Genomic DNA, 72,089 nt, shown 5'->3' on the forward strand with positions numbered 1-72,089 from the left:
ACTCTATAGCAACATTAATAAATCTATAGGTTTCTTACAGTGTTCTATAGAATTCTATAGGAAATTACACTTACAAAAAAACCATCTACCGATCCTACACAAAACTATAGTAAATGTTTTTGAATCTATTATCATTTGAAAAAAAACCTACAGAATGAATTCGTTTTCCTGTAGTATTCTATAGCATTCTATAGTAGCCTGTTCCGCAAACTTCGACCCTATACTTTTTCTATAGGACTTTTACATAAGAGCCGGGTAGCCTATAAGGAATAAGTATGCAAAGTTTCGCGACAATCCGTTAAGAAATGCAGTCTGTAGACGACCAAACAGACAAATACAAAAAAATGGGCGTGGCTCTGCCCCTGGTTGCAGGGCATGCACCGAAAACAATAGGGATGAGTTTGTTCACTTAAAAATGTAACTAGTCCCTAACATGCGTATGCGAAATGGCCTAATTATGTAACTGGTCTATCTCCTTAATTATAAATTATTCGTGTTGGGAAGATCCGCATTTTTTTTTAATATACAACTATCGACAAATTGTACCGGAAATGAACATGTGTGACGTGGAAAGGCTGTTTTTTTTTTTTCCTTAATTATAAATTGTTCGTGTTGGGAAGATCCGCATTTTTTTTTAATATACAACTATCGACAAATTGTACCGGAAATAAACATGTGTGACGTGGAAAGGCTGTTTTTTTTTGTTTTTTTTATGCGATCTCTTTTTTTTATTTACTATCGACAAATTGTACCGGAAATGAACATGGTGTGACGTGGAAAAGCTGTTGTGTTCTTTTTATGCGATCTCTTTTTATTTATTTACCAGATGCGTGGCCTTTCCTTGAAACATTAAATCAACTTGTGCGTGTAGAGCTCAGCTGTAAACCTCGTCAATTATTGAACGAGAACAACACACCACATGGTAAATTTAGTTTTTATTGTCAAATTTACGCAATAAAATAGTGTAGGAAACCATGGACTATGATGGACCACACCAGCTGTTAAAATGGTTCCACTACTATAGTTTCTTTAGGAACTGTTTCTGATCGGACTATATGCAGGGCTGTCGGTAATTTTTCACAGTTGATTAGCAGCACTGCTAAACAAAAAGTCCAATTTTGCCAAACTTGATAAGCAAATTTAAAAATTGATTAGCAGTTTTTCAGTTTCAACATAAAACACCTAAATAACAAGATATTACTTTAAACATGCAAGAGCAAAATCTGATTATTGCAAGTCTTAATTTAGGCTTCAGATGTTATAGAAATTATAAATTAGATCTTTATTTAAACAACAAGCCCAAAATCAACTCTGTAGACCCATGGATGGCTCGGCTACAGCTCGGATTTAAATTGGATTTCACTTATTAATTAATTCAAATATGGCGCATCCTGGTGAGAATACGTCAGTTAGATCGAGGCTGAATGATAGAGTGTACTTAGCGAGGCCGCTGTACAGCATTTCCACATGCCATTGAAAACTTTACTTGAAAATCGAGATATATAGGTGGAGTTAACGCCTGTCAATCAAACGATCGACCACGGTGAAGGCACATTTCACTACCATTTCTTGTCAAATATTACAACGATGATAACTATGTTCAGAATAAAGTAATTTGACTGAAATTTTCAATATATTTTTCTTTCATCATCTACTTTTAAACTGTTATAGCAAGAATGGCCAATTCTCTATAAAAATCTCCCATAATGTATCTTTAATTCATAACAAATGATTAGATTTCATTCTTTAATTTTTTTTAACACTGCCACATGTAGTTATGACAGTTTGTGAATGTGATGTAGTGATATCCGAAGCCCCACTCATTTTAATTGTTATTTATTTGTTACGTTAGAAAATAATTTCGTCTGCTTTTTATCATGTATTTTTTGTTCAATCGGGCACACTTCGATTAACTAAACACAGGCGATATAAACAATAATATTTTACGGGAATTCTTACTTTGATTTATCATTTTACAATACGTTAACATGTATTTTTTTTATATACAGTAGAATCTGTTCGAGCAGCTACTCCTATTCAGCGACATCCATGGGCGTCACACATGGGGGGGGTCCACCCCGCCCAATTGTTTTTCTGGGGGGATCTGAATATACTTGGACCCCCCAAAAATTTACATAGTAGGCCCTAACTCCTATTTATTTACAACAATTATTAGGATTAGTTAAGATTCTATCTGTATAAAACCTGTACATATCCCAATATGTTGGTGTGATGTTTTAGTTTAACCCCGTAAAATATGCCAAAACAGTGTTTACAGAAGACCGAGGTTGGACAGGTGACCCTACTCCTTGTCACGTACAACCGGGGAATTGAAACCCCGCCAGTTGACTCAATGACAGACCGTATGATACAGCGCATGCTAACCATTCGGCCATACACCCCCCCATACACTATAGTACCGGTACATGTTATTATGCAGATGGAAAAAGACCAGGCCTCCACAAAAACCGATATCTTAAAATCCTTGGATATCTTGACTGTAATATACTGGATTAGTGTTTCTTGGAAAAGTGTTTTGGATACCACAATAAGAAAGTGTTTGAAATGTTGTGGTTTCGAACTTGGCACAGATGATGCAAGTGAAAGTGATGAAGATGACGAATTCAATTTACCACTTTCAATATTAAGGATGTTCAAACAAGTTTTTGACACAGACTTTGTTTTTTATTACCACCAATAGACAGTGACTTGGCAACGTGTGACTTGAATGTCTGTGAAATTGACTGGTCAAAATCAGCCCAGGATTTATTAGCTGAGGAGATACATGTAGGTGTAGTGGTATGTTTCCTTTAAATACCTTAAGGCCTATAACTGTCTAGATGTCATGAATATGTATAACTGGCGCACATCCGGGTACTTGACGACGGATTGTCGTCGCATGGTACGAAGCAAAATAAACGTCTATCTACAAGTCTACATTGTCGTATCATCTATCGGTAGCCATCATGGGCAGCACTAACACAACAATAGGCATAAGAAATAATGATGAAGAATGTGAGGAAGAGGAAGAATTAAATGAAACAGAAAATGAAAAGTGTATTAATATTGACACAGCTTCAAGTAGCCTTTCTACTAAACATGTTATCTGCTCTAAGGGAGGTAACTTTGGTTATTGTAAACTTACCTGTGTGTTTGAAATAACCTCTGGTTAATTAAAATCCGTTGTACATCTAAATATCCCAGCGAATAAAACAGTTCTCTCTTGCAAAATTGAACTCCTCACAAACTTTGACATCGAAAAGTCAAAAATGGAAGCTAATTACTTCACTTATCGGGACAGATCATTTTGTATAAGGGGGGTCTCAGCAAGGCTTGTCTATCGTAATGGTGTTTGGCTGTTATATGACAATTCAAATTTTGTGTATGAATAAGACATTGCCTTCAGACCCAGTAATGAGTTTGGGCGTTTACAAACAAATAAACCTGTAGTCAGTTATTTTGTTTCCGTCTTGTATTAATTATTTGGTTAGAGAGTTGGGTGAGATTATTTCTTTTGAACACAGGTGGTAAACAAAAAGAACGACATTCCTTTAATGTTTCCTGATGAACGTAAGCAGTCCTGTCAATTAACCTCGGCAATCGGCTGTAGTCGGGGGTAAATCCGTAAATGCCGATGTATTTTACATTTGCCTTGGCAAAATTAATAGCCGAGGCCATTGAATATTTTTTTTTTTATATATAAATACTAAAAATTATTATCAACAACAAATCATAGCGCACATCGGGTTAATTATTGGCAGATAGTTCCATGTCTTTCTATTTCTCTTTGAATATTATTTCTGTTGTGCAAAAACTGTTCAGAATTTTGCATCTCGGTAACACAATTCATTTCCGAAAATCCTGACTTCGTTTTGAATTTCACAGCGCAATGTATCCATACGATTGTACTCTCAGTTATTAACTATAGGCCTATATTAATCACAAGTACAACTCCATTTTGAAATCCACAGAGAATGGAATTTTTGGATGGCACTTCGTAGATCGCGATCATGCCTCAGCCTATCAACGCATGCAATATGGGTTATTGTATACTACACTGATGCAGTGAAAATGGTTCAATTTAACGCAAAACTTGCACAAGTTTTTCCCATGGTCTGCATAATTAACACACAAGGCCCAATAAGACACACAGTCTGCGATACCTCTTTTGACAAGTGATTTTTTGTTTTAAATACATTTTTATACGCCCACATTTTCATATGGACGTATATTGTCGTCGCGTCCGTCCGTCCATCCACAATTGTTTGTGAACAGTCTACAGGTCACAATTTTTATCCGATTTCAATTAAACTTGAAATATAGGTTTATCACCCTAAGATCTCGGTTCCTTTCGATATTGGCATGTATCGGACCATAACGTCATGGATTATGGCCCCCGATTGTACGAAAAATCACGTTTTTAGCTTGTGAACACTGTAGAGGTCACAATTTTTATCCGATTTGGTTTAAACTTGAAATGTATGCTTATAGCCCAAGATTTCGGTTCCTTTCCATATTCATGCATATCGGAACGTAACTTCCTGAATTATGGCCCCTGATTGTACGAAAAATCTTGTGGTTAGCTTGTGGACCCTATAGAGGTCATAAGTTTTATCCGATTTAAAAAACCGTATTATTATATCACCGTCACACCCTAAGAATGACTGAGTTTGAATTTCGTGAAAATCGTCCCAAAACTGACAGATAAAATGGCCGACGTTTGTTCTCAAATAGCGTAAAAATATGGTATACCAAGGTTGTGGACCCTATAGAGGTCACAATTTTTATCCGATTTTGTTGAAACTTGAAATGTAAGTTTATAACCTAAAGATCACGTTTCCTTTTTATATTCGCGCATATCGGACAGTAACTTCCTGAATTATGGCCCCTGATTGTACGAAAAATCACATTTGTAGCTTGTGGACCCTATAGAGGTCATAATTTTTATCCGATTTAAAAAAACGTATTATTATATCACCGTTACATCCTAAGGACGACTGAGTTCAAATTTCATGAAAATCGGCCCAAAACTGACAGACAAAATGGCCGCCCTTCGTTCTCAAATAGCGTAAAAATATGGTATATCAAGGTTGTGGACCCTATAGAGGTCACAATTTCTATCCAATTTTGTTGAAACTTGAAATGTAAGTTTATAACACAAAGATCTCGGTTCCTTTCAATATTCGTGCATATCGGACCGTAACTTCCTGAATTATGGCCCCTGATTGTACGAAAAATCACGTTTTTAGCTTGTGGACCCTATAGAGGTCATAATTTTTATCCAATTTAAAAAATCGTTTTAATATATCACCGTTACACCCTAAGGACGGCTGAGTTTGAATTTCATGAAAATCGTCCCAAAACTGAAAGACAAAATGGCCGCCCCTCGTTCTCAAATAGCGTAAAAATATGGTACATCAAGGTTGTGGAGCCTATAGAGGTCACAATTTTTATCCGATTTTGTTGAAACTTGAAATTAAAGTTTATAAACCAAAGATCTTGGTTCCTTTCGATATTCGTGCATATCGGACCGTAACTTCCGGAATTATGGACCCTGATTGTACGAAAAATCGCGTTTTTAGCTTGTGGAACCTATAGAGGTCGTAATTTTTATCTGATTTGAAAAACCGTATTTTTATATCACCTTTACACCCTAAGGACGGCTGAGTTCGAATTTCGTGAAAACCGGCCCAAAAATGACAGACAAAATTCTCAAATAGCGTAAAAATATGGTATATCAAGGTTGTGGACCCTAAAGAGGTCACAATTTTTATCCAATTTTGTTGAAACTTGAAATGTAAGTTTATAACCCAAAGATCTTGGTTTCTTTCGAAATTTATGCATATCGGACCGTAACGTCCTGAATTATGGCCCCTGATTGTACGAAAAATGTTGACCCTATAGAGTCATAATTTTTATCCGATTTAACAAAAACGTTCGAATATATCACCATTACACCCTAAGGATAGTTGTGTTCGAATTTCATAAATGTCGGACCAAAACTGACAGACAAAATGGCCGCCCCTCGTACTCATAGTATAAAAAATATGGTATATCAATGTTGTGGACCCTCTAGAGGTCACAATTTTCTTTTGATTTTGATGAAACTTGAAATGTAAGTTAATAACCCAAAGATCTTGGTTCCTTTCGATATTCGGCATATCGGATAGTCACTTCCTGAATTATGGCCCTTGATTGTACGAAAAATCATGTTTTGTCGATTGACGTTGACGAACACGTCTCCCAATCAAATTAAACGTAACACACTAAAGCAAAGATACGCTAAACAGTATATCTTATGCAAGAGCCGATAGTAAAGCAAACATGGATAGAATAAACCAGCAAGCGGCAGTTTTCATCAATCCTTCCTTGAAGTGTCAAATTTCAGCTCAGTGGTTCTGTTGGGGCGATAAGTTCTTCATCTGTGAACATTCTCTCAAAGCATGTCAAGTGTCCATGACTATTTATCATATCACAACCTGCATAGGTATTTGCATTTCAATATCCCCTACAGTTTTTGAAGAGTACATGAAACTAATGATGTTATAACTATTATATATTACAGGGGCGCAGATCGCCAAAAATTAATGGTGGGGACAGTCCATGCACGGGTGATTATTGGTAAAGAGGGGGGTTCGGGGGTGCTCCCCCTGAATTTTTTGAAAACTAGACGCTCTAAAATGCACTCTGTTGGTATTTTCAGCATCATTTTCTGGCAAACAATACTAATCTCTGAGGTAGCAAAGTGTTCGAAGGCTACGTAAAGTCTTTGAGCAAAATGTGTATTCAATTGGATACACAAATGTACAGGCCTACAAATCTTTTAATTTATATAAACTAAAACAAGCCACACACACAGCTAAACATATCAATATTCAATCCCAATTGAAATAAATGTAACATTTATTGGTGATTAAAAATCCGATGGCAAAGGCGAATTTTCCCAGTGAAAATTAAACAATGGTGACCCAAGTGAAATAATAACTTTTCGCTTTTTTTTTAAAAGTTAAATCTAGCTGTTTATATTGTTCCCAAGGCTATTTTAGTGATTCTGAGGAGTTTTTACCAAGAACAAAATAGTTCAGAGAGCAATTTTTTAATCGAAAAAAAAAAACATTCAATAAAGTGTTTAATATATTTAAAACTAAAGAACAGTACACTTATATCCACTCTGCCCTTTTCTTTTCCCTTTGTCTTCTTTCTGGATGGCCCATGAAAGGTTTTAAAAAAAATGTCTTTTCCGATAAATTTCCTAAATTCCTAAACCATCTTCAAAACAGCAAAATTTTTTCACTTACTTGTAATACTAAGTACACGATTCTTGGCTCGGCTTACTGTACTCCAAAAAATAGAGGGTTTGAGTCTTAAATTTTAGATTTAATTGCCTATATTCCACAGAGAGAGATAGAAACCAGTCTTTAAAAATACGTTTATTTAGTATGGCAGCAAATCTAGCAATGAGGGGTCCCCTGAAATACAAACTAAATCCTTTAGTTAGGTGATTTATCATCCAGTATACCAGATAAAAACAAAATCTCAGTTATTCCTTAACCCTTTAATACCCAGCATATCAGATATGCACATATTATTATAAACCCTATGGAATATTTTAATTATTTACTGTTATAATATGAATTATCACTTATTCCCTGTTAAATGAAAATCGGTCACCGGGTGCAGCTGTACAACTTCAAGGACCCTGGCCTCAAGTCCCTGGGACCAACTGTACACTTTCTGAAATGTCAATAAAAGCTCTGGAATGATTTCAATTTAAAAAAATAAACAGTTAGCAAAACATCCGAAATAAGTGTCGGGGACACAATATATCATGTCCCCACCACTAAAAATATTGGTGGGGACGCCTCCCGGTGTCCCCACCGGGATCTGCGCCCATGATATATTACATGAAACTAATGATGTTATAACTTTTATATACAGGAAACTAATGATGTTAAAACTTTTATATATTACAGGAAACTAATGATGTTATAACTTTTATATATTACAGGATTCTAATGATGTTAGAACATTTTATTAGTGTACAATATGTTATGAAATTTGTCAACAATTTGATGATTTAGATCAAAACAAGAAAACAAGAAAATGCATGTTAAAGAAGCAAATGGTGAGGATGGAGATGAATATTGTCAACGAAGAAAAAACTGATGATGATGATGTAGATGAATATTGTCATGTTAAAGAAGAGAAAACTGATGATGTAAATGAATATTGTCATATTAAAGAAGAGAAAACAGATGATATAGATGAATATAGTCATGTTAAAGAAGAGAAAACAGATGATATAGATGAATATAGTCATGTTAAAGAAGAGAAAACTGATGATGTAGATGAATATTGTCATGTTAAAGAAGAGAAAACTGATGATATAGATGAATATAGTCATGTTAAAGAAGAGAAAACTGATGATATAGATGAATATAGTTATGTTAAAGAAGAGAAAGCTGATGATATAGATGAATATAGTCATGTTAAAGCAGAGACAACAGTTGATGTAGATGAATATTGTCATGATAACGAAGAGAAAACTGATGATGTAGATGAATATTGTCATGTTAAAGAAGAGAAAACAGATGATATAGATGAATATAGTTATGTTAAAGCAGAGACAACAGTTGATGTAGATGGATATTGTCATGTTAAAGAAGAGAAAACTGATGATGTAGATGAATATTGTCATGTTAAAGAAGAGAAAACTGATGATGTAGATGAATATTGTCAGGTTAAAGAAGAGAAAACTGATGATGTAGATGAATATTGTCATGTTAAAGAAGAGAAAACTGATGATGTAGATGAATATTGTCATGTTAAAGAAGAGAAAACTGATGATGTAGATGAATATTGTTATGTTAAAGAAGAGAAAACTGATGATATAGATGAATATAGTCATGTTAACGAAGAGAAAACTGATGATGTAGATGAATATTGTCATGTTAACGAAGAGAAAACTGATGATGTAGATGAATATTGTTATGTTAAAGAAGAGAAAACAGATGATGTAGATGAATATTGTCATGTTAAAGAAGAGAAAACTGATGATGTAGATGAATATTGTCATGTTAAAGATGAGAAAACTGATGATGTAGATGAATATTGTCATGTTAACGAAGAGAAAACTGATGATATAGAATGTCGAGTTTATACTGGCGATAAAACATATAAATGTGGTGTTTGTAGTAAATCATTCACTAGAAGCTATGATCTAAAGAGACACACAAGAATTCATACTGGCGAAAAACATTATCAATGTAACAGTTGTAATAAATCATTTACTCAACACAGTTCTCTCAAAAAACATATTCAAATTCATACTGGTGAAAAAAATCATAAATGTGATGTTTGTAAGAAATCATTTACTCAGAGTAGTACTCTACAAAAACACCTTAGAATTCATACTGGCGATAAACCTTATAAATGTGATGTTTGTAGTAGATCATTTGCCTTTTCTAGTTATCTGCAAAGTCATTTGAGAAATTGTTCAGGACGAAAGCCTTATAAATGTGATGTCTGTAGTAAATCATTTGCTCGAGAACAAGATCAACAAAGGCATATGAGAATTCATTCTGGGGTAAAACCTTTTAAATGTGATGTTTGTGGCAGATCATTCACCATTCGTGGAAATATGCAATCTCACTTGAGAAGTCATACCGGTGAAAAACCCTATAGATGTGATGTTTGTAGGAAATCATTTGCTCGGAGATGTCATCTACAGAAACACATGAGAATTCATACAGGTGCAAAACCTTATAAATGTAACGTTTGTTTTAAATCTTTTAATCAGAGTAGTAATCTAAAATCGCACATAAGAATTCATACTGGCGATAAACCTTTTACATGCAATGTTTGTAGTAAATTATTCACAGACAATGGTTGCCTGCAGAGGCACATGAGAATTCACACTGGTGAAAAGCCATATATATGTCATGTCTGTAGTACGTCCTTCACAGAAAGTGGCAACCTACATAGACATATCAGAACTCACACCGGCGAAAAGCCATATAGATGTGATGTTTGTAATACATCATTTACAAAGAGGGATCAGCTACGGAGACACATGGGAATTCATACTGGTGAAAATCCTTACAAATGTGATGTTTGTAGTAAATCATTTACTCGGATTCGTCGCCTACAGAAACACATGAAAATTCATACCGGTGAAAATCCTTACAAATGTGATGTGTGTTGTAAATCATTTTATCACATTCGTCGCCTTCAAACACACATGAAAATTCATAATGGTGAAAAACCATAATAAATCATTTAATCACATCCTCAATTCTCCCGTCAAAAGGCAAAACCTAGTAACTCACTGTTTTCTTATTTTGAGAAAACAAAGGAAAACGTAATGAATGAATGTTAAACCCCAGCTCATCCATTGATTTGACTATTGAGTTACTAGGTTTTGCTGTGGTATACTAGGCAAATGAAGGAAGTTGCTAGGTTGAGTGATGGATGTAACTGCTAACAAAATCACAAGATTGGAATATCTAGTACAACAGGAAGCACATACCCTAGTAACTACAAATTTGGTCCTAACTTAATTTTGATAAAAAAGCGAGTTACTAGGTTTTGCCTTTTGACGGGAGAATTACCCTGTAAACTTTTAAACCTTTTAAGATCATATATACGTTAAAGATGGGTTCCCAGAAAAGTATTTATCGGGTGGTTATTTCCAATAAAAGTATGGCAATTTTGGTATATATGGAAAGTAGAGATATCCAATCTTACTAGAAAAATACTGGATTCCCCGAAAAACATTCATGGAGCGTATACTGGACAAAAATGTAAGGGTTCCCCTAATCGACGGGCTGTTGATTAGGAACTTCTGCACGCGTGATGTCAAAGGTCACAAGCGAACATTGAAGGCTTGATGTGCAAGTTGATAAACTATATGGTGAGTTAGACGTACATTACTTTCTGAGATAAAAATGACGGAAAAAGACGCAGGTAGTGGATAATTTGAGAATTTAATTAGGATTCGATATTTGTAATAAATAGTAAGCGATTAAAGACAACATCGTCTTATGTATGCAATGAATGCTCCTCTGACTCACAAGACGTGACGTAAACATGACCTGGTTTGATCAAATTTTAATAGCAGGGCATTCCTTCGCAATTACAATGTTTGAGAAGGATTTGAAGCATAATAATGACAAATTAATTAGTTTGAATATGTTTTTCGTCCATATATACCATTAAATCACCAAGTTTGTACGCGGGAACCCATCTTTAATGTGTGTTACATAATATTAACCCATTAAGTGCGTAGGTCGTTATATAATGTCCTGGACAACTGACACTCACCGTGTCTAGGGCATAATATAACGCCTTGGAGGTATTTTCCCCAACCTATTCTTAGAACATAGTTCTTCTTCACTTCGTCAAATTAATTACACAATAGGGGGTAGTTAACGTTTTAAAAACGTCACGCTTAACGGGGTAAAGATACATTATGGGAGATTCGATAACGAGTGTGCAGTTCTCAGTATAATAGTTAAAAACTAGATAACATAGAGGCAATTTGCAAAAAAATTTCATTCAAATAGATCCACAACGAACCGAGAACTAAGCAATTGAAATTTCTGCCTAGCCTCGATCATCATTACTAGAGTCAGTATGATAAACAGCATAGTCTTGATTATCCATTTAATCGTTAAATAGTGAAGAAAAGTTATGTAGTATATCGGCTCATAATCCACTAAAGATCGCAGACTAGCGAAGATTATGGTCTGGATAAGTTAATTAAACATACATTATGCAAGAGCAAAATCTGATTATTGCAAGTCTTAATTTAGGCGTCAGATGTTATAGAAATTATAAATTAGATCTTTATTTAAACAACAAGCCCAAAATCAACTCTGTAGACCCACGGATGGCTCGGCTACAGCTCGGATTTAAATAGGATTTCACTCATTGATAAATTCGAATATGGCGCACACCCTGATGAGAATACGTCAGTTAGATCGAGGCTAAATGATAGAGTGTACTTAGCGAGGCCGCTGTAGAGCGTTTCCGCATGCCATTGAAAACTTTACTTGATAATCGAGATATGTAGGTGGAGTTAACGCCTGTCAATCAAACCATCGACCAAGGTGATGGCACATTTCACTACCATTTCTAGGCAAATATTACAACGATGATAACTATGTTCAGAATAAAGTAATTTGACTGAAATTTTCAATATATTCTTCTTTCATCATTTACTTTTGAACTGTTATAGCAAGAATGGCCAACTCTCTATAAAAATCTCCCATAATGTATCTTTAATTATAGTTCACTTGTCTTTACTACATTTGGATCTGGAAGACTTGTTATGTAACTCGTGTTTTGCTTGAAATGAGGGGTCAGCCAATCAAATGGTCTGTCGAATCGAGCGTTTGACCTTTTTTGCGCGGAACTGTGGGTAGACATTACCAGTGATAGAGATCAAAACAAAGCATGGCTGTCGCTAATTGGTTAATCGAATGACTGACGTTATCGGGTCAAATGTCGCTTGCTTGGTACCTGACATCATAGAACGTGAACTCCCACTATAACTTGTTAGATCTACATGTAGTGTAGGCCATCGAAAGTATAAAAAAACGAAACGAAATATAGATCTATATTTTAATTAGATTGTTAATTTGTTTGCTGTGTACGTGATGACATATCACAACTGTAGCCTGTGTTTTAAACCTATAACGGTAAATCTCTTTGATCTTGTAACATAATACATAAATTTACAGGTACATATGGTGAAATCTATCTGGCTCTTGTCCATCATATTTATTTGACCTTAATTTGGCTGAAAAGTGGAAGTCAGTTGTTGTACTGGTAATGATGATTCGTATTAAACATCATTTTGAAGTTGTAATTAAACCCACTCGTTGTTCTGTTCGCATCAAGCATTCTCGTCCAAAAGTCTGTTATGTGTTTTATGCGAAAAGACAAAAATATGACCTAGATCGTTCTTCCCCTGGACGCTTCACCTGTCTTAGGGTATGTTCAATTTTATAAAGTTTGCTAGTTACACATTACATTTTGTCTAAATAATGAATTAGGGAGTTAAGTATGTTTTATACTTCAAATCTATATATCTATGAACTATTTCTTTGTTTTAATTTGGTAGTAATTATTGAATTGAGGATTAATTATTTATTTATTTGTTATTGTGAATATTTTTTTGTTTATTTTCACTGCTTTCATTTTCACTTGAATAAAGGATAAGTTATTTACATGTATTTATTTTTAATTTGGTAGTGATTATTGAATTAAGGATTAATTATTTATTTATTTATTATTTTGAATATTCTTTCGTATATTTTCAGTGCTTTCATTTTCACTTGAATTAAGGATAAATTATTTATTTTTTTATTTGGTAGTAATTAGTGAATATTGTTTTGTATATTTTTAGTGTTTTCATTTTTACTTGAATTAAGGATAAATTATTTATTTGTTATTTTAAATATTTTTTTTTGTATATTTTCCAGTGCTTTCATTTTCATTTGAATTAAGGATGAATAAATTATTTATTTATTATTTTAAATATTTTATTTATTTTCAGGGCTTTTTATTTTTATTTGAATTTAATACTTCGGTGCAATAAACTGTATTCTTGGGATAAGTGTTTCTGGTATTCTTTCCTGCGACCCGAGACTGAGGAGATTTCTTGCGTCCCTCTGGCCCTGCTACATTTACGTAGAATTAATATGGCGGCTATGAATACAAAGTGTTTAAGCTGTTAAATGTCTTTTAAATACATAAGACGCTGGCTAGCTAGCCTGGTGATCAGGTGTTCGATCCCTGCATTGGCCGAGAAAGTTCATCCAGATTTTCTGGCATGGTTTCCTCTTGTCAGTGATGCATGACAAGGATAGCTGTATAGTCGTTCGGATGGGACAAAAAAACAAGGTCATGTGTACACATTGGCAGTTCAAATTTGATATAAGAGTAGGCCGTAGCGCCGCTGCCCGAGCAAAATTTCCCTAACAGCACACTGTACGACGTATGCCCATCTTCATTAGTCCAGTTTAGGAACAGAACAGTAGGACGTTAAACCCCATTTCATTTCGTCTTATAAATACACTACTTCCTACCTGTTTGGGGGGTTGGATGGCCAAATGGTTAGCATGTGTGCGCTGTATCATAAGGTCTGTCATTGAGTCAGCTGGCATGGTTTCGAATCCCCGGTTGTACGTGACCAGGAGTAGGGTCGCCTGTCCAACCTTGTGGGTTTTCTCCGGGTCCTCCCACTGCTAAAGACCCCTATGCGCAAGCGAATTATTGAAATAAAATTAAACCATGTTAGTCCCAAAATGACCTAGAGTGGATGTTGAACCTGATTGCTACCGTAACTGTAGAGTTGAAAAACATTCGTCTTATATACCGCTTCGACTAAAATATGGATGTAGGTTGGAAAAGCAGTAAACTATGACTTATACCCCGTAAAGTTACAGTAATATATTTCAACTGCCCTAATGACAATATTCTGACCTATTTTTTCGTGCTGACCTTCCCTTGTTCCAACCAGATGTAGCAATAAAAACCAATCACACTCAATGTATCTATTTGATGATTACATCGTTTAAATTACAACACAGACGGCTACAGCATGTATCATATAATATTGTACTACTATACAGAGATGGCTACATCATAATAACTTTACCATTACACAGATGGCTACACCATATAATATTGTACAGATGACTACACCATGTAGGGGGGTTGGATGGCTGAATGGTTAGCGTGCGCACGCTTTATCATAAAGTCTGTCATTGAGTCGACTGGCATGGTTTCGAATCCCCGGTTGTACGTGACAAAGAGTAGGGTCGCATGTCCAACCTCGTGGGTTTTCTCCGGTTTCCTCCCACTGCTAAAGACGCCTATGCGCAAGCAAATTATTGAAATAAAATTAAACCATATGTTAGTCCCGAAATGACTTAGTTTGTGTCGAGTGGACGTTAAACCCCATTTCTCTCTCTCTCCAACATATATCATATAATATTGTATCACATCACCATACCAGAGACAGTCAAATTCAAACTACATGTACATACATACAATCATAAAACTTGAGATTTTATAAAAGTTTTAATTTTTACTATTTACAGCATGATTTCTGGTGTGACTAAAGACAACCGTTCTAACTGCACCGTAAATTTATCACGGTTTTTCACTTGGATGCACTGACATGTGACTTTTCAACAAACTACTCCTTGTGAATGATTTACAACAAACATCACATTTATTGTTTTTCACCAGAATCAGTTCTTCTGTGTTGCTGGAGACCAATACTATCAGTGAAAGATTTACGATTTTTCACCAGTATGAATTCTGATATGTTTCTTAAGATGACCTCTGTTAGTAAATGATTTACTACAAACATCACACATAAAGGGTTTTTCACCAGTATGAATTCGTATATGTCTCTGTAGATCACTACTGCTATTAAATGATTTACTACAAACATCACATGTAAATGGCCTTTGTCCAGTATGAATTCTGATATGTCGGTGTAGATCGCTACGGGTAGTAAATGATTTACGACAAGCATCACACGTAAAGGGTTTTTCACCAGTATGAATTCTCATATGTGTTTCTAGTTTACTGCTGCTTGTAAATGATTTACTACAAACACCACATTCAAAGGGCTTTTCTTCAGTGTGAATTCTGATATGTTTTTGTAGATCGCTACGGGTAGTAAATGATTTACTACAAACATCACAATTAAATAGCTTTCCTCCTGTATGATTTCTCATGTGAATTAGAAAGTAATTTTTGTCAATAAATGATTTACTACAAACATCACACTTTTTAAACTCTTGTGAATTGTGTATTTCTTTTTCATTATTCTGGCCAAAACTCTTCTCCCAATGTTTACCATGTTGTAAAACAGATTCCTCTTCTTTAACATGTTTTTCACAGTGTTTTTCTAAATCAGTTTCTAAATTATATTCTTTATCACACAAATTACACTGATAGCATGTTTCAATGTTTTCGGTTTTCTCTTCTTTAACATGACAATATTCATCTACATCATCAGTTTTCTCTTCTTTAACATGACAATATTCATCTACATCATCAGTTTTCTCTTCTTTAACATGACAATATTCATCTACATCATCAGATTTCTCTTCTTTAACATGCACTTTGTAGTGGTTTTCTAAACTACAAAAACTTTGAAAAATTTCATCACATATTGTACACTGATGAAAAGTTATAACATCATCAGTTTCCTGTAATATATAAAAGTTATAACTTCATTAGTTTCCTGTAATATATAAAAGTTATAAAATCTTTAGCTTTCTGTAATATATGAAAGTTATTACATCATTAGTTTCCTGTAATTTTTAGGCCTTTGTGTACTATTGTACGTGGCCATTTGCACTAAATAGGCAATACTTGTTTATCCAGATATAGGCTACTTCGATCATTTAACTTTTTTCTTAATAATTCAAAAAAATTGTTTTAGAATTTAAGTAGCAAACGGTTAATTTTTAAACTTAATTCATTCGCCCCATGTCATCCCTCACAGTGATAAGGTTGATAAGTTTGGGTCCAATAATTCAACTCACCATTACGATGTCATCACCGTTAATCGTTGATGTTTACATCCGAGTTTTATAGATCATACAAGTTGATATAACGTATCAATAAACGACCACTCATGTGGTAAACAGACGGTGTATATCGCATGAAGTGAGATCGCGTAAAGAAAACTGCCTTACTTCACTATCCCATGTTCATTTCCGGAACAACTTTGGGATAGTTGTATAATGAAGTAAGCTGTGGATCTATCCAACACGAATAACTCGTAATGTTAGACACTTGACAGCATAGGACTATTACGTGCACATATTTATATTTGCTAACTTATTCCTTATACCCTAAAGATGATCCCAATTGTTTTTGGTGCATGACCGACCCCCAGGGACAGAGCCGCAACTATTTTTTGTATTTTTCTGTTTGTCATCTACAAGCCCCATTTCTTAACGGAATATCTTGAAACTTTGCATACTTATTCCTTATACACTAAGGATCAACCTTCTGGGAGATAAAGAGCTGGCAGACCTCACTATAATAGTTAAAAACTAGATAATGTAAAGGGAATTTGCTGAAAATTTCTGTCGAATTGATCCACCCTGAACCAAGATTTTAGCTATTGAATTTTCGGCCTAGCCTCAATCATCATTACAAAAGTTGTTACGATAAAAAAAAACATCGTCTTGATTATCCATTTCATGATTAAATCATGAATGAAAGTTGAGCAGCAAAATGAATCCTAATCCAGTAAATATCGCAGGCTAGCGTTGACATCAAGAGTTGATTATGGTCTGGATTAGTTAATGTCTAATTAATAATTTAGATAACATTTCAGGCCTAAAGAAAGACCTACAATAGACAGATTTAGCTCTTGCATAATGTATGTTTAAAGTAGCTAAGTCTCTAACACTAATACGTGTACTTCCATTAATTGATGGTGTTGAAAATCTTTCATACTTATTCCTTATACCCTAAGGATGACCTCTGTTATATTTGTTGCATGCCCGACTACCAGAGACAGTAACGCCCAATCGTTTAGTTTATCGTATAGATGTCGCAATTCTGAATGGATCATCTTGGAACTTGGCATTTATATTCCTTATACCCTAAGAACGACAACTATTGATTTGGGTCCCGACCCCCCGGAGCAGAGCCACACCCAAATTTTGTGGTTTTTTTTGTCTATCTGGAATCTGAATAGATCATCTTGAAACTTTGCATATTTATTCCTTATATATGTGTAATGTGTAGGCCTACCATAACGATAGCAACTATTTAATTTTGCATGCCCTGGCCTCCAGAGCAGTGTCACATCCACATTTTTGTTAATATTTAGTCTGTAAATATGGCAAAACAAACCCAATGCCTAGCTTTCTTTACCATTGTCATATTAGATTCAAAGCAGTCATTTCATATTTCATTCTCTTCATTTTAAAGGAGCTATGCCTTATTTTAAAAAAATGTGTGGAATGCTCTAAGCAGATATAAACGACTGTCGTTCAATTTGAACTGTTCACTTATTTTACCAAACATAACTGATTAGAAATTACAATATTTTTTTTTAAAAATTGAATAGAAATCACTTTACATACATTCATATTACATTAATAAATGCTTTTAGAACCATTTTTGTCTATTTCCAGGTCCCAAAAATTAGAACCATATGCCCTTTAAAAAATACCATATCAATCAAAGCAGGAATGTAGACGTATATTGCTGTGGTAGCGTTGCTCTTGGTTTTTATTATCTTAGCGCACATACAGGGTCCTTTCCTGTGGAAGGAAACTGGTGCATTCGTGCGGTTGGATAGGTACACCTGTGTGTATGATTTTTAAGGTATATCTGGAACCGTTAAAGGGCTAGTCCATTTAACCAAAGTTGTTCAGTAACAAATGGCCTAATTCTTGGTAACAATGGTCCAGTGCCGTAACTAGCTCAGAGCAACAAGGGGGGGGGGGGTGGAGAGAGAGAAATGGGGTTAAACATCCACTCGACACAAACTAGGTCATTTTGGGACTAACACTTAGTTCAATTTTACTTCAATATTTCGCTGGGAATCAAAACCACGCCAGCTGAATCAATGACAGACCTTATGATACAGCGCGAACATGCTAACCATTCAGCCATTCTTCCCCCCCAGGGGTGCTGTAAAATTGGCAGATAATGTACATGTATATCTATGGTTGACAATTTTTCACCGGAGGGGGTGGGGGGCAAAGATATGTTCTAATATGTGGTAACTATGGCCTAATACGTGGTAACTATGGTCTTATTCGGTAACTATGAAGTTTGATTTATTATTGTCAGTGGTGTGTGATAGTGAAACTTTACAAAATTACAATTTTGGAGGGAAAATTCAAAATGACGGCACTCTCCCAATTTTGGTAGGGCAAGTCTGAAAGATCATATATGGTCTTACTGGCAACACAGGATACATGTACATAGCCAGCATGGACTACTCGAAAAAGTTAAAACACCCTAAGCTACATGGCTCCCTATTGTTAATCAGGATTCCCTATTGTAGTAGTCCATGTTTATACAGCATGGGTTCCACATCGGCCGTATATGCCGGTCAAGACAGAGGGCTATGGAAAATGACCAAAACTTGAACTGATCCATCGGTCATTTTGCATCCTGGAAAAATAGTCTATTTTTCAAAACCCAATTTTCAAACATGGGTATGATCGACCTCCGCTATGTAAGTATAAAATTGTAAAGCCAGGACTGAAATCCACACGTATATAAGCCATGATCAACCTCCACTATGTAACTATAAAATTGTAAAGACTGTACTGAAATACACATCTATAGATTTACTTCACTGCAACGTTTCAACAAGATTTCACAAGTCATTTAGTCCATGTCTGATCAGATTTACTTTATAATGAGTGCATTGGCCAGAGGCAATGGAAGAAAAGAAACCAGAAATTGTTGATCTCTCTCGAATCCAATAAGATTTTCAAACAGGGTATAGGGGATGCCTGTGCCTTCACTTCTGAAAAAGTGCTCTTGAAAGTGTTCAAGGAAATGCCTGTATCAGTATCACAAAATCATTAGTTGAATCACTTGTCCTATCAAAATTTGACTACTACATGTATAACACAAGTCATATCTGACTACCAGCAGGTGTTACATATCTGACTACCAGCAGGTGTTACACAAGTCATATCTGACTACCAGCAGGTGTTACACAAGTCATATCTGACTACCAGCAGGTGTTACACAAGCCATATCTGACTACCAGCAGGTGTTACACAAGCCACACTGTATAAGCTCCAAAAAGAAAAAAATATTATGATTATTATTATTGCCCTTGTATATACTCCTTAAATTACAGTAATATATTTCAAATGCCTCAATGACAATATTGTTTTCTCTTTTCCTGCTGACCTTCCCTTGTTCCAACCAGATGTAGGAATAAGCAGCGGCTGCCAGACAGGATACGCCCACATTTTGCAAGAGATGGATAGAGAACAAGCTAAAAACAAACGGGATTTTTTGTACAATCAGGGGCAATAATCCAGAAAGTTATGGTCTGAAATGCGCAATTATCAAACGGGACTGAGATCTTTGGGATATAAAGATATGATTTAAGTGTCATCAGATTCGGACAAAAATTGTGACCTCTAGAGGGTTGACAACCTTCAAATTGCATACTTTTACACACAATTTGCATACAAAGAGCGGCCATTTTGTTGGGCAGTTTCATTTTGATATTCCCGAAATTCAAATTTAACCTTCATTACGGTGGAATGGTGAAATTTTAAACGGTTTTTAAAATCGGGAAAAAAAATTGTGACCTCTAGAGAATCCGCAAGCTAATAATGCTATTTTTCGAACAAGCAGGGGCCATAATCCAGGAAGTTAAGTTCGGGCAACCGCGATTATCAAAAGGATCCATGATCTTAGTGTGTAATGGTGATATATTCACACATTTTTTTTAAATCAGTTAAAAATTGTGACCTCTACAAGGACCTCAAGCTAAAAACGCGATTTTTCGTACAATCAAGGGCCATAATTCAGGAAGTTACTATCCGATATGCCGAATATCGAAAGGAACCAAGATCTTTGGGTTATTAACTTACATTTCAAGTTTCATCAAAATCAAAAGAAAATAGTGACCTCTAGAGAGTCCACAACATTGATATACCATATTTTTTACACTATTTGAGTACGAGGGGCGGCCATTTTGTCTGCCAGTTTTGGTTCGATATTTACGACATTCGTACTCAACTATCCTTAGGGTGTAATGGTGATATATTCGAACGTTTTCTTAAATCAGATAAAAATTATGACCTCTATAGGGTCCACAAGCTAAAAACGCGATGTTTTGTACAATCAGGGGCCATAATTCAGGAAGTTACGGTCAGTTTTGGACCCATTTTCACGAAATTCAAACTCAGCCGTCCTTATGGTGTAACAGTGATATAATAAAACGTTTTTTTAAATCAGATAAAAATTATTACCTCTATAGGGTCCACAAGCTAAAAATGCGATTTTTCGTACAATCAGCAGCCATAATTCAGGAAGTTATGGTCCGATATGCGCGAATATCAAAAGGAACCGAGATCTGTGGGTTTTAAACATACATTTCAAGTTTAAACCAAATCGAATAAAAATTGTGACCTCTATAGTGTTCACAAGCTAAAAACATGATTTTTCGTACAATCAAGGGCCATAATCCATGAAGTTAACAGTCTGATACATGCCAATATCAAAAGTAACCGAGATCTTGGGGTGACAAACTTATATTTCAAGTTTCATCGGATAAAAATTGTGACCTGTAGAGTGTTAACAAACAATTGTGGATAGACGGCCGGACAGGGGCGATGAAAACATAAAAATGTGGGCGTATAAAAACCAAGCATGCTCAATGTATCTAATTGATGATTACAACATTACATTGCCTGAATTACAAAACAGAGATAGCTACATCATGTATCACATAATATTGTACCACATTGACTACTATACAGACAGCCAAATTCAAACTACATACATACAATCATAAAACTTGAGAATTTATAAAAGTTTTATTCTACTATTTACAGTGTGATTTCTGGTGTGACTAAAGACAACCGTTCTAACTACACCGTAAATTTTTCACTTGGGTGCACTGACATGTGTACTATCAGTGAAAGATTTACGACAAACATCAGATTTTAAAGGTTTTTCACCAGTATGAATTCTGATATGTTTCTTAAGATTGCAACTGTTAGTAAATGATTTACTACAAACATCACATGTAAATGGCCTTTGTCCAGTGTGAATTCTGATATGTCGCTGTAGATCACTACTGCTATTAAATGATTTACTACAAACATCACATGTAAATGGCCTTTGTCCAGTGTGAATTCTGATATGTCTGTGTAGATCGCTACGGGTAGTAAATGATTTACGACAAACATCACACATAAAGGGTTTTTCTCTAGTATGAATTTTTATATGTCTTTGTAGTTTACTACTGTATGTGAATGATTTACTACAAACATCGCATTTATAAGGTTTTTCACCAGTATGAATTCTGATATGTCTCTGTAGAGTACTACTGTTGGTAAATGATTTATGACAAACATTGCATGTAAAGGGTTTTTCACCAGTATGAATTTTTATATGTCTCTGTAGACTACTACTCTGTGAAAATGATTTACCACAAACATCACATTTATAAGGTTTTGCACCTGTATGAATTCTCAAATGAATTTGAAGGTAATATTTGTTAGTAAATGATTTGCTACAAACATCACACTTCTTAAACTCTTGTGAATTGTGTATTTCTTTTTCATTATCCTGGTTAAAACTTTCCTCACAATGTTCACCATGTTGTAAAACAGATTCCTCTTCTTTAACATGTTTTTCACAGTGTTTTTCTAAATCAGTTTCTAATTTAAATTCCTCATCACACAAATTACACTGATAAACAGTTTCAATATCATCAGCTTTCTCTTCTTGAACATGACAATATTCATCTACGTCATCAGTTTTCTCTTCTTTAACATGACAATATTCATCTACATCATCTGTTATCTCTTCTTTAACATGACAATATTCATCTATGTCATCAGTTGTGTCTTCTTTAACATGACTATATTCATCTACATCATCAGCTCTTTCTTCTTTAACATGACAATATTCATCTACATCATCAGTTTCCTCTTCTTTAACATGACAATATCCATCTACATCATCAGTTTTCTCTTCTTTAACATGACAATATTCATCTACATCAAATGTTATCTCTTCTTTAACATGACAATATTCATCTACGTCATCAGTTGTGTCTTCTTTAACATGACTATATTCATCTACATCATCAGTTTTCTCTTCTTTAACATGACAATATTCATCTACATCATCAGTTTTCTCATCTTTAACATGACGATATTCATCTACGTCCACAGTTTTCTCTTCTTTAACATGACAATATTCATCTACGTCATCAGTTGTGTCTTCTTTAACATGACGATATTCATCTACGTCCACAGTTTTCTCTTCTTTAACATGACAATATTCATCTACGGCATCAGTTGTGTCTTCTTTAACATGACCATATTCATCTAGATCATCAGATTTCTCTTCTTTAACATGCACTTTGTAGTGGTTTTCTAAACTACAAAAACTTTGAAAAATTTCATCACATATTGTACACTGATGAAAAGTTATAACATCATTAGTCTCCTGTAATATATAAAAGTTTTAACATCATTAGTCTCCTGTAATATATAAAAGTTTTAACATCATTAGTCTCCTGTAATATATAAAAGTTACAACATCATTAGTTTCCTGTAATATATAAAAGTTATAACATCATTAGTCTCCTGTAATATATAAAAGTTATAACATCATTAGTTTCCTGTAATATATAAAGTTATAATATCATTAGTTTCCTGTAATATATAAAAGTTATTACATCATTAGTCTCCTGTAATATATAAAAGCTATATCATCATTAGTCTCCTGTAATATATAAAAGTTATAACATCATTAGTTTCTTGTAATATATAAAAGTTATAACATCATTAGTCTCCTGTAATATATAAAAGTTATTACATCATTAGTTTCTTGTAATTTTTACGCCTTTGTGTACTATCCAGATTTGTTTATCCAGATATAGGCTACTTCCAACATTTAACTTTTTCCTCAATAATTTGGTTTTCTCCGCCGCAATCTTCAACATTGCCCGGAATCATGCCACAAAACAGCCTATCTGGCCCTTGTATGCTCAACCGTGGAGTACAGCTAAACAGTATGGGATACCCACCTGCAGAGGGACAAGCAGCACATTTCATATCAGGAGACTACACAAGCAAAGACCTGGGATGCATCACACAGATGCTAAAAAACCTGGATCTACCATCCTTACAGAATAGAAATGAAATGAAATGTGGTTTAACATCCTACTGCTCTGCTCCTAACCTGGGTTAATGAAGACGGGCATCCGCCATACAGTGTGCTATGAGGGAAATTTTGCTCGGACAGCGGTACTACAGCCTACTCTTATATCGAATTCCAACTGCCAAGGGATCTTTTATGTGCACGCCAATGTGTACATGGGACGTCAGTTTTCCGTCCCATCCGAACGACTAGACAGCTGTCCTGTCAGGCCCTCCGTCATGTATCACTCACAAGGGGAAACCACGCCGGAAACTTACAGAATAGAAGAAAAACAAACCGCTTAATACTTTTCTACAAGGTGGTTCAGGTGCTGGTGTCAGAACTACCATTTCATGACTACTTACCCCAAATTCGCGCAAACAAATGCAGAGTTGCGGTTAAAAAGTTTTCAGACTTTCACAGTGATAATATACTAGAATCACAAACTACAAATAACTCGAAGTGTTTCAAAACATTAGACTGTAAAAATAAACTGTATAAAAACTCGTTCTTCCCCAAAATGTTAATAGATTGGAACCACCTGGACGATAGTGTTGTGCATGCTAAGACAATAGGCTGTTTTTGCACAGCCCTCAATCAGTGGAATTAGTGTGACCACACTCTCTCTCCCATTGATTATACCGAAAGGTCCTCAACGTATCTATTCAGATCCAGAATTTAAAAATTGTTTTAGAATTTAATTCGCAAAGGAAGTGGATATTTAACCGTATTTACGGCAAAGTATCTACTTCCGCTATTTTACTGTACATAGTTTCTGATTGGCTAATTTGTATGATGATGTCATACCTTATTCAAAATGGCGGAAAGTACAGATGTTCTGAAAATAGGAGATAAATTTGAACCCTAACCCATTTTTCTAATCCATCAAAATGGGAAATTAAATTAAATTAATTACAATAGTGTGTTCTTAATTTATTTTCAAATTTTGGGATTAATACTGATTTTTAAGATAGCCGTATACGGTTAAATTCATCTCATGTACTGTCAAATAATCCAGGAACTGACACTTGATGACGTCACTATATTCCGGCCAATCAGAAACGATATACGGTAAAATATCCACTCCGATTCGCAAAAGGTTAAAAAGTTAATTTTGAAACTTAATTCATTCGCCCTATGTCATCCCTCCCAGTGATAGTAGTAGACAGGCGAATATTTAAGGTTAATAAGTTTGGGTCCAATAATTCAACTCACCATTACGATGTCACCATCATTAATTGTTGATGTTTACATCTGACCTCTATAGATCATACAAGTTGATATAACGTATCAATATAAGACTAGTCGTGTGGTAAAGAGACGGTTTATATCGTATGAAGTGAGATCGCACAAAGAAAACCGAACTGCCTTTCTTTACTATACCATGTTCATTTCCGGAACAACTTTGGGATAGTTGTATAATGAAGTAAGCTGTGGATCTATCCAACACGAATAACTCGTAATGTTAGACACTTGACAGCATAGGACTATTACGTGCACATATTTATATTTGCATACTTATTCCTTATACCCTAAACATGATCCCAATTGTTTTTGGTGCATGACCGACCCCCGGGGACAGAGCCGCAATTATTTTTTGTATTTTTCTGTTTGTCATCTACAAGCCCCATTTCTTAACGGAATATCTTGAAACTTTGCATACTTATTCCTTATACACTAAGGATCATCCTTATGGGAGATTATATAAAGAGCTGGCAGGCCTCAGTATAATTGTTAAAAACTAGATAATGTAAAGGGAATTTGCTGAAAATTTCAGTCATAATGATCCAACCCGATTTTAGCGATTGAATTTTCGGTGTAGCCTCAATCATCATTACTAAAGGGGATCATTGGGTTACGGACATTACTCCTAAAAGCAAAAACGGCCAAAACATATTTGGTCATAACGGCCAAAGTTGGTCATAACGCCCAAAACTTGGTCATAACGGCCATAACGGCCAAACATTATTTGGTCATAACGGCCAAATTTTCTCCTACCTGCCCTTCATAGCCAAGTTTACAGAGTTTTAGATTTAAAAAAAATAATTAAAATTTTGTTAATGTTTGTCAAAACATCCTTTATAACTTTTTCAATCTTGCAATTTATAAAGTTTTAAAGTTCTTTTGTCTTATGTGATTGTCACAACATTATCCCAAATTAACCATCTGGTATAATTCAAGCCTTTTCTTACAATGATGAGACATTCTTGTCTCAATGATTATCAAAACATCCTTTATAATTTTTTCAACTTTTAAAAGACACCATTGTTTAAAGCTTTTTTTTATATGTAATTGGTTGATGGCAATGGATACACATATGTGATAAAGGTAAATAAGCGATCAATCCATGGTACCATGATTTCCTTTTTATCGTAATCAATTCCTGGTTTCTCATGTGTATGTTCTTGATGTCTACCCAGACGAGATGTAAGAAGTAGTCTCAACAAATATTTGTCACCCTGCTTATCATGGTGATTAGTTGAAAATGTATTAATGTCTTTCAGGGTTCTAATTCGGGTAATGTATACTGGAGTTGTAGCAAAAGAACGGATAAGAGAAAGTGTAATGCATCAGTTAAGGAAAATCTGGAGAACAGAACGTTTGAATATGGAAAGAATGCGCACAATCATCCCACGCAACCTGGAAAGCTACAAGAAGTTAAAGTCCGTAGAGAAGTAGGTATTTCCAACACTCATTCAATAAATTAGCCTAGAGTTTTACTTAGGTGAATACTAGATGTTTACTTGAGATGTCCAGTTACATGTATGTTGGTTGATTTGATTTAAACAATATTTTATTCATAAAATATCATATAATACATTACAATTATAAAGATATGATACAAAAACAAGCTAAAAGCTTATATAAATTTGCTTCATATATGTTTATGTTATTTGCTTTTGATATTTCGAGAATATGATAATGTACTTGTTTCTTGACGACGAAAGTTCCAATGTATGTTGGTTAAATATGGTGTTTAATATTCTCTAGGTCAAAGATTCTGCATTAGGCAATATTTTTATGTCAGCTAGAGCCATAGTGTTATTACTACTACTGTTATGTTAAAGTTTAATGTTATATTTTATTCATTTACAGATTGTAGAATCAACTATACCAGAGGGCTTTTTTCAAGCAGACTTAACAGTGAAAGGAGAAAGACACATTTTGTTGGCAATGGAGAGGCAACTACAACAACTGTCCATATCCAGACAATGGTTCATTGACGGAACTTTCAAAATGGTTAAGAAACCATTTTACCAATTAATGCCAATACATGGTTTTGTACGTTCTGGCAGACAAGTAAAATTGGTTTCTCTATTTTTCGTCTTGATGTCACGACGCAGAACAATTGACTATATTGCTATTTCAAAGAAAATTGAAGATTTGCTATCAAATCCCCCGCAATTAAAGACTGCTATTATGGACTTTGAGGCTGGTAAAGTCTTTCCACAGGTGCATGTTCGTGGTTGCCTTTTCCATTTTACGCAAGCCATATGGAGACACTGTCTAGTGTTAGGGTTACAGGTAAATTTACTTAGCCTACATTGTAACAATATAGTCGTTGCGACATTGTTTTTAAATTTATAGACAAAGAATAGAGAAAAAAGATGACTTTATATTTCATTAATTAATATATTTGGCAAATTAATAGTTTCACACATATTCACATATATATTATATATAGTGTGTACTAAATCAACTTAGTCTGTAATTGACAGTTCACACATAAAAAGAGCTATTTAGCCAAAACATGTGTCAATAATATACCACCAGATAACACGTGAGTCGAATTATTCTAATTGCATCATTTGGCTTAAGGTAACCAATCATATTGTTAATTGCACGGGTTCAGGGCCATGAACAGGCTTTCTTTGCGTGATATGCAGGAGTCTTATAAAAGAAATCATAGTAAAGTTTTAAGTTAGGCTTCCATTAGATTCCAGAGAGGTTCCATCTGAGTTCCTAGACAGCCGCGAGGCTGGCCAGGGTGGAAAAATGGTTATAGCTAGTATTGTAATCTGTGCTATGCTTGTATACCTGTATTCGGCTATCCCCCCCTGGGGTGTAGGGGGTGATAAGAATATACCCTTCGTATGTCCTGCGTGTCGTAAAAGGCGACTAAAAGGATCCCTGTAATGGGGCAACGTGTTTGCCGTGCGTTGCGACCCGTGTCGGTGGAGAGTGGAATCCTGGTAATTGAGTGGGGATTTGGCTTGCGAGCCCTTTCTCTGCAACACATTGCTTCGGCCCACAATTCACCTAGACGGGAGGTCAGAGTGGCCCACTCTGATCAATCGGCTTTGGTCGTGTTTAGCTGACGAGTAGGCGCATCTTTTCCACTATTCTGTAATGTATTTGTTGCAGATCTACCTTTGTGTCCTACGCGCCTACTCTAAAGCAGCGGCTTGGGTCAACTAGGTAGAGTAAAAATATTTAATCTTTACTTTGTCTAGGTATATCCCTGTCTGTCCTCGTAGGGCGCATGCGCTGGATATCCGCGCAGTAGCCTGCATTGATATTGTAACCCTTTGGTGGTTGGAGAGCAGGCAGGGATGAATCTTTTAAATTACTCAAATGGCTTCTCAAACCAAGAAGACTCGTACTACCAAACGTATGTCGACCGAGGATTTAGAACCATTACCAATAAAAACTTCCCGAACCTGGCCTAGATTTCTGGTCATACAAAGTACTAACGATATCAATCTTAGTAAAACATCTCCTTTTTTGATTGCTAAAGGTCTTGCTGGCTTGGCTGGTGAGCCCAAAAGCGTCAAGAAAATGAGAAATGGTACTTTGTTAGTGGAATGTGCTAAAGAATCACATGCTACTTCATTATTAAAATCAAAGACTTTAGCCAACATTCCTATCAAAGTTGCACCGCATAACTCTCTAAATTCATCAAGAGGTGTTATTCGGTCTCAGGATTTAGAAGGCAGCTGTGAGGAAGAGATGCTTGAAAATCTCGCCTCACAAGGTGTTACATACGTCAAACGTATTTCCATCAGACGTAATGGTAATATTATCCAAACCAACACCTATATCCTGACCTTTGATAAACCAGATCTTCCTAGGATGATCAAAGCTGGTTTTCTTGCCATACCAGTTACCCCGTACATTCCCAATCCATTGCGTTGTTTTCATTGTCAACGCTTTGGACACAGTAAAAACGTGTGTAAGGGGAAAGCGATGTGTGCTAGATGTGGACAAGATGGTCACGAAAGTACATCTTGTCAACTCGACCACCATTGCATTAACTGCAAAGGGCCTCATTTTGCTTATTCTAGAGAGTGCCCAATATGGAAGAAAGAAAAACAAGTGCAGCAGGTGAAAACAGAAAAAAACATACCATATCCTGAAGCAAGGAAGCTGGTAGAGGCTGCAACCCCAACATTTGCAATGTCTTTTGCAAATGCAGTCAAGCCCAAGACCACTTCCATTGCTTGTCAAACACCTGCTGTATTTCCAGCTGCGACGGAATCCTCGTCACCACCGAAACCTACCATTCCTCCAAAGCCCGTAAATATTTCTCTCAACACCCAGACTGCTAATAAGTCTGGGGAGTCTGAGATTGAGGAGATTGTGCCTCCCACTCCTCAACCAATTGGTGGAAATCCACCCAAAATAGATATTACTAAGGAACGTTCTGGTAAAGGCGTTCCTAAAAATTCTAAATTGGCTACCTTCCGTAGTAGGAAGGGTGACGAAGATCCTGTCGGAACCTATAACAGGTTCGGGATACAGGACAATCTAATGGATGTTGTTGTAGAAATACATGACCCCAAACAACATCACAGAAGTCCTGTTAAACCTCCCTGAAAATGGCTAATTCCATTATTCAATGGAATTGTCGTGGTCTGAAACCAAATTTTAATGAAGTTCAAATCTTAATTCAAAAATTTAATCCCTTAGCTATTTGTTTACAAGAAACTTTTTTAAAGAATTCAGATGTCTTAACACTCAGACATTTTGTTGCCTATCATTATTTTGCTAATAATGATGGTAGAGCACACGGTGGTGTTTCCATTTTCCTTAATGGAAATATTCCGCAGAGCAAAGTCACCCTCAATTCGCCTTTACAGGCAGTTGCAGTGAGGGTGACTTTACATATTCCTATCACACTCTGCTCTGTATATTTACCACCTAGTTTACATCTGAACCCCAGAGATCTTGATGACCTTGTTGCACAACTTCCTCTCCCGTTTATAATTACGGGAGATTTCAATGGTCATCATTCACTCTGGGGTAGTCCAGATGATAATAACAGAGGTAAACAAATAGCGGACTTCATTAACATTAATAATTTGTGTTTATTAAATGATGACTCGCCTACTTATCTACATCCTGCCACAGCTTCTTTTTCTTCTCTTGATCTAACCATTTGCTCTCCGGTCCTGTTTCAGGATTTTACATGGAGAGTGAATGAAGATCTGTGTGGTAGTGACCATTTTCCCATCTTGATAGATAATAATGGTCCCTCTCCGGTTGAAAGACCGCAGAGGTGGAAGTTACATAAGGCTGATTGGGCTCTTTTTGAATCTTTGTGTCTCTTCTCTTTTGATGCAAAAGAGTTAGAAGATGCAGATGAGCCCATGGCCTTATTCACTTCAATTCTTCAGGATGTAGCTGAGCAGGCGATTCCGAAGACCACGACTGAGCCCAAACGTTTCAATAAACCATGGTATAATAACGATTGCAAATCCGCTCTTAGAGAGCGTGATCGCATCTTAAGACGCCTTGAGAATCACCCTTCCATGGAGAATATTGCAGCATACCAAATGGTCCGGGCGAAGGCTCGTAGAACCATACGCCAAGCAAAGAAATCTTCATGGCAAGGATATGTCTCAAGGATCAATTCCCGCACCACTTCTAAATCGGTATGGGATAGGATTCGTAGAATTAAAGGTAAAAGTAGTGCATTATCAGTTAACCATCTAAATGTTGACAATACCACCTTAACAACATTTCCTGATATTGCTAATTCTCTGGCCAGTACAATTTCATTCAATTCATCATCCAATTTCTCCTCGGATGCCTTTCGGGGCATTAAACATCAACAGGAGAAAAGGCGACTTAATTTCAAGTCCCGTAATGATGAATGTTATAATGAAAAGTTTTCTATTGCTGAAGTCCGTGATTCTCTTAAAAGGGCTAAGGATACTGCAACTGGTCCAGATGAAATTCATTACCAGATATTAAAACATTTACCTTTTTCTACACTTTTAATATTATTAGATCTTTATAACCGGATTTGGGTTGATGGGAATTTTCCCCCTTCATGGCGTGAAGCCATAATAATTCCCATCCCTAAACCGGGGAAAGATCCTACGAATCCTACCAATTATCGTCCGATCGCTTTGACTAGCTGCATTTGCAAAACCATGGAGAGATTGATCAATCGAAGGCTTGTTTGGTACCTTGAGTCCAACAACCTCATTACAGACCTCCAATGTGGATTTCGGTCCCAAAGGAGCACTCTTGATCATCTTGTTCGATTTGAAACGTTTGTCAGGGATGCTTTCATCCAGAAACAACATTTAGTTGCTATATTTTTTGATCTGGAGAAAGCTTATGATACCACATGGAAATATGGTATCATGCGCGACCTGCATAACCTCGGTCTGCGGGGTCGCTTACCTATCTTCATTAAACATTTCTTAGAAGATAGGTCGTTTAAGGTACGCTTGGGATCAATATTCTCTGACCCATTTCCCCAGGAAATGGGAGTCCCTCAGGGAAGTATATTATCTCCCACTCTTTTTTCCATTAAGATAAATACCATACCATCGTGCCTTAAACGCGGGGTCGACGGCTCTCTTTATGTTGACGACTTTCAGATGTGTTACGGATCGACAAGTATGCAGACAATCGAACGTCAGTTGCAGCTTTGTTTGAATTCTATTCAACGATGGGCAACTGACAATGGATTTCGATTTTCGAAATCCAAGACTGTTTGTATGCACTTTTGTCAGCGAAGAGGTTTACATCCTGATCCGGAACTTACACTGGATGGAAACCCCATTCCAGTTGTAGATGAAACAAAATTCTTGGGTTTGATATTTGATAAGAAATTATCATTTATCCCCCACATCAAAACCCTCAAAAAGAAATGTCTGAAAGCCCTCAACATATTGAGAGTCTTATCAAACACTGACTGGGGAGCAGACCGTAAGGTCCTGCTCAGATTATATCGAGCATTAATAAGATCTAAACTCGATTATGGGTGTATTGTGTATGGGTCAGCCCGCGAGTCTTATCTCAAGGAGCTTGACACCATTCACAACCAAGGACTTAGAATCAGTCTAGGAGCATTCCGAACATCTCCAGTGCAGAGTTTATACGTCGAGGCGCACGAGCCCTCATTGCACGACAGACGTGATAAACTTGCACTGCAGTATGCTACAAAAATTGCATCTCTGCCTCATCATATTTCATTTAACACCATATTTAGACCCTATTATGAACATCTATATTTACTGAAAACCAATGTTATTCCATCCTTCGGTATTCGCATTCAACCCCTTTTGTCTCAGGCTGGTATCAGTCAAGACAGTATTGCGAATACCCCTTTCTTCGAGACACCACCATGGTCTATATCTCCCCCCAAGATCGATCTCGATCTTACAAAAAACAAAAAGAAAGATACTAGTTCCACAGTGTTTCAATCTCTCTTCAGAGAGAAAAGGTCTAAATATGGTGATTATGCTCCAATTTATACAGATGGTTCCAAAGATGGCGATCGGGTAGCATCGGCTACTGTCACGCCATCTGAGACCATTTCTGTTCGTCTTCCTCCTGCTGCTTCCATATTTACTGCTGAACTCCAGGCCATCTTTCAGGCTTTGGAGTATATCAAATCCTCTTCATCCTTAAAACACATTATATTTACTGATTCTTTGTCCTCTTTACAGGCAATAAACAATAAGCAGCTTGTACACCCTTTAGTAGCAGACATTTATCGTCTGCTACTATCACACGAGTTTAACGGCAAGGACACTGTCCTTTGCTGGCTCCCCAGTCATGTTGATATTAAAGGGAATGATCAAGCAGACTTAGCTGCCAAGTCTGCTTTAGATCTTTCCATATCACAATTTCTTTTACCTTTCACCGATTTTAAATCGTCCATTAAATTATTTGTATATGACCGCTGGCAACGGTCTAGGGATCTTGCAGACACAAACAAACTTCATCACATTAAGCCTCTCTTAGGAGACTGGCCAAGCTCCTATAGAACCAGCAGGAGAGATGAAGTGGTTTTGTGTCGCTCTCGCATTGGTCATACTTTTTTAACACACATTTTCATCTTAAAGCGAGAGCCTCAACCACAATGTGTTCACTGTCATGTTCCTTTGACAGTGAAACACATCTTGATTGAGTGCAATCATCTCAAACATATTAGATCTAAATATTACCGTTGCCAGTCAGTACGTCAGCTATTTGCTCAACCGGAGCTTTATGATGAATTGCTAGCATTTTTAAAAGAGACAAACTTTTATTCAAAATTTTAATTGTATATATTTATCATATATTGTTTTTTAAATATTTATATATGTAAAGGAATTGATATATTTATTTTTAAGTATATTTTCTGTGATATTTGTTTTTATTTACATATATGAATACATTCCTGTGATATTGTTTTAATTTGTCTCGTTAAATTCACCATATGTTTGGCGCAATATAGCCCGGTTGGAGCTGACGTGCCATTAAACAACATTTCATTTCATTTCATTTCGTATTCGGCTATGCTATATAAAATGTAAAAACGAACCGTTGCATTGTTATAACTGAGAAGACAAACATCTTGAGAAACCAGTAAGAAGAAAACACAACGTGAAGCAGAAGTAAAGACAGCTAGAAGTAAAGATGCATGGGTCGTACGTAGGAAGTGGCGACCGGTCTGGCATTCCCGCTCTCCACGTCTGACAAAAAAGCCCATGGTGCTACAACATTTTCTAAATGACTGTATACGGTGCATTTTCCATAATGTTATGTTTTTCAGAATGATATACAGTGCATGCATATGTATTTGATCATTTTAATTTTATGTTTTTCAGAATAAATATAAAGTTCATGGTGGCACCCGTAGCTTCATAAAAAAAACTAATGAGTTTACCCTTTTTGCCAAAGTCACACATACGTGACATATTTTATCAACTTCATGGTAAAACCACAAATGATAAATTAATTGAGTTAATGGACTACATGGAACGTCAGTGGATTGACCATAGCCTTTTTAAAATGTCATCTTAGAGTGTGTTTAACCAGACAATAAGGACAAACAATAACATAGAAGTTATGTAAAATGTACAGACTATTCAAAAATTAAGTTTTATCTAGCTTAAAGCGGAAATTGCAAATTTTCTAAGAAAGTCAAAACGTAATTATTTCTATGTCTTTTGCTCAATAGGTTGTCAACTCACAATTATACGATCATAGGTGTCATTCTCATCTATGGCAAGGTTTGGGGGCATTTGTGTGGAACTTTTCACCACAAGAGTTCCACAAGATACTGGGTTTCTGAAAATAAATACATTCCCCAAGACTTTCGACTTAAAATAATATTCATAGAGTGTTTTGGGTCTGTGGTGTTTTTCACCACAAGAGTTCCACAAGATATTGATTTTTTAAGTCCAATATCTTGTGGAACTCTTGTGGTGAAAAACTCCACAGACCAAAAACACTCTATCAAAATTATTCTAAGTCGAAAATTTTGTGGAATGTGGTACCACACAGGCACATAGGGAGGTATGAGAAGAAATTTTTGAAAAAAAGGATATTTTTTCTAAGTCCAACTCCAATATCTTGTGGAACTCTTTGGTGAAAAACACCACAGACCCAAAAGACTCTATCAAAATTATTCAAGTCGAAAATCTTGTGGAATGTGGTACCACACAGGAATATAGGAAGGTCTGAGAGGAAATTTTTGGGGAAAAAAATGATTTTTTTTGTGAGTTCAATATCTTGTGGAACTTTTGTAGAATATATTTTCCCCACATCTTACAAGATGATAGTATAAACTATTATTGTTCCAGCGAAATAAAAAGAAAATGTTTCATAAATATTTCATTGTCCACTTTTCCAAACGCCCCCAAACCTTGCCATGTCTATTAAAACTCATTTACACAGAAAATAATAACACAATTACCTCCCTTGTTTTGATATTTTTGCCAATTTCTCAGCTGGCAATAGTGAATTATAGGATTAATAGGATTATTCTTTAACAAGGTAGGACTGTTTATGGATACCATCTATTTTCAGGCTTTATTTTAGTAAATTTTAAAAATATAACTTAAAAATTTGCAATTTCCGCTTTAAATGCATGGTCGCCTATAATGTAAGATACCGTTTTATTCTACACTTATTTAATTATTTGTTAAATTTTATTTCAGGGTGGCATCGACGCATCAACCACAAGGCTGGTGAGCAGCAGTTGGGGATGTATAAGCTAATTAACTTTCTTTTTGGAGAAGCCAACATGTTGCCCCTTCAAGCTGCCTTATTGTTCGAATGGAAAATGAGGAATTATTTCATCCGAACATGCACGAACGCCCAAGAAGAGATTTACCATGCTTGGAGAGAATATGGGAATGGAGATTTGAGTGCCAGCATGATGATAAGGATATGTTCCCGACACCATGGACCTATTTAATAGATAATCCTGGATTGACAAGATATTGATGTCCTGATACAAATACATTGTATTTTAAGATATTGCTATGCTGATATTTATTTCGCTTTTGAATTAAAATATTTGGTTGAATAGATATAAGATCATGTACATATGCCTCCATGTTTATTTTTGTTTTAAAATAATTTATGGCCATTCAAAAATAAAATATATTAAAATTGTTTTTGTTCTTATGTTTTTTGAATCATTAAATCATTACCAATAAAATATTTTGACCGTTATGACCAATGTTTCGGCCGTTATGACCAATTTATTGGCCGTTACGACCAATTTTTTGGCCATTATGACTAGAAATTTTTGGCCGTTTTTGCTTTTGGCCGTTATGTCCATAACTAAAGTTGGTACGATAAAAAACATAGTCTTGATTATCCATTTCATGAATAAATCATGAATGAAAGTTGAGCAACAAAACTAATCCTAATCCAGTAAATATCGTAGGCTAGCGTTGACATCGAGAGTTGATTATGGATAGTTAATAAATGTCTAATTAATAATTTAGATAACATTTCAGGCCTAAAGAAAAGATGCAATAGGCAGATTTAGCTCTTGTATAATGTATGTTTAAAGTAGCTAAGTCTCTAACTCGGATACTTCCATTAATTGACGGTCTTGAAAACCTTTCATACTTAGTCCTTATACCCTAATAGTAAGTGCAGGGGGACTGCACCACACAAAATTTACACAAAAACAAATACACGGACAAGACATCATACTCAGGAAAACAGACAGACAATTCAAAAAAAGTGAATGGATCCGGGGGCTAGCCGTAAGCATCCACTATGCTGTACAGTCCCGGGTCTGTAGTGACACAGACTTCACTCAAATTTGAAAACAATCAGGAATACAACCCAAAGAAACCATTGTGCAATGCCAGCATGAGTCATGATCTGCTATATGCTACACGAAATACGAATGTAAGCATATGTAGTAAAATTCAACTATACACGTAACCACATCGGTGAAATGTATAAAAAAGTAGTCTAAACCTAAATGCTCTAAAATCAATAAAGAAACGTTTCAGTATTCAATACATATAGGGCACATGTTCCATCCATCACAAAAAACAAAAACAAAACTGAATACAAAGAAGTAAACTACGTGGTAACTATGGTCTAATTCGGTAACTATGGTCTAATATGTGGTAACTATGGTCTAGTTTGTGGTAACCATGGTCTAATTCAGTAACTATGAAGTTTGATTTATTATTGTCAGTGGTGTGTATTTTTTATATCGTTCTGAAACTTTACAAAATTACAATTTTGGTGGGAAAATTCAAAATGACGGCACTCTCCCAATTTTGGTAGGGCAAGTCTAAAAGATCATATATGGTCTTACTGGCAACGCAGGATACATAGCCAGCATGGACTACTCGACAAAGTTGAAACGTGAAACACCCTAAGCTACATGACTTCCTATTGTTACTTACTGGTAACCTATGATACATAGCCAGCATGGACTACTCGAAAAAATTGAAACATGAAACACCATAAGCTGCATGGCTCCTTATTGTGTTACGTCACTTAAAACAAGGCCAGAAATAACCTATTCATGAAATACAGAAATTATAGAAAACGTCAATGTACAATTAATAACATGATTTATTACAGTGAACGGTAAACAACAATCACAAACATGGTAATACGAGAGAATCATACAAAAACATACGTAACGGACTTGTAATGGACATTAAATATTAGACAGTATTATTAATTATATATTAAAGAATCAGTTCATAACACACATGTTTCGTCAACACACATTCCGATGTCACGTGGGTCGAACTATTCTGGAATCTGCGTTGATGCTGGAATCTTCTATTCTATCGCGAATTACTTACTATAATCATGAAACGAACTTGATACGAGTTATCAACGATGATTTAGACATATTACCGAACATTGACACGGTATAAAATAATGCAATAACTTATATGTAACTATGCAATGAAAGAATTTACACACGAAACTTCACAACAAATCTCCACCATGCCGCTGATTGCCATGCCTCTGCCGCAACCCCAGCATCACGTGGTCACCAGCACGCGCTCGTCTTGATTAAAAAGTCTCTAAATTCTGCAACAATGCTAGCAGACGAATCACACCACAACTTTAGTAACAACAATGAACTGATTATTCATTATAATCATAGAGACAATTATACACACATAACAATATCATGTAATACATGACACCTCCCCCCTTTAAAAAAGTTTAAATGTAATGTAAACTTTAAATGTAACACTTAATTTACTCTAGATAAGGTATCAGGTATAACATTATCTCTACCTTTTATATGTTTAATAACAATGTTGTATTCTTGTAACATTAAACTCCATCTGAGCAACCTCTGGTTCTTATTTTTCATTTTATGAATAAAAGTAAGTGGGTTGTGATCTGTACATACAATTACAGGATATAAAGTTGTTCCCAAATAGAAATCAAAGTGTTGCAGAGACAGTATTAATGCCAAGCATTCTTTTTCAATGGTAGAGTAATTCTTTTGATATCTATTAAATTTCTTTGAAAAATAACATATAGGATGTTCAATGTCATTTACATCATTCTGAGACAAAACTGAACCTGCACATATATCACTTGCATCTACCGAAAGTTTAAACTGTTTAGTAAAATCTGGTGTGATAAGAATTGGAGAGGTAATTAGTATGGCTTTAAGTTTATCAAACGCTTTCGCACATTGATCAGACCAAATAAATTTAGCATCTTTTTTTAATAAATCTTTCATGGGATTAGCAATAACTGAAAAATTTGGACAAAACTTCCGATAATAACCAGCCATACCTAAAAATCTCATCATTTCTTTCTTATTATTCGGCTGAGTAAAATTTACAATAGCTTCAACTTTTGCTTTAATAGGTTTTACTTGTCCTTGACCTACAATATGGCCTAAATATTCTACAGTAGCATGACAAAATTCACTTTTCATGAGATTTACAGTTAATTTAGCATCAGATAATTTCTTAAATAAAGCATCTAACTGATACTTGTGCTGTTCCCATGTATCACTATAAGTAATAATGTCGTCAATATACCTCTCACAATTTTGTAAATCGGCAATAATTCCGTTAACTAATCTTTGAAAGGTAGATGGTGCGTTTTTCATACCAAACGGCATTACTTTATACTGAAAAAGACCATCTGGTGTTACAAAAGCTGATACCCTTTTAGCCCTTTCCGTTAATGGAACCTGCCAATATCCCTTTAAAAGATCGAATTTACTAACAAATTGTGCATCACCAATTTTATCAATACAATCATCTATTCTAGGGATAGGAAATGAATCAGTTATTGAAACAGAATTAAGTTTTCTAAAGTCTGTACAAAAACGATATGACTTATCAGGCTTTGGAACTAATATGCATGGTGAACTCCAGTCACTGTAACTGGGTTCAATAATGTCATTTTCCAACATATACTTAACTTCATTTCTCAAATGTTCCAATTTAAGAGGATTTAAACGGTATGGGTGTTGTTTAACAGGTACAGCCCCATCCACGTCAACATCATGATATATAGCCTCCGTTTTACTTGGAACATCAGGAAATAAATGTATGTATTTATGTATTAAAGATTTTAACTCATCTTTTTTAACATCACTTAAATGATTAAGTTTAGTATCTAAATTTGAAAGTATAACAGAATTCTTTAATTTAATATCACATTGTATAGGTTCTATAACTTCTTGTTCATCATTCGACTGAACAGCAGATAAATTAGCAACAGGTCTACTAATGTTTGAAGTTTCTCTCTCAATATATGGCTTTAACATGTTAATATGACATTCAACTTCATAAGGACCGTGATATCGGGCCTGTAGCGGACTACCAGGAATAGGTAAAAAGGCAAGCACCTTGTCACCAGATTTAAAAGTACGATTCTTGGCTTTCTTGTCATACCAGTATTTCATTTTGACCTGGCTATTTTTAAGATTTTCTTTGGCAATTTCACATGCTCTTTTAAGTCTTTCTTTAAAACTAACAACATAATCTAACATATTGATATTAGTATCATCACCTAACCATTTCTCTTTAAGAAATGTAAGCGGTCCCCGCTCTGAGTGGCCAAATACTAATTCGAATGGGCTGAATCCAAGGGACTCCTGAACGGCTTCTCGAGCGGCAAATAAAAGAAGATGGACGCCTTCGTCCCAATCTCTTTTGTGCTCTAAACAATATGACCGAATCATATTTTTTTTAAAGTTTGGTGGAAACGTTCAAGCGCCTCCTGCGATTGAGGGTGATATGCACTAGATTTAAATTGATTAATATCTAACTGATGCATGACTTGCTGAAACAAATTAGACATAAAATTAGATCCTTGATCTGACTGTATAGATTTAGGTAAACCAACTAATGTGAAAAATTTAATTAAAGCTTTCACTATATTTGGCGTTTTAATATTTCTAAGAGGAATCGCCTCTGGAAAACGAGTGGAGGCACACATAATTGTTAAAAGGTATTCATTGCCTGTTTTTGTTTTAGGAAGTGGTCCCACACAATCGATAAGTACTCTACTAAAAGGTTCTTCAAATGCTGGGTTGGATACAGAGGCGCGATAGGAATTTTCTGATTAGGCTTTCCAACAACCTGACAGTTGTGACATGACTTGCAAAATTCAACAACATCCTTTTTCAGATTCGGCCAATAAAAATGGTTTAAGATCCTTTGGTAGGTCTTGTTAACTCCCAAATGACCAGCCATGGGCAAATCATGGGCTAAACTTATAACCTCTTGACTATATAATTTTGGCACAACAATCTGATGAACAACCTTCCACTCCATACTAACATTCGCATCTGGCGGTCTCCATTTCCTCATCAAAACATTATCATTTTTATAAAAACAAATAGGGACATTCTCCACCTCGTCTAAAGATAAACACTGACCATAACAATTGACAAGATCGGGGTCATTTCCTTGTTCAATAATTAATTTAGAACGACTTAAAGGGTCTGGACCTAAACCTTCAAGATTATTAGGGTGAAAAGAGGTACTGTCGTGTAAAATAGGAACTTGGTCCTTATCAAATGAAGCATCAAACTGAATATCAGGAATATTCGCCATAAAAGTGTCCTCTAACACATAAGAATCTTCATTAATAGACATATCCTCATTAAGAGATTTCTTTTCAGACATCTTACTCATAGCCCTAGTAACTGCACAAGCCGGGTAAGTAAATAAATCAGAATCCTGATTATCGTGAACAGGCTTTTCAAAAGAAGGATTATTTGATAGAATCGGGTTAACAATAACTTTATCACCCGCTAAGTCATTCCCTAGTAATAAATCTATACCTTCTACAGGAAGAGTAGGTCTAATACCCACAGTAACACGCCCAGAAACTAAATCTGACTTTAAGTTAATATCATGAAGAGGTACACTAACAAAGCCTAAATCAACACCCTGAATAAGAACATTAGCATCTACAGAAGACTTTGATGAAAAGGGTAAAACTTTTTCTAACATCAAACTTTGTGAAGCTCCTGTATCACGTAATATCCTAAGGGTTTTTAAATTGGCATCGTCACCTACAAGTGACACTAATCCTTCAGACACAAAAGGCTTAAACTCCTCAATAATAAATTCAGACGCAGCATTATCAACAACCTTTTCAGGGAAGTTTAATTTAATTGGCGCTTCAGGGCTTTTTAATGAAACACAAGCACTGGATTTTAAACTAGTATTTTTATTTTCTTTTCTTTGAAGAATCCAGCACTCTGAAATAATATGCCCTTTTTTATGACAATAAGAACATACAGGTATTTTATGATGATCCACCCCTTTATATGCTTCTGGCTTAGGCCTAACAGTGCTATCACTATTTGACTTGACCTTATCATAAGTTTGAGGGTTAAAGGGTGATCTACTCTGTATTACTTTATTTGGGGTATAATGAGAGGTAGCGGCATGGGGAGATTTGTCTAGCCTTTGGCTACTTTTAGTAGAAATTAAATCATGAGTGAATAGTCATCAGCCATTGTAGCTGCTTCACTTAGTGTGCTTACTTTATGTTCGTCTAGAAATGTTCTAATATCAACATGTATACAATGTTTAAATTCTTCTAGTAACATAAGTTGTCTAAGTTTACTAAAGTTTCTATTAATTTCTTTAGAATCAAGCCACCTATCAAATAAGTGTTCTTTTACTCTGGAAAATTCTACATGTGTTTGTTCATTACCTTTGATTGAATTTCTAAATTTGTGTCTATATGCCTCTGGGACTAAAGCATAGGCATTAAGAATTGTATGTTTGACTGTATCATAATTAGAACTTTGTTCAAGGGACATAGCTGAAAATATTTCTCTAGCTTTACCTAATAATACACTTTGTAATAATAGTGTCCAATTTTCTTTTGGCCATTTTAAACTAGCAGCTATCTTTTCAAAATGTAAAAAATACTGATCTATTTCCTTTTCTTGAAATTTAGGAACTAATCTGATATGCTTTGCTGCATCAAAATGATTTAATAATGACTGCTGTGCGGAGTGTGACTGATTTGCCAATTCAATTTCTTTTATCTTAATTTCCTTTTGAATTTCTAATTCTTTAATATGTACTTCTTGCCTTTGTTGTAATTCTAGTCGTTTTAACTGATGTTGAAATTCTAACTCTTTTAATTTTAAAACATCTACATCACCTGGTATCTCACTAATTAAATCTAAGGCATCTTCATCAAAAATATTATTATCAACCAAGGTTTTAAGTACTGCATTTTTAATTATGTTCTTTCTCATAGATTGATTTACTTTAACTTTGAAATGAATGGCAAGTTCTAACAATTCAACCTTCTTTAATCCGTCAAACTCCACCAGAGTTGGTTTTGACAAAAATGTTTGGACAGTAAACACCATATTGACTTTCTACTTTCTGCTGATTTATAAATATACCAAAACACAAATCTGTGTATTATAAATTTCGTTTACATAAGAAATTTAACTAATATCATAAATATATACGGATTATCCCGGACAAGCCCCCAATTTCTGGCCTTGTTTTAAGTGACGTAACAATTGTTAATCAGGATTCTGGCGTTCTATTCATCGCACCACTATAACATGTTTACTATGTATGGCTTTCACATCGGCCGTATATGCCGGTCAAGACCGAGGGCTATGGAAAATGACTGAAACTAGATCTGAACCATTGGTCATTTTGCACCCCGGAAATATAGTCTATTTTTTAAAACCCAATTTTCAAACATGGGTCTGATCGACCCCCACTATGTATGTATAAAATTGTAAAGCCAGTACTGAAATCCACACGTATATAAGCCATGATCAATACCCATTATGTAGGTATAAAATTGTAAAGACTATACTGAAATACACATGTATAGAAGCCATGGTTTATTTCACTGCAGCGTTTCAACAAGATTTCACAAGTCATTTAGTCCATGTCTATTGAGTAAATGTGATCACCTGATCAGATTTACTTTATAATGAGTGCAGTGGCCAGAGGCAATAGAAGAAAAGAAACTGTAAATGGTTGATCACTGTCGAATCCGATAAGATTTTCAACCAGGGTAGAGGGGACGCATGTTTCGTCCTTTCTGAAAAAGTGCCCTGGAAAGTGTTCAAGGTAATGCCTGTGTCAATATCACAGAATCATTAGTTCAATCTCCTATTACAATTTGACTATTGTAACAGTTAACCAGCAGGTGTTACAAAAGCCATATTGTATAAGCTCTAAAAACAACAGAATATTATTATTATTATTATTATCCTGCTGATCTTCCCTTGTTCCAACCAGATGTAGCAATAAAAAAAACAATCACAATCAATTTATCTATTTAATGACTACAACATACATACAATCATACAAAATGAAATGAAATGGGGTTTAACGTCCTACTGTTCTGCTCCTATGCTGGGCTAATGAAGACGGGCATACGCCATGCAGTGTGCTATGAGGGAAATTTTGCTCGGGCAGCGGCACTATCGCCTACTCTTATATCGAATTCCAACTGCCAAGGGATCTTTTACGTGCATTCCAATGTATACATGTGACCTCGGTTTTTCGTCTCATCCGAAGGACTAGACAGCTGTCCTTGTCAGGCCCTCCGTCCTACATCACTGACAAGGGGGAACCACGCCGGAAAATCTGGATGAACTTTCTCGGCCAATGCAGGGATCGAACACCCGACCTCCAGGCTAGCGAGCCAGCGTCTTACTCATTAGCCACCGTGATCCCCTTACAAGCATACAACTTGAGATTTTGTAAAAGTTTTATTTTACTATTTACAGGGGTGGGGGGGGGGTGGATAGCCCTGTCATTGAGTCAGCTGGCGTGGTTTCGATTCCCCGGTTGTACGTGACAAGGAGTAGGGTCTCCTGTCCAACCTCGTGGGTTTTCTCCGGGTCCTCCGGTTTCCTCAAACTGCTAAAAGAGCCCTACGCGCAAGCGAATTATTGAAATAAAATTGAACCATGTGTTAGTCCCGAAATCACCTAGTTTGTGTCGAGTTGACGTTAAACCCCACTTCTCTCTCTCTGTCTCACTATTTACAGTGTGATTACTGGTGTGACTGAAGACAACAGTTCTTACTACACCGTAAATTTATTATGGTTTTTCGATTGGATGAATTCTCGCGTGTCTTTTCAACAAACTACTCCTGGTGAATGATTTACTACAAACATCACATTTATACGGTCGTTCACCAGTATGGTTCCTCATGTGTTGCTGGAGACCAGTACAATTAGTGAAAGATTTACGACAAACATCACATTTAAATGGCTTTTCACCTGTATGACTTCTCATGTGTACACGTAGATTGCTAATCGTAGAAAATGATTTACTACAAACATCACACTTATAAGGTTTTTCACCTGTATGAATTCTCATGTGAACCTGTAGACTCCAACTAGTGATAAATGATTTACTACAAACATCACATGTATATGGTTTTTGACCAGTATGAATTCTCATGTGCTGCTGGAGACTACCACTTTCAGTGAAAGATTTACGACAAACATCACACGTAAAGGGTTTTTCACCAGTATGACTTCTGATGTGTGTCTGAAGATGACTACTGTAGGTGAATGATTTACTACAAACATCGCATTTATAAGGTTTTTCACCAGTATGAATTCTTATATGTCTCCGCAAACTACTACTGTCAGTGAATGATCTACTACAAACATCACACGTAAAGGGTTTTTCACCAGTATGAATTCTCATATGTCTCTGTACATCGCAACTGTTAGTAAATGATTTACTACAAACATCACATGTAAAGCGTTTTTCACCTGTATGAATTCTGATATGTCTTTGTAGATCGCAATTGACAGCAAATGATTTACTACAAACATCACATTTATAAAGTTTTTCACCAGAATGATTTCTTTTATGTCTCTGTAGTGTACTATTGCATGTGAATGATTTACTACAAACATCACATTTATACATTTTTTTTTCACTATGAGTTCTCCTGTGTTCCTGCAGACCAGTACTATTAGTAAATGATTTACTACAAACATCGCACGTAAAGGGTTTTTCACCAGTATGAATTCTGATATGTCTCTGTAGTTTACAAATGTATGTGAATGATTTACTACAAACATCACATTTATAATGTTTTTCTCTTACATGACTTTTCATATGTTCCTGTAGATATCTACTATTAGTAAATGATTTACTACAAACATCACATTTAAAACAGTTTTCACCAGTATGAATTCTCCTATGTTTCTGTAGATCGCTACTGTTACTAAATGATTTACTACAAACATCACACTTCTTAAACTCTTGTGAATTGTGTATTTCTTTTTCATTATTCTGGTTAAAACTCCCCTCCCAATGTTCACCATGTTGTAAAACAGATTCCTCTTCTTTAACATGTTTTTCACAGTGTTTTTCTAAATCAGTTTCAGATTTAAATTCCTCATCACACAAATTACACTGATAAACAGTTTCAATATCATCAGTTTTCTCCACTTTAACATGACAATATTCATCTACATCATCAGTTATCTCTTCTTTAACATGACAATATTCATCTACAACATGTACATCATCTTCAGTTTTCTCCACTTTAACATGACAATATTCATCTACATCATCAGTTATAACATCATTAGTATCCTGTAATATATAAAAGTTATAACATCATTAGTTGCCTGTAATATATAAAAGTTATAAAATCATTAGTTTCTTGTAATATATAAAAGTTATAACATCATTAGTTGCCTGTAATATATAAAAGTTATAACATCATTAGTATCCTGTAATATATAAAAGTTATAACATCATTAGTTGCCTGTAATATATAAAAGTTATAACATCATTATTTTCCTGTAATATATTAAAGTTATAACATCATTAGTTGCCTGTAATATATAAAAGTTATAACATCATTAGTTTCTTGTAATATATACTATTCAAAAAAAGTAGGGGATATTTGATTTTTAAGTGTTATTAAAGTCACCTAATGAAACTGACAAAGAAACAAATGACAAAATGAAATGAAGTTCACATTCATCGATTTATTCCAAATGATCGTTAGACTAAGTAAGGCACAGACTGACCATTATAAGGGTAAAATGATACCCGGGTCAAACAGCAAAGTTACCACAGCATCACAACCAAGTCAGTAACGGGTAAATCCTCCTCTGTTTGCCAAACAAGCATTGATCCGACGTGGCATACTCCTAATGAGACGTCTAAGGTCATTTTGGTCCAGATTGTCCCATTCCTGTTGCAACGCAGCAGCAAGTTCTTGGACATTGGCAGGACGTTGTTGACGTTGACGTAACCTCTGTCCAAGCATGTCCCAGACATGCTCGATGGGGGAGAGGTCGGGACTCAGTGCTGGCCAAGGTAATGTGGTGATGTTCTGTTGTTGGAGGTAACCTGTAACGATCCTGGCCCTGTGACATCTTGCGTTGTCATCCTGGAAGATGAAACGGTGGCCATGACGTCGTGCGGACGTCGTGCGAACGGCACAACATGGACTGCCAAGATGTTGTCCCGGTAGTACTGGCCTGTAACACGCCCTGCAACAACATGTAAAGCCGTTCTTCCAGCAACAGTGATGCCTCCCCACACCATAACAGAACCACCCCCAAATCGATCATGTCTGATGACGTTAACGTCTTGGAAGCGCTCGTTTCGACGACGCCACACCCTCCTACGTCTGTCCAAAAAATCAACAGTGAACCTTGACTCATCTGAAAACATCACATTGCTCCAGCGTCGATTATCCCAGTGTTGACGATCCCTACACCAACGACGTCTTGCCTGAATGTGATGATCTCTCAAACAAGGGATCACGCGAGGACGTCGGGCGCGAAGGTGACCCCTATGCAGTCGATTCCGAATCGTCTGGCCACTCACTCTCACACCAGTGTCTGTTTGAAGACGAGCGCTGATCTGATTTGCTGTGATGACACGATTTCTCAAGGCCAAGGTACGGATAAATCGATCCTGGGCTTGAGTTGACGCCCTTGGTCGACCTGAGCGTGGTCTGTCCTGTACAGATTGTGTATCACGGTATCTGGACCATAGCCTGCTTATGACAGACTGAGAAACATTCATCGTCCGCGCCACAACCGCCTGTGTTGTGCCGATCTGTAGCATGCCAAGGGCACGTAACCTTTCATTTTGGGTATGCCGACGCATATCAAAATTTGTTTTCTGGTCACTAAAACAATTAAACTGATGTTTCCACCCTGGAATTCAATGCCACAATGACTGTAACATTCAAAGTCAGAGTCGAGCAAATCTTGGGTTGGACCCCCATGATGATCCCAAGCATCACCTGCATTCCATGCGGTAGCTATTGGTGCGTTTGGGCGTCACATGTAACTGGAAATGTTTCTTCTGTTAGGTTCTATAGTGACTTTTTTCGTAGTCATTTGCATATTTCAGTATTATGCCCCCAAAATCAAATATCCCCTACTTTTTTTGAATAGTATATATAAAATTCATTAACCTGTTAACTGCATAGGGCGTTATATAATGTCCTGGACAACTGCCACTCACCCTGTGTAGGACGTAATATAACGTCCTGGAGGTATTTTCCCTAACCTATTCTTCGAACACGATCGCAGCATGTGTAAGACGTTATATTACACCTGGTCGAGGAAAACTAATTGAAGGGAGACAACCCTATTTACCGTTAGTTTTAAATTGGTTTCAGACTACCAAATTTTGCATTCAGGAATGAAAAGGTCCAAAATGACGTTTTTCGTCAAATTAATTACGCAATAGGGGGTAGTTAACGTTTTAAAAACTACGCAGTTAAGGGGTGAACATCATTAGTTTCCTGTAATATATAAAAGTTATAACATTTTTATAATCATTGAGTGGCATTTAGCGATTGAGCATATTACAAAACACAAGACAATTTCTATTGAAACAATGAGTGGATTATACACATATAGCACAACGTTTCAACAAGTATTCTCTTATGAAAACAATCACAGGGTTTTACACACATAGCACGTTTGAACAAGTATTCTCTTATCGTTTCAGAGAAGAGTAACATTTGTACTTTTTAATCATTTGACGCCTTTTTGTGTACTATTGTATGTATCAATTTACAGTAAATAGGAAATCTTTTTTGTCCAGGAGGGATCTTAATGCGTGCCACCATAAAAAGTCAAGGGGATTCAGGGGCGGATCGAGGAATTTTTGCAGGAGGGGGTTTGCCAGGTTCCTGTTAAGAAAATCGTCTCTAAATTACATAGGCATAGGCATACATACAAACTGAGCTTTTTAAAGAGAGAAATCATTTTTGTAATGATATAGAATATAGGATCACATTGTGATTTAATTTCATTGATGCAAGGCATTCATTTTATTTTATGTAGTTGAGCAGGGTGGGGTTTGGACCCCCCACCCCCCTGGATGGTGCTAAACTATATTACCATCATTACGGAGAGGGGGAGGGTATGCGATGTCAAATTACGGGTCATAATGCAATATTCACGATATCAGTGAAAAGCATGTTCATGTATACTCTTGACAATAGCGAAACAACTCGCACCAAGTGACTCACGGACCCATCATTCTTTGCAACAGCATTAGCGAACAAAAGCGCCAGATCAATCAACAGATTTCTATTGTGTTTATTTCATAAATTAATTGTGATTGAGTAATAAAAAGAAAGCACCCAATGGCAAGGAATGTTATATTCGCCAATTATCGAATAAAAAACATATGTTTCAACAAAGGATCTTCCAGTATTTACGTAATAGGTCAGAGGTGAACATTCACACCGAGTCAATGACTTTAGCAATATTTTCACGTTGTCACTTGCGGCTAATAATTTTATGATATGAAGAGTAAAATAGAATCAGATTTTTTTATGATTTACTGCCAGGCATATCGTAGAATATGATAATGTCGAAGAAATCAACTATTTGTTATTTTTTTGACATTATGATGCGAAGAATACGGATACTCAAGCTGAGATCAAGCGTGTCGCCGCCATCTTGGATATGGTACGCTTTCAAGCAGACGATAACACAAAACTTACGGCTAATAATTCTAGACTTCGGAAACTAAATTGAATCAAAACTTTTGGGATTTAATAATACAAGCTACATAGAGAAATATTACATTGTCGAAGATTTCAACTATATATTTTTATTTTCGACGCAATAAAGCAAAGAAGACGACCATATATCCAAAGAAAGGCAGAAATGATAAAATGCCGATAGCGATGAAGTGACCGTCACTTGGGGTGATATTTCTTTTTAAAAGTTATATTTACATTTACTTTGAACACTGCTGCCAACGTGAGGGACTATATTTGTGTTCTATTTTTAAAAAAAAATTATTAGGGGATACTTGTTCACGTTATTTTACCATTATGACAGAGAAAAGTAATATAATTTCTACTTTGTAAAATTGAATTTCATATCATTGGAAAGAACACGACAATCTGCTGTACATTTTTGTAACAGAGTATTTCTATGTATAGAAAATATTTTTTTAGTTATTTGCAATTTTGTAGGGGGTATTAGGATTAACAATAATCCACTAATTGATTTGGGAGATGGGCCCTGCTGATTTAATTAGCTTAGGGGTAGGGTAGCTAATCTTTTAATTGGCTCAGGTTTAAATGGGTTAAGTAGTCTACAGGTATATTTATTATTTATTGGGCACAATAATTATACTTTTTTTTAAAAATGGATTAAAGTTAATTAGCCTGTACTAAAATTTAGTGAGAGGGTATGGGGGGGCGGTGGCTAGGGTTTAAAATGTCAAAATACAGGTCTTAATACGAAATTCCAGTAATCGTGTTATACATCACAGGAATTTAAGTTTCTATGGCTCTATAATAATAACTTTATTCTCAAATAACCGTTACAATAAACAGCGTAGAGAAGAAATAGTGTAATCTAATTAATATAACATAATAATAATAACATAAAAAAAAAAAAAAAATATAAAAGTATATATATACAATGCATTGAGTTGATGGGGGAGCAACATAATAATAACATGAATATAATATACAATGTGTTAAGTTGAAAGGGAGTTTAATGTCTGTTGAATAATAAAGATAAATTTACATAAACTATTTAAAGTACTATATTTATAATTATAATTATAACTATGAATCTATCAGTTATGTCCTGGCACATTCATAATTACGTACTTTAGAGAAAGAAAAATCCTCCTTGTTGCTAAATATAGACTATACTTTCAATTTATGTATTTGTCAAAGGCTCGGATTAGCCATACCAATCACATGATTTTATCGGTCGTCCAGCGAATTTCTTATGGTTTCTCATATTGATTGCCTCAATATTGTGTGGTAAATATCTTGTGTATCGCAGACAATGTAAATATCTGATAGTGTGCCGGCTTATAGCGTGCCAGGTTGATCTCGGGCTTGTTTCGGTATATGTTAAGTCATGTGATATCCTACATTTGCATATCAAACTTGGTGCTCTGCGTAAGATGCTATGTAGAAAGCGTGAAGGACAAATGAGATGCGTCGGAACGCAAATGTTAAATGTGATGAGGGGAATGTCAAATGTAGATGCATCAAAAACAGCATTTTCCAATAAAAATTTTGACATTTGACATATTGCATTTGACGTTTTACATTTAACTTTGGCCTTAGAGGTATTTTGACTTTATCATTATCGGTATTAAGACTTTGTACATTGTACTTTTTACACGTAATCAATAGAAAACACATTTTAGCAGAGCATTTAATATTGGCAGCGATACCCTTCCATAATACCGGCCATTTTTGACAACGCACGAAAACTTTGCAAAGTATATTCATATTTCATGTTTTTTATTCATGGTAGGGTATTATGAATTGGTATCACGTCATTTGGGACTCAACATAAACGACATTTGGGACTCAGGTGACGACGTTTGGGACTTGATTGGCATCAATTGGGACTCAACACAAACGACATTTGGGACTATTTATTTATAATATATATATAGTAACAGCTGTCTTAGTTGTCTTTCGTTTTATTTAGTTGATCGGCGATTGTTGAGACCACGATTAACACTGCTAGTTCTCCTTTGCTTTGTTTTATCTGCGAGTATAAAACTTCTCCTTTGTTTTGTTTTATCTGCGAGTATAAAACTTGACAATAATATATTGTTGAAAATTTGTGTATATTTAGTAATACTTCGTTGTTTTTCTTTTATCAAATAGTAAACGAGCTTGATTGACCGACCACTGCTAATGTTTTCTCGTGAAACGGTATAACTGCAATCAACACACGGCCGCCATACTCGATGATTGACAACTCACGTTTTTCCTCATCCACCAAAGAACCGTTAGGTTTCTTTGAACATACTGCAATAACATCGGGATTATCAGTTAATCAGCTTTAATTATCCGGCTTTGATTGTTGCCAATCCTTATATTTTCCACAAAAAAACTTTGGCTTGTACGCACTAATTTATCGATTGGTATTGCCATCTACGACAAGCATATGTCAACGTGCAGCTCACGTACATGTATTATCGTTAACAATTTCTAGGGGCTTGTAAAAAAGATTGCATGTCGTGTAAATATTTATTTTGTTTTTTGTGTAGGTCATTTTCAAATAAATTCATCAGCATATTATTCGTTTTAAATAAATATATAACTTTTATGAGAAACGATGATTATCAAAGAACCGTAAGTGCAACTAATGTTTTATCGTTTGGATGAGCCTTTTACTAACCACATGTTTCATGTTATTAAATATTTTCTTTCGTGTTTTGAATTGGTCTATTTCTAATAAATTATCCGGAGTCCCAAACATCGTATACCCGAGTCCCAAACGATGTATACCAAAGTCCCAAACGTCGCATACCGAGTCCCAAATGTTGTGGTCATATTTTTTTGAGTCCCAAATGACGTGAGTCCCAAATGACGCGAGTCCCAAATGACATGTAATCTTATGAATTCACGTGTCTATACCACTTTGTCAGCATGGGGTACACAAAAAATTATATATTGGACTTAAAAAATGAAATATTAGTAAGGCTTATGATAATTATTTATTAATTAAATATTACCTTTTGGCTACTTAAATAATCGAAATAGCTGAATTGGCCGTAGAAAAACCATTCCAATGGCTGACACATTATTACTATGTGCTCTATAGAAAACACACTGACCTGGATAATTATGAGTTGTAATACAATAATCTCGATATGAAGATAAATATATAATTATCGACGGCATATATCGTCGTGTATAAGAGTAACCATATATACACAACATTTTTGTAACACATGGAATTATCAATATTGCTACACAATAGTGAGAGAGAGAGAGAAATGGGGTTTAGAGAGAGAGAGAAATGGGGTTTAACGTCCACTCGACACAAACTAGGTCATTTCGGGACTAACATATGGTTTAATTTTATTTCATTAATTTGCTTACGCATAGGGGTCTTTAGCAGTGGGAGGAAACCGGAGGACCCGGAGAAAACCCACGAGGTTGGACAGGCGACCCTACTCCTTGTCACGTACAACCGGGGATTCGAAACCACGCCAGTTGACTCAATGACAGGCCGTGGCGTATGATACAGCACGCACGTGCTAACCATTCGGCCACCAAACACCCCGAAATGGGGTTTAACGTCCACTCGACACAAACTAGGTCATTTCAGGACTAACATATGGTTTAATTTTATTTCAATAATTCGCTTACGCGTAGGGGTCTTTAGCAGTGGGAGGAAACCAGAGTATCCGGAGAAAACCCACGAGGTTCGACAGGTGACCCTACTCCTTGTCACGTACAACCGGGGATTCGAAACCACACCAGTTGGCGCAATGACAGCCCGTATGATACAGCATGCACGTGCTAACCATACGGCCATCCAACCCCCCCCCCCCCTACACAATAGCACTGGAATACGTAATGTTCTTAATTTTTTCGGTAAGCACGTTAACTAATCACTAGATTTTATTTCTACAATTCAGACATATGGCCGTAATACCGCTATAAAAAAATTATAATGCATTTTTCTCCCAACACGTACGTTGTTGAGGATTTACGTAATTTCTATGCTGTTTTTATTTAATATGACACATGTAAGTTTTGGGTCCAAAAGATCAACTCACCATCATTAATTGTTGATGTTTACAGCTGAGTTTTATAGATCATACAATGTTATAGAACGTAAAAAAAAACAAACTACTCGTGACGTCGTGTTGTAAACAGATGGCGGAAACTGTCTTGAGTCACTATCCCAAGTTCATTTCCGGAACAACTTTGGGATAGTTGTATAATGAAGTAAGATGTGGATCTATCCAACACGAATAACTCATAATGTTAGACACTTCCGCTTGTTCACGAATTGTTAAGCATTTATCATCAATGTTTAAACATACATTATGCAAGAGCTAAATATGCCCGAGTCTAGCATTGATATTGACTGAGAATTTACCTTTTGAATCGAGATACCCTTTCGCATGTTTTGAAACTACCATTATGATTCGATTTTGGTATTCTGATTTTATTTCTTCTGGTCAGTCTATATTTGTGAAATTTTGGGGTTCGTAGGTGAATGTTATCAGTGTAGGATAAAGCACGAGACTTTTGGGCAAAGAAAGACTGAAGAAAATAACCCGAGGGGATATTATTTGTACTAAACCAAAAGATGCCGCTCTTAAAGGTACAGTTAATGATAAAGCGATTTAAAAAATGAAACGAAGGTAATTTCTAAATCTGCTGTAATAACCAAGAAGCTTAATTTCACTGCAATTCAAAATCGTCAACAATAAATTTTTTACGGCTGTAATAGTTGATAGATTTGTAGAGAATGGCTTTGTTCGTTTCTGGAGTTTTACGTCCACTTCCACTTAAGGTGATATCGTAGACAAGAGAATTGCACGTGCCATGGCTATTTATAGTATCATACTTTTAGAAAGTTGGTCTCGGCACGGCGAATGTGCACGCTTCAGTGGTAGTCTCGAACTATCAGCGGAGGACTTTATTTCTGTAAAGTACATGGGTCACCCTAGTAAAGGCCTTTATATTGACCCGGTGTTTCCATCAAGGTCAACTAAATAAAAAAAATTTATTTTAATAAAAAAAAGAAGTTACATTTAATAAAAAATGAACTCTTCTTTGAAAATACAAAAAAAGTAGTTCCTTTTTAACTGACCAATCAAATTCATGTAAAGCGATGAGATATCGCAGTAGATTATGAAATTTATCACACAAGCGATATTAACTGTAGAATGTATTATTGGGTCATGAATTTGATTAAAGGGACAACAACACTCTTGCAGACTTGACAGCTCCAGAAAATAAATAATAGCCTTATTCTAAGTATTAGATGTTTAAGTGTCCTACCTGTTGTGTAAATTATCCATTACATCCTATTTTACTTGTCCAGAGGGTTCGAAAATATTTTTAAATCCAAGTCACATTTGAAAAGGTTTACGTTAAGCTTTTCAAATCATTTATTTGAATTTTTCCAATTTTTTAAATTTGTATCATCAATTAATTGGAATATTGTAAAATAGTACACTTTGTTGATCAGAATAAAGATTGGGGCATATTATTCAGTTACAACAAGAGTGGTATTGAGCCTTTTAAAACAAATATAACTAGGACATGTATTTGTTGGGATGAGTTGTCTCTACGAATATTTAAAGTTGGGATGAGTGGATTTTTATCTTGGGATGAGTTGTCTTCTAACTTGGGATGAGCTGTCTTCTATCTTGGGATGAGTTGTCTTCTATCTCGGGATGAGCTGTCTTCTATCTTGAAATGAGTTGCCAGAACTAGTAACATCTTATGTAAACAATGCACGCGCCATTAAGTCAATGATTGATGCCGCATGATGTGACGTCACGTGTTGAAGCCAGTCATCTTTTACAGAGATATTAGAAGACTTTCGTAATCCTCTGTGAAACAGGTAGGTATCCTGGTTTTAGACGAGGATTAGTCAACTCTAATAATTCATAAACGGAATACACCAAATAATATAGTCCGCTTTAGTTTCTTTTTAAAATTCTACTGCATTGTTAGATAACAAACCTCATCTCTCAACCCTCCGTGTTTCGAGATAAGAGATGGTCCTATATAGTTCCACGTAGCAAATCCCAACGCGAATTGCATCAGGGATCAGTAAGTAAAATTGACAATATTTTTCATCAAAACAACGCTTTATTATTGTTATTTATAATATTTCTGCCACATCCAACTACGGTTAAGCATATAATTTTACCTAATATAGGTATAAATCATCGTATTTAAAAAAAGAGGCGTTAAGCCGTTTCTAAGAACAATATTTTTAAACGGGAGATGTATGTCGGATAAAAACAACGCTTCATTAATTTAAACGCGAATATTTGGAATTGCGCCACTACTTTGGCCTCTGTAAGTTTAATTGGTCATAATAGTATAAAAAAAGAAACTGAGTTTGCCACTTTGAACTAAAGGCACCCAATCGTAGCTAAAAACAAAAACATCAGTATATCTCAACGTGTTTAGCTGCGTTCTCGTAGCTAAGGCATTGTATCCCCTTTCCCTCCAAATCTACTTCTATTCATGGTAACGTTCTTTGTTAGTTACTCGGGTTGGGTGGATCTACGTCTATAATAAATCTTTATGTCGTAAAACGGAAACCGTGCCAGTTTTTGATAAAACGAAGGGGAATTTATATCTCGAAGAAAAGAAGTTAAAATAATAGAGACTGGACTGGGTCTAAGTTTTTTAACCAGCACAAAGTGACAGGAGAACCGAAAAATGGTAGGATGTTAAATATAGTCAGTTACTTTATAGGTATCAGCTTTATTGTTGTAAAACGGAAACCGTACTATTTTTGATAAAATAGGTATGTGACTAAAAAAAATGAAATTTATGGAAATTTAATAATAATTGGAAAGGGCCTGGAATATGCATTACTATGGTCTTTAAATTTTGACCCTTTGTTTTAATTAGAAAACAAAGACATGAGTGTGATCACTTTTGGAGGAAAACAACAAAGTACGCACTTTAAAACATCACAGTTCCCTCAAAAGTAAACAGATATCAATGACATTGACATCGTCAGAGAGCTATTTTAATTCACAATAAAATTACATTAATTAATTGATTAATTAATTTGATCAATTATTAATTAATTATCAATTAATGAACCAATTAGCGGCGATTAATTGACGACTGACCAAATCACAAAAAATGCTCAAACTTCCTTAATACTTGGACTTTTTTATTGAAATTTTCACTTAAAGATAGCTCTTCAAAGGCACTAATACATGCACAATTAATCTCTTAATTAACAGATAAATATCACCAGTCATGACAAATAATAAGATGAATTCCAGCACACAGATGAGTCCGTTTCGAAGTCTTTAACACAAAATCAAGTCAATTAGGATGAGATCAGAAGCAAGGGAATATTTCGAAATGTCGTACGACTCTCCATCATCAAAAGTCTCCCTCTCAGTCCAGTAACGCACATGATAAATAATGCCATTCTTCCTGAGCTTCTCTATTCTGCCATAATACATTTCTTTAACACCCTTGTCTGTGTCAAACCAGTAGTGGCAAAGGTCTCTGCCAACGACTTTGCCCTCCAATATATCCCCCAAATCATCCAGAATCTTTTTATCGGTGCCCGGAAAAGCTTCGGCCAGAGAAATTGGATCTGTGTCAGTGGTTTTTAATTTCTTTTCCATTTTTCTTAGTTCAGTCATGTTTTTCTTCTCTTGTTGTAAGACACTTCTTCTTTTTATTTCCACCATTACATCCTTCTGCTTAGTTTTCTTTCTTTCTCTCGGTTTTCTCGAATAGGTCACTGCAAACTGAACTACCTTCTCTCTTTATCATCACCCATGTTGTCTAGAAAATCCATTACTAGGGTGACCCATGTACTCACAGAAAAACAGTCCACCGCTGATAGTTCGAGACTACCACTGAAGCTTGCACATTCGCCGTGCCGAGACCAACTTTCTGACAGTATGATACTATAAATAGCCCTTGCACGTGCAATTCTCTACAAATCTATCAACTATTACAGCCGTAAAAAATTTATTGTTGACGATTTTGAATAGCAATAAAATTAAGCTTCTTGGTTATTACAGCAGATTTAGAAATTACGTTCGTTTCATTTTTTAAATCGCTTTATATTAACTGTACCGTTAAGAGCGGCATGTTTTGGTTTAGTACAAATAATATCTCTGAATCACTCGGGTTAGACAGGAACATGATACTAGCAGTAGTTTCATTTTACTTTTACAAGCTTCTTAAAACGATTGTTGAGCTACCTAATGTGCTTATTTCTAAATTCAATTTCTTGTTCTAGCTTTCTGTTATGTTTCGTAAAAAAGTAGTCTTGATTATCCCGACCTGTCAATCAGACGTAGAATGGTCGATAGACTGGTTAAGCGAGACTAATTTAAAAACAAGGGAACGGAACCTATCTTTTACTCAAAAGTGTCTGGATGTTATGGACGACACTTGGAACCAGTTTTCAGTCTATTATTTATACATGATTAATGGTCATAGCTTATTAAGTACAACATGATCGTTTATTTAGTGACTATAATTGTGTGAAACTGATTTGGGGCTTGGCATATATATAAATATTGTGGCGTAATTGTCGAGATATATGGAGATATTTATTTATGATGGGTCACCTACCATTACACAGTTTTTCTGCACCCTAATTTTGGATGAGAGGAAACACAGAGTCACATTCTGAGCTTTCTGTTTTGCTGCCGAAAACATACCCATTACCTCCTCTGCATCTATATTGTGTGATCTGGCGGACTCTGTTTGCTTCTCTAATACGTCGGTGATGTCGAGGTTAAAATACTTCTCATATTGTCTCTCTAGCACTACATGTACCACGATTGCACCCAAACAAACTTTCACCATTTCAGCAAACAAGGTTTTGTCCGATGGTACCTCTTGTTGCAAAGCACACAGAATCGGGTATTTTTTCTAGAATGTTGTCAAAGAAATCTCTGTCAAGAGAAAGAATAGCGGCAGGGTTCTTCTCCTGGAGCTTAACACGCTTTAACACTTTTTTTACAACCTGAATCCCTCTGATGTGATGTATTTCTGTGTCCGCCGAAGTATAAAACATCTTCATCCATGGACCAGAAAACAACTTTCCAATTAACCCTAGAACCTGAAGCTCCAACTTCGTAACAGAATTTTCTAAATCTAACAACAAACTGGATCGCAACCCACCAAGAGAAGTACGAGAATTCAAAAACTTAAGGAAGTCAGCATGATAAACGAAGTACTTCCCTGCAATATGGAAAAGTACATGAAGGCGATTTCCCCTGTAACGGGGGATAAATCCCTTCCCTAGTCTCATTTCCTCAAGAAAAATTAAAAAACCCATGGGGTAGCCTTTCCCGTCCTGGAAACGAACTTTGTTCATTTGCAAAATGACATTTGCAGCCAGACAATCTTGACCGAACAGCTTTCCCTTCTCGTGACCCTTTTCCTGTTGAAGTGATTTCAATGCAGATCTAACTTTTGTAGCGACAGTGTCCAGCGAATGAAGATGGCAGTTGAGTTCATTAAGTGATGTAATGAAATGAAATGAAATGGGGTTTAACGTCCTACTGTTCTGCTCCTAACCTGGGCTAATGAAGACGAGCATACGCCATACAGTGTGCTATGAGGGAAATTTTGCCTGGGCAGCGGCACTACGGCCTACTCTTATATCGAATTCCAACTGCCAAGGGATCTTTTACGTGCACGCCAATGTGTACACGGGACCTCGGTTTTTCGTCCCATCCGAACGACTAGACAGCTTTCCTTGTCATCCCCTCCGTCCTGCATCACTGACAAGGGAGAACCACGCCGGAAAATCTGGATGAACTTTCTCGGCCAATGCAGGGATCGAACACCCGACCTCCAGGCTAGCGAGCTAGCGTCTTACCCACTTAGCCACGTGATCCCCATTAAGTGATGTATTCCATGCAGCATTGACGAGACGAATACCAGCATGATTAGATGCACATCTGTCAGTCATACTATTGGCAATATTTGATGTCAAAGATTTACAAACTGTCTGATAGCCTTTGTGGTAAAAGTCGGCGTAGACCACTGCCAGTTCATTAATAGGAGAAATAATATGCTGGGAATAATCCTCAGCAGTCCCACCTGCTAGGTGGTCGACAGCAATGACAAGGCAACTTTCCATTTTATCTTTAAATGTAATATGGATGCTGTTAATGTGAATGCCTTGCTGGGTAGTTGCATCAAATCCCAAGGTTGAGTCTGGATTGGCCAAGATAGTTTCGGCTGCCTGAAGCTGAGATATTAACCCCATTTCTCGTACCATCATTTCTACCGTATTGCGGTGGGGAACTTTGTCGACTTGGGCACCAGTTCTTTGTACAAACTTATCTAAAAGTTTATGCACATTAGCGGTTGGTACTTGATTTGTTACAGCGTCATAAACAAAGAGACATGTTTGTAGAGAGTACATTTTTCCTTGCTTCTTAAAAATGTCTGAAGTGGAGGAATCTTCGCTGTCTTCAATCTGCTCTTCAAGCACAGCTACATCATTTTGAAGAAAACTAATCTCTTCATCTTGGGCTTTCAACTTATTCCTAAGTCCAAAGATTTCTTCGGCAGATTCATCAGCTATCAATCTATTTTTTTCATTGAGCTCATTCTGTAATCTTTTACATTGTTTTTTTCTTCTGTTTGACTACATCTCTCAATCTTTGCAGTTTTGCTCCCAAACGAGCAGTATCTGATGCATCGAGTTCTTTAACACGGTTCAGTTTTCTTTTTAATTTTTGGTTGAGGACTCTGATAGCATTCTTTTTACTCAACTTTCTTCTGAACTCTTCAATTTGAGCAGAGTGTGCTTCTTTCATTTCTTTTCGTAGTTTAATAGCCTTGTACAGGCGTCCGCGAAGTTTCACACAGTTTGAACAGTTCTTGTGAGACGGGGAACTGGAACTTGGAATTGTAGGTACCGGTATACTTTGTGGTTGAGAACACTCTCTACATACTACTCCTGTTGAAAATTCTTCCCAACAACAATCTTTGAATTTCTGAAACTCATTCTCATTTGTTAGCGTCTTATATTTTTTTATTGTCCGCTGAACCAAAGAAGTGATTTTTCCCTTTAAAATTGGAATGGCAGAACGCTCCTCTTCATTAAATGTCTCCTTCAGTGCGCGTTCAGTGTTTGACACACTCGAGTCATGCAGCAAACAAATATACAGGACATGTCCATTTTGAAGTTCATTCCCAGCAGGGACGACACAAAATGTCTCATTCAGGTTTCAGTGTCTGGGTTCAGCTTTCTTTTCTTCTTTGATGGTGGTATCCTGATATTCTACTTCTTGGGTTTATTTATTACTAAAAATAAAAAAAAAATAAAATATATTTCTAGATAAAAAAAGTATTTTTTTTTTTGCAAGGTTGATTGTCTACACAAGTTATTGCTGACCCAAAATGCATATAAACTAAGAAATAAACACCACAATATAAGAGCATGTGCGTTTGTTTTGTAAACAAAGTCACGGGAGAGGCGGATCTTGACCTGCATTTCATAATTATGAGGCATTTAATCCTCGATAACTATTCATTTTACTTTTACAAGTTTCTTAAAACAATTGTTGAGTAGGCTAAAGTGCTTATTTCTAAATTCAATTTCTTGTTCTAGCTTTCTGTTATGTTTCGTGAAAAGTAGTCTTGATTATCCCGACTTGTCAATCAGACGTAGAATGGTCGCTAGACTGGTTAAGCGAGACTAATTTCAAAACAAGGGCACGTAACCTATCTTTTACTCAAAAGTGTCTGGATGTTATGGACGACTCTTGGAACCAGTTTTCAGTCTATTTTTATACGTGATTAATGGTCATAGCTTATTAAGTACAACATGATCGTTTATTTAGTGACTATAATTGTGTGGAACTGATTTGAGGCTTGGCATATATATAAATATTGTGGCGTAATTGTCGAGATATATGGAGATATTTATTTATGGTGGGTCACCCTATCTAAGATCCCTGTCTTGCCAGTCTGACGATCTGTATCATTTTGGTCCTCTATCTGTGGCTCAGAGAATCATTCAGGCTTAAATTTATTTCTTAATACAGTTGATTGCTCTGGTAGAGTTTTATTTATATAGAAGTTAGTGTCAGTCTTTACGTTTAAATCTACCGTCCCGCCTTGTGGTGGGATTCGGCAATGTTATACATTCTGGTAAGGTTGACCGAACAAATTAAAAAATTTTAGGGTTAATTTAATTTTTATTATACTTACCTGAATGAATAACTTAATTTCCCACGTCCCCTCCCCCCTCCCCCACGATTTCCCATTCCCCCCCCCCCCCCCGCTAAATTTTATTAATATTTGAGAAAAGAATGATGATTTAGTATGGTGATATAGTTACTACCGGTAGCAGCAAGCTCCACCTCTCCCGTCAAAAGGCAAAACCTAGTAACTCGCTTTTTTATCAAAATTGAGTTAGGACCAAATTTGTAGTTTCTAGGGTATGTGCTTCCTGTTGTTGTACTAGATATTCCAATCTTGTGATTTTGTAAGCAGTTACACCCATGACACAACCTAGCAACTTCCTTCATTTGCCTAGTATACCACAGCAAAACCTAGTAACTCAATAGTCAAATCAATGGATGAGCTGGGGTTTAACATTCATTCATTTGTTTTCTCAAAATAAGAAAAAAGTGAGTTACTAGGTTTTGCCTTTTGACGGGAGACCTATGGTAAGGGAGACTAGCCATGGTCTAGTATTTTTATTTTTAAAGGGACAGTCTTACAGGTAATTAAGAATGTAAATCAATGTTATTCATTCAGGTAAGTATCAGAAAACTTTACTCTTAAAATTTTTAATTTTGTTATATTTCAGGAAATTGATGATGTAAAAACTTTTCATCAATGTGTTGTATGTGATGAGATTTTTCACGAATCTGATGATTTGGAAAACCACATCCAGATGCATGTTAAAGAAGAGAAAACTGATGATGTAGATCAATATTGTCATGTTAAAGATGAGAAAACTGATGATATAGATGAATATTGTCATGTTAAAGATGAGAAAACAGATGATGTAGATCAATATTGTCATGTTAAAGAAGACAAAAATGAAGATACTGAAACCTTGCATCAGTGTAATTTGTGTGATGAAGAATTTAGGTCCGAAAAAGAATTAGGAAACCACTGTGAAATACATATTAAAGAAGAAGAGTCTATTGTACAACATAGTAAAAATTGGCAGAAAAGTTTTAGTCGGTATAATAAAAACGGTATACACAAACAACAAGGTTCTAGAAAAACTCATTCTGGTAAAAAACCTTATAAACCATTCAGATGTAATGTTTGTAGTAAATCCTTTAGTCAGAATAGCAATCTGCAGGAACATGTGAGGGTTCATACAGGGATCAAACCATTTAAATGTGATGTTTGTAGTAAATCATTTACTCAGTATGGTAACCTACGGCAACACATAAAAACTCATAGTGGAAATAAACCTTATCAATGTGATGTTTGTAGTAAATCATTTACCACCAATAGAAATCTACAAAGACACATAAATTCTCATAAAATGATTAAAAGAATTGATACAGGGGAGAAGCTTTATAAATGTGAATTTTGTTGTAAATTATTCACGACTAGTAGTTATCTAATAGCCCACACTAGAATTCATACCGGTGAAAGGCCTTATAAATGTGATGTTTGTAGTAAATCATTTACTCACAGTGGTAGTTTAAAGTCACATATGCGAATTCATACTGGCGAGAAGCCCCATAAATGCGATGTTTGTGGTAAATCATTTACTCAAAGTAGTACTCTTCAAACACACATAAATACCCACACTAAACAAAAACCATATAAATGTTATGTTTGTAGTAAATCATTCACCCTGAGTGATGCTCTACAGAAACACATGATAATTCATATGGGGGTTAAACCATATAAATGTGATGTTTGTGGTAAATCTTTTAGTCAGAATGGTGGTCTACAGATACACATGATAACTCACACTACAGAAAAGCCATATAAATGTGATGTTTGTGGTAAATCATTTAACAGGAAATCAAGTCTTCAGAGGCATATGAGAATTCATACAGGCCAAAAACCGTATACATGTGATGTTTGTGGTAAATCATTTTGCGATTTGAGTAATTTAAATGATCACATGAAAATTCACTCCGGAATTTATAAATGTGATGTGTGTTGTAAATCATTTCACCGAAGTAATTTTTTACAGAAACATATGAAAATTCATACAGGAGAACACGTCTTGAAATGTGATGTTTGTAGTAAACAATTCAGCAAGAAAAGTCATCTTAATGCACACATAAAAATACATACTGGGAAAAAACCTTATAAATGTGATGTTTGTAGTAAATCATTCACTGTAAGAGGTACTCTACAGAAGCACATGAAAATACATAGTGGCGAAAAAAACATATACATGTGATGTTTGTAGTAAATCATTCACTGTAAGACATACTCTACAGAAACACATGAAAATACATGCTGGAATAAAACCTTATACATGTGATGTTTGTAGTAAATCATTTACTGTAAGCGGTACTCTACAGAAACACATGAAAATACATGCTGGAATAAAACCTTATAAATGTGATGTTTGTGGTAAATCATTTTCTCAGACTAGTTACCTTCAGAAACATATCAGAATTCATACTGGTGAAAATCCTTATATATGTGATGTTTGCGATAAATTATTTAAGCGGATTAATGGTCTAAAGAATCACATGAAACTTCATACACGAGGCAAAACCTTTCAAATGTAATGTTTGTGGTAAATCGTTCACCTGGAATATTCTCTAAAATCACCCTTGAGAATTCCAATCTGATTAAAACACAGATCCTATTTCGTTTCGTTTTTATAGTTCAAAATTTCGTTTTACTTGTCTTTACTACACTTGGATCTGGAAGAGTTGTTATTTAACTCGTGTTCTGAATGGTGTCAGGGATAAGCCAATGTAACGGACTGTCACGGCGAGCTTTAGGCTTGTTTTGCACGGAACTGTGGGTAATCCATTAGTAACGTCAATGCTGATTGGTTAATCAAATGTCTGACATCATAGGGTCATAAGTCGGCCTTTTGACCGCTGACGTGACCTATCGCTATAACTTGTCAGATCTTCATGTAGTGTAGGCCATCGAAAGTATAAAAAAACGAAACGAAATATAGATCTGCATTTTAATCAGATTGTGAGAATTCATGCTGGAGGAAAAAAAACCCTTATAAATGTGATGTTTGTAGTAAATCATTTGTCCAGAGAATGAGAGACTTGTAAACTATGTCTAGCTGTGTATATTGTATTGTGTCTAGCTGTGTACATGTATATACACTGTAATCTACTGTGAGAGACTGGTTGATATTGTATTGTGTCTAGCTGTTTATATGTATATACACTGTAATCTGAGTTGGTCGTCTTCCTGTATCTCTTGTTCTTTTGGTTTCGGAAGCCACAGTGGGTAGGAAGTTGGCTCGCTAACCTTGAGATCCTGTTTTCGATCCCTGCAGTGTCTGAGAAAGCACATCAGGATCAGGATTTACCTGTGTGGTTTCACCTTGTCAGCGGTGCAGTACGGAGTTCGTGGCAAGGGGAGAGAGAGAGAAATAGGGTTTAACGTCCACTCGACACAAACTAGGTCATTTCGGGACTAACATATGGTTTAATTTTATTTCAATAATTCGCTTGCGCGTAGGGGTCTTTAGCAGTGGGAGGAAACTGGAGGACCCGGAGAAATGAATGAATGAATGAATCCTGGCAAGGGACAACATATAGTCATTCGGATGGGATGAAAAAATGAGGTCCCATGTACACATAAGAATGTACGTTAAAGATCTCTTGGCAGTTGGAATTTGATATAGATAAAATGAAATGGGGTTTAACATCCTACTGTTCTGCTCCTATGCTGGGCTAATGAAGACAGGCATACGCCATACAGTGTGCTATGAGGGGAAATTTTGCCCAGGCAGCGGCACTATCGCCTACTCTTATATCGAATTCCAACTGCCAATGGATCTTTTACGTGCATTCCAATGTATACATAGGACCTCGTTTTTTTGTCTCATCCGAAGGACTAGACAGCTGTCCTTGTCAGACCCTCCGTCCTGCATCACTGACAAGGGGGAACCACACCGGAAAATATAGATGAACTTTCTCGGCCAATGCAGGGATCGAACACCCGACCTCAAGGGTAGTGATGTGATCCCGGAATTTGATATAAGAGTAGGCGTAGCACCACTGTCCGGTCAAAATTTACCTCACAGCACACTGTATAGTTCATGCCTGTCTTCATTAGCCCAGTTGGAGCAGAACAGTAGGATGTTAAACCCCATTTCATTTCGTTTAGCTTTTCATTTTAATCAGTGTCAAAATCAAATGTGACTTTACATGTGGGTATATCAAGATAATAGTAATCAAATACAATGTAGTGATAAATTTTTGTAAATTTGAATATTAGCATTATATAGGTGACTAATGTAGTATGGCATTGAACTGTTTGTGTGACCCGAATGGTTAGCACACGCACGCTGTATTGTGCGGTCTGTCATTGAGTAAACTGGCGGGGTTTCGATTCCCCGGTTTTATGTGGCAAGGAGAAGGGTCGCCTGTCCAACCTCGTGGGTTTTCTCCGGGTCCTCCAGTTTACTCCCACTGGTAAAGACCCCTACGCGCTAGCGAATTATTGAAATAAAATTGAACCATGTGTTAAGTCCAGAAATGACCTAGTTTGTGTCGGGTGGATGTTAAATATTGTGTGTATGTAACTATATTGTTTATATTTACATGCCAGGTGTATAATGTTTATATATAACTATAATGTTTGTATTTATACATGCAGGTATATATTGTTTGTATGTAATGTTTGTGTATATATGTTATTTCATGATCATTAGATTTAAAGAAATAAAGAATTTAACAAAGTGTCAAGATGGTATGAATACCATTTCAATCGTGTGACAAGGTATTGAGTTCTGTCACAGTTCTGACATTCCCGACAATAGAGGTGGTGTGAGTAGGAAGATGGCGAACAATATATACAGGTTCGGAGACTGTTTCAAAGATTTTGTATATTTGTATTTATTTTATCTTGAGTATTTGTCGTTTAATATACTGAGCGCCATGAAAACGCATCACTTAGTTTTTCGTATAACAAAATGATCCTGTAAACATATCTTATTTATTTTGCTTCTTATTGTGAACAATATTCAAATGGGAACACATCAATAACAACACATTTGTACACTTATGGATGTTTAATCTGTAATCAACGGTACAAAGTCAGAGGGGTCAAAACCAAAAGTACGACATAGATGTCAGTAGCGCGTGTGTCCTCCACGGGCTCTTATGCACGCTGTGCAGCTACGTCGCATGGAATTAACCAATGTTTGAAAGAAGGCCTGGGGCAAATTGTTCCATTCTTGGACAAGAGCAGCTTCTAAAGCAGCAATGGTGTGCATCTGTGGTCTCCGATACAGACGGCGTCCAATCCCATCCCAGACATGTTCTATCTGTGCCATGCCCGGAGACATGGCTGGCCAGTCCAAGACATTGATGTTGTTAGCAGCCAGGTAGTCCATACTAAAACGGGCGGTATGCGGACGTGCATTATCCTGTTGGAAGTGCTGAAGTTGTGGGTGCGCTCGAAACATCGGAACAACAATTGGTTGCAAGACATCATCACGGTAGGCTACATCATTAACGCGACCCCTGCAAATGTGTAGGGCGGTCCGGTGATGAAATGTGAAGCCCCCCCCCAACATCATTACACTTCCCCCACCCCATCGATTCGTTTCGAAGACGCAGCAGTCTGCAAGACGTTCCCCAAGACGTCTCCACACACGTTGACGGCCATCAGCGTGTTAAAGATGAAAGCGACTCTCATCACTGAAGAGCACACTTTGCCAGTCTACTCTTCTCCATGTCTGGTGTCCTTGAGCCCATATCAAAAGCCGCTGACGGTGATGATCCCTGAGGATAGCTCCAACATAAGGTCGTTGTGCACCGAGTCCTACTTCTCTTAGACGACGTCTTACGGTGTTGGCACTTACTGGTCCCTGTCTTCCGACGACTGCTGCCCCTGTTCGAGTCGCTGGGCGGAATCTGTCACGCAGATGAGTGACCTGTATGTAGCGGTCTTGAGCTTGGGTTGTAATGCGTTGTGGACCAGGACGTTGACGGTCACGTGTTGATCCAGTAACTCGAACACTTTCGACCAACCTTACAATAGTGGACTGATGACAATTGAAGTGTCTGGCAATAGCACGTGTGGACATTCCCATGGCTTCATTCCGTTGATTTTCAGTAAGTCTCGGCATCTCTAGCTCGATTCCTTCACACGTCCTACAACAAATTACGACAGATTGACGTTGCACAGTTCATGTACTGCACATTAAGTTGAAAACATGCTTTTAAAGGGCTCACACACAATGCTGCACGTGAATATTGGGTTTTTCATGTGCATCTCGTGCAATTTTTTTTTTGTGCACACAGGCCGATATTTTTTGTGTTTGGGAGCATTGTGTGAAACAATAGTTCATAGTATTGCATAATATTATACATACCAAACCACCTAGTAATAAAATCTTTGGGAAAAAAAGTGATGCGTTTTCCATGGCGCTCAGTATATATTGGTTATTTATGGTATATTTGGTGTTTGTGGTATTGTCCCTTTAATAATACATCTCTAAGCTGGCCAACAATGTCTTTACAATAGCAAGTCTAAACTGAACTCACTAAAATAACCACATCTCAGCTTCTCTTTCAATTCTCACTTGCATCTAAACCTTGTTACAAGGAGGGCCACATTCTGTCACTTGTCCTGTAATTTATATGGTAAAACACTTGGAAATATTCAGTATTATTATAAACTCCTATTTTATAAGAGTTTTTGTTATTTGTATATTAAAAAAAATCCACAATAAAATCCGGCACCTACGACCTGGTGTTTTGTTCATTTTTGAATAGAATCTTGCTACACAAACATTTGGCTATTTACATTGCACACAGGCTGTATTTGACTTTGAATTTATTTCACTGTCGGTTTATGGACAGGTAATGTTGTGGTGGTCTGAGCCCTGATAGAGACGGCAACTATTGTTTGGGTGAGAAAAACCCACGAGGTTGGACAAGCGACCCTACTCCTTGTCGCGTCAACCGGGTAATCGAAACCACGCCAGTTTGCCAGTTGACTCAATGACAGACTTTACGATACAGCGCGCACACGCTAACCATTCGGCCATCCAACCCCCTTAGCTTCCAGAAGAGAGATCAAGGAGGAGTGTTGTGGTGGTCTGAGTCCCGATAAAGATGGGATCTATTTTGGGGGTATTCTACTACTAAGTCAGGGGTATATAAGTCGGCGACACACAGCCAGGACCTAGGGGGGTTGGGATGGCCTAGTGGTCTAGAGTGCCACGCTTTGACCTCCAGCTGGCCGGTCACCTCTGGCTTGCGGCTGTTGTTTCGATCCCTTGTGTGAGCGTATGTGGCTTGGAGATAGGGGCACCTTCTCAACTTCGGGCGCTGAGATAATAAATATGAAAAATAAGACTTGTCTGCGATATCACCTTCTTCACAGCACTTGTCTATATCGGTGGCAACGACATTCGTCCTAGCACTGACTCTGAAACACTCGCCTACCTCATCATCGAGGTCATGCTTGCCATTCAGGGTCGAGTTGGGAGAGAGAGAGAGAAATGGGGTTTAACGTCGACTCGACACAAACTAGGTCATTTCGGGACTAACATGGTTTAATTTTATTTCAATAATCGCTTGCGCGTAGGGGTCGTTAGCAGTGGGAGGAAACCGGAGGACCCGGAGAAAACCCATGAGGTTGGACAGGCGACCCTACTCCTTGCCACATACAACCGGGGATTCGGGTCGAGTTGGGTCGATACCAATTCTTACCCAGAACCTCTCTCTCGTATATTGGTATACAGGAAAGGTTAAACTAGCACATGCTACGCAAACTGACCCCCATCTCCCCCATGCTGCACTACGGGGGGTACGTAATGAATGAATGAATGAAATGTGGTTTTATGGCACGTCAGCACCAACCGGGCTATATTGCGCCAAGCATATGATGAGTTATACGAGACAAACTAAATAATAATCACAATAGTAATCTATATATACATAAATAAAAACAAATATCACAGAGATTATCAATTAAAAACAAATATCACAATACTTTATGTATATATAATTAAAATATATCAAATGAAAATTACAAATATATAATTAAAATTTTGTGTAAAAATTTGTCTCTTTTAAAAAGTCTAGTAATCTACAATATAGACCCGGTTGGGCAAATAACTGATATAACGAGGGGTACGTACTCTTACAAAAGAACTGGAAAGATGCTCCAGAAGACGAAATGTACATTCTACAGTGCTAAAAGGAAAAAAGCCGATTAATCAGAGCGGGCCACTCTGGCCTCCCTACCGTTCTGCTCCGACTGGGCTAATGAAGACGGGCATATGAGGGAAATTTTGTCCGGACAGCGGCACTACGGCCCACTCTTATATCGAATTCCAACTGTCAAGGGATTCTTTACGTGCACGCCAATCTGTACACGGGCCATGGTTTTTCGTCCCATCCGAACGACTAGACAGCTATCCTTGTCTGGCCCTTTTGGCTGTCGTCAAGTTCTGCCGACACTTCAAGCACTATCTATTAGGTAAATCATTTCTCCTGCGTAAAGACCATCATAGTGGTGTGGTTGACGCGTTTCAAGCATATTGAAGGTCAGGTTGCTAGATGGCTGGAGGAACTGTCCCAGTACAATATGCAATATACCTGGTAGAAGACATCTAAATGCTGATGGTCTATCCAGAATCCCTGATTCTGTTGATCGATGTCACTGCTATTTGGCACGTGTTCAAATTGAGGATCTTCCTTGTGTCGGCTATGCCTACTGTCGTAGGGTTCATTTTCAGTGGGAACGATTCAACCAGGATGTTGATGAGGTGGTACCATGAGCTGTAAATTTGGTCCTGAAATGTAAAGAAGACAGGGCATCAGATAACAATAGTACAATACAGGTAGTTCGAAAGTTTGATGAACTATTGGAGAGTAATAATAATAATAATAAAAACTTTATTTAATGAGGCAACGTATTTAGTTTGCAAAAAAAACACCAAACTAATCTTCCATAGGTCCCTCCTAAGCTACAAAGACATATCAGGATAAATTCAAAATCATTTGAAATGATATACAAAACATATAAATTATGCAAGTAGAATATAGGAAGAACACTATAATTACACACAAAATAAGATAGGATGCAGTTGCAAGTTAAAAATAATAATTATCAGTTGGATATTATGGTTCCTTCAGTGTGCAAAATGAGTTTTCAGTTTAATCTTAAAATTTTCAACATTTTTACACATCTTTATATCAAAAGGTAGATTGTTCCATAAAAGACATGCAGAATAATGAAAAGTACGTTTCATGGATTCCGTTTTGCATTTTTGAAGAAAGAGATTTACTGGTCTGTGAACGGAGCAAGATATCAGTTTTGGAAACAAGAGATTTTTCAATAAAATAGGAATTTAGATAAAGAGGAGTATTAAATGTAATAATTTTGAATGATAAGACCATTTTATTGTAAAGAATCCTCTGTGTAAGGGTTAAGCCAACCGAGTTTAGTAAATAAAGAGGTGGACGGAGTTTCAATCGGTGCATCAAGAATAGTTCTTGCAGCCCTCTTTTGTAATTATAGATTCACACTGTCACCTGGACCAAATTTTATTAAGACAGAAATTAAAAAGTTTTGATGACATCTGGGTAAAGTATAACACCACCAACCCCCTAATGGCAGCAATTACCAACTTCGTACATCGGCATACATGGAATTCGTCCAAGGGCATACAACATTCTGACTCAGTATATTTTACTTTTGGCCCCATCCTCATTTTGTAGTTGCTGCTCTGATTGCTCGGGACACGAAAGAGATTCGTAGACGACTTGGACATTCGAGGTGTGTTGGGTTAGGCGAAATTGGACTTGACAACGGCTCTTCTGTCGATTTGTCTATCCACGAGAAGTTTTTTTTTAAAAAAAAATCCTTTTGTTTACTGGTTCTAAAACAATTGTGCTACATTGTCGGGATGCGGGTAACGGCGAGGTAGCTAGCAAAGTTTTAAATATCTTAATTCAATTAAAGCTGACAAACTCGAACATTCATCGTCACTGTTTCACAGGTTCCCGGCAGAAACTTACTACTTGGCAGAATACTCTTCCCAATGTCTACTTTAGTGTTAAGGAAGGTTCATTTGACAATAACCACTGTATAGAAGCCTTAACTTATGTAGTGAATGTCAGGTGACTACATGAATGAATCACTTTTACTACGAATCTGACAAGGTACGGTTGCTAACCAAGCTAACAAGTTGTCGGCCACGACTACACTTACATCAAATTATCCTCCATAGTATTTGAGTCAGATTTCCCGTATATTGGCAAGTCACCGTGGAGTGTTATGTCGGAAGTAAAACAGTTTTCTAGGCTGCGTAATATTCCTGTTGGAGTTCTCCTCTCAGTCTCTAATGATAACCGCCTGGTCTAGAATAAATTGCCACGTGTTAGAGGGTTCGCACTTTTTGTAGCCCTCCTCATGCGACAACTACTGGGGCAACGAAGTTTTTTTGTTAAAAAAATTGTAGATCTATTATTTTTATTAATTTTTTTTTTTTTTTTTTTTGTAAATATACGTTTTGTGCACAGATTCTGTTTGAAATTTACTACTATATGATAAGTTCATTTCGTGACGGCTACAAGAAGGAGGGGAATATGGAGGAAACCACCAGTGATAACCGGTCACGTGACTCGCTACAATTCGACTGATCACTACGTCCAGACTCCTTACTGTAAGTACCTCCACTCGGTTACTACTACAATACATCGAAGTGGTTGGAAGAAAAAGATCAGACAGAAAAAGAAAACATAACAAATGCAAGAAGAAAGTCCAGAGAAAAAATAAAAGAAATAAAGGACAGGAAATCGGAATTATTTAATGACCAAATTGCCAAAATTAGACAA

At 36.3% G+C, this 72,089-nt stretch overlaps 5 protein-coding genes across 5 annotated transcripts; 2 read left to right on the plus strand and 3 right to left on the minus strand.

The window, feature by feature from the left end:
• Window positions 1-8,983: 8,983 nt before the first annotated feature.
• Window positions 8,984-10,801, plus strand: LOC126817276 (zinc finger protein 271; the record flags this gene model as incomplete). Its single annotated transcript, XM_050544136.2, has 1 exon — window positions 8,984-10,801. A coding segment is annotated over one exon (1,287 nt), but the record flags the coding sequence as incomplete, so codon positions are not given.
• Window positions 10,802-15,118: 4,317 nt separating this feature from the next.
• On the minus strand, window positions 15,119-17,821 carry LOC130010361 (gastrula zinc finger protein XlCGF7.1-like). The gene is made up of 2 exons (XM_050544650.2): window positions 16,575-17,821; window positions 15,119-16,235 (listed from the first exon to the last, which is right to left on the minus strand). Exons 1-2 carry the CDS (start codon window positions 16,575-16,577, stop codon window positions 15,309-15,311), a joined length of 930 nt encoding a protein of 309 aa, XP_050400607.1. The 5' UTR covers window positions 16,578-17,821; the 3' UTR covers window positions 15,119-15,308.
• A 3,399-nt stretch (window positions 17,822-21,220) lies between these two features.
• On the minus strand, window positions 21,221-25,288 carry LOC130012181 (zinc finger protein 62-like). Its single transcript, XM_056099592.1, has 2 exons — window positions 25,132-25,288; window positions 21,221-23,220 (listed from the first exon to the last, which is right to left on the minus strand). The coding sequence occupies exons 1-2, from the start codon at window positions 25,132-25,134 to the stop codon at window positions 21,646-21,648; spliced, it is 1,578 nt and encodes a 525-aa protein (XP_055955567.1). The 5' UTR covers window positions 25,135-25,288; the 3' UTR covers window positions 21,221-21,645.
• Window positions 25,289-43,402: 18,114 nt separating this feature from the next.
• Window positions 43,403-53,251, minus strand: LOC126817561 (zinc finger protein 501). Its single transcript, XM_050544624.2, has 2 exons — window positions 53,160-53,251; window positions 43,403-45,701 (listed from the first exon to the last, which is right to left on the minus strand). Exons 1-2 carry the CDS (start codon window positions 53,163-53,165, stop codon window positions 44,181-44,183), a joined length of 1,527 nt encoding a protein of 508 aa, XP_050400581.1. The 5' UTR covers window positions 53,166-53,251; the 3' UTR covers window positions 43,403-44,180.
• Window positions 53,252-61,938: 8,687 nt separating this feature from the next.
• Window positions 61,939-63,490, plus strand: LOC126817756 (zinc finger protein 501-like). The gene has a single exon (XM_050544905.2). It carries the CDS (start codon window positions 61,994-61,996, stop codon window positions 63,479-63,481), a length of 1,488 nt encoding a protein of 495 aa, XP_050400862.1. The 5' UTR covers window positions 61,939-61,993; the 3' UTR covers window positions 63,482-63,490.
• The last annotated feature ends 8,599 nt before the right edge of the window (window positions 63,491-72,089 follow it).

Source organism: Patella vulgata, chromosome 1, assembly GCF_932274485.2.
Source record: "Patella vulgata chromosome 1, xgPatVulg1.2, whole genome shotgun sequence".
NCBI lineage: Eukaryota > Metazoa > Mollusca > Gastropoda > Patellidae > Patella > Patella vulgata.

Excerpts from the sequence above, each read along its gene's own strand:
- LOC126817756 (XM_050544905.2), top strand. The coding sequence starts at position 61,994 with ATGCATGTTAAAGAAGAGAAAACTGATGATGTAGATCAATATTGTCAT.